This window comes from Syzygium oleosum, unplaced genomic scaffold, assembly GCF_021117445.2.
Source record: "Syzygium oleosum isolate NSW1041296 unplaced genomic scaffold, Sole_v2.1 Sole_v2.01, whole genome shotgun sequence".
In the NCBI taxonomy this organism is placed as follows: domain Eukaryota; kingdom Viridiplantae; phylum Streptophyta; class Magnoliopsida; order Myrtales; family Myrtaceae; genus Syzygium; species Syzygium oleosum.
In genome coordinates, this window is record NW_026607485.1 from 26,712,758 (window position 1) to 26,784,846 (window position 72,089).

The window sequence follows — 72,089 nt, forward strand, 5'->3', positions numbered from 1 at the left end:
TGAATTTGTGTTCTTCGTTATTATGCTTGTCTGATGTATCAAAAATAAGAGATGTCTCGTGTATGGCGAAATCGGGTGGAGAGATAGAGATAAATTATCTATGTACTCAACATGTTCTTCTTTTAAAAAAAAAAAATTCTCAATTCATCTTTGAAATAAATCTGAATCCTAATAATTGACATCTTAATTCGTCACGTGACCCAATGCTGGAAATAAATCTGAACCCTAATAATTGACATCTTAATTCGTTATGTGACCCAATGACGGAAATAAATCTGAACCCTAATAATTGACATCCTAATAAATGACGGAAGTACGCAGTTTTTTAATGTTTGCTTACGTCCCCCAGAGAGAGCAAATCAATCAAGACTAATTCGTCAGCCAAGACGTAATTATTTCATACACAATCCCTATTTATATTGGACAGTCTCCACCTTAATCTCCTCGTCAATCCTCTCACATCCACATACCACTTATCTTCAAAGAATTTCTTCAAACCTCGTCCATGGCACCTCCACACTTCCTCCTCGTGACCTTCCCCGGTCAAGGCCACATAAACCCTTCCCTCCAATTCGCCAAGCGTCTCGTGCGTGTTGGCGCTCGGGTGACCTTCGCCACCGCCATTCGTGCCTGCCACGGCATGGCCGAGTCGAAATCTCCGCCCGAGGGGCTATCCTTCGCCAGCTTCTCTGATGGCTATGACGACGGTCTCAACGAAGGGGACGATCTCGAGGTATACATGGACGAGCTCAAACGACGAGGACCGGAGACTTTAAGTGACCTCATTGCCTCTAACCATGAGAACGGTCGGCAATTCTTGGGTGTATTCTACACCATCCTCCTTCCGTGGGCTGCCGACGTCGCTCGTTCTCATGGCATTCCTTCGACGCTCGTTTGGATTCAACCGGCTGCTGTTTTGGACTTCTACTATTATTACTTCCATGGCTACGGGGATCTTATTCGAAGCACGGGAGACAATCCTTCGGTGCCAATCCAATTGCCTGGGTTGCCGCCTCTCATGGCCTGCGACATACCCTCCTTTTGCAATGCTAAAAATGAGTACAACTTCAGCCTCCCGATTTTCCAACGTCATTTCGAGGTACTCCTTGAGGAGGCCAATCCAAGGGTGCTGGCAAACACCTTCGATGCACTGGAACCAGACGCCATACAGGCCATCGATAAGTTTGAGGTGATTGGGATTGGGCCGCTGATCCCCTCTGCATTTTTGGACGGGCAAGATCCAGCGGACACTTCCTTCGGAGGCGATCTCTTCAAGAGCTCGAGTGGCTACATCGAGTGGCTGGACACGAAGCCAAAGGCTTCGGTGATCTACGTGTCGTTTGGGAGCATCGCTGTGCTATCGAAGCCGCAGAAGGAGGAAATGGCACGGGCACTCGTAGAGGCTGGCCGGCCGTTCTTGTGGGTCATCCGGGAAAGCGGGAAAGAAGAGAGAGAGGAGGATATATTGAGCTTCAAAGACGAACTAGAAAACCTAGGGATGATAGTGCCGTGGTGCTCGCAAGTAGAGGTTCTATCGCACCCTTCGATAGTGTGCTTCGTGACACACTGCGGGTGGAACTCAACGTCGGAGAGCTTGGTCTGCGGGGTACCAGTGGTGGCGTTCCCGCAGTGGAGCGATCAGCAGACGAACGCGAAGCTCGTCACAGACGTGTGGAGGACCGGAGTGAAGGTGACCCCCAACGAGCAAGGCATGGTGGACAGCGGCGAGATAAGGAGGTGCTTGGAGTTGGTGGTGGGAGATGGAAAGGAGGGGGAAGAGATGAGAAGGAATGCCCAGAAATTTAGGGATTTGGCAAGGGAGGCTGTGAAGGATGGTGGGTCTTCGGACAAGAACCTTAGGGCCTTTGTGGACGAGGTCATAGAAGCGTCCAAGTGAATAATCTATGGTGTCAGCAGCAAACGTAGTGCTTTCTTGGCGTTTTCTTGAGGGACTTTTAGCGAATGCACATGTTTATGGCTTTTATGTATACTTCATTTGGGCATGGAGTCGTAGCTTTGTTGTTTTGGACAATTTTTGTCCTATCTAGGTGTCATTTTCTCTGTTTTATCCTTTCCCATTCTGCATTGTGGACTGGAGAGATGCTGAGAAATCTCTACTCGTTTAAAAGTGTCGCCCCATATTTCTTCTATTTCAGCCCATCATATCTTCTGTTGCTAAGTCTTGAGTCTTGATGGTAGGATCCGTTGAGAAACAAGAACGATAAAGACGTATTTTGGGGTAATTTTTTCATCTTCTCTTTTTCTCTACTTTCACTTTGTACATATATGCATTTATCATACAAAAACGGAAAGAATAAGCAAGATTATAACGATTACACTCTCCTACTTTATCTCCGAAAGATCCTGATTGAATCAATTCAAATCAAGGTTAAAGATAAAATCGTATCTTTCTCCAACACTCCCCATCAAGTCTGGTGCATAGATATCTTGGATGCCCAACTTGTCAAGTGAATTGTAAAAGATCCTACTCGATAAAGCCTTCGTTAGTATATCCGCAGCCTGATCTTCCGATTTTACATACGGAAACCGAACCACCTTGGTAAGCTTAATGAAATGGCAATCTACTTCAATATGTTTTGTACGATCATGCTAAACAGGATTATGAGATATATCGATGGTCGCCTTGTTGTCGCAAAACAACTTCATCTCTGACATAGGAGTATAACCAAGTTCCGTCATTAATCTCTTAAGCCATAGAAGTTCGCAAAGACCTTGTGCATTCCCTCGAATTCCGCTTCCGCACTTGATAATGCTACAATATTTTGCTTCTTGCTCCTCCAAGTAACTAAGTTTCCTCTGACAAAAGTAAAATATCCTGAAGTTGACCTCCTATTAGACACACTCCCACCCCAGCATCCATAAACCCCTCAATTTCAAGGTGTCCATTCTTCAAAAAACGAATTCCTCTTCCTGGAGCTCCCTTCAAGTAGCGCAAGATTCTTATCACAAAGATCCATATGATCTTCACTAGGGCATGCATGAATTGACCAACAACACTCACAAGATAAGCAATATCAGTGTCGATATATGGCGTATAAATTAATTTTCTCACCAACCTTGATACCTTTCTTTGTTAGTTGGTATCTGATATGGATCCTCCCAAGTCTATGGTTCCGCATAACCGGAGTGTCTGGGCTTACAATCTAGCATCCCCACTTCCGCTAATAAGTCCAACACGTACTTCCTTTGTGAGAGAAATATTCCACCTTTAGATCGTGCCACTTCTATTCCTAGGAAGTACTTAAGTCCCCCTAGGTTTTTCATCTCAAATTCTGACGACAGTCTTTCTTGGAGTTTAGAGATTTCCTCTGAATCATCCCTGTAATAATCATACTATCAACATAGATAATCAATACAGCTTATTTTTTCCTAACAACGCCTTAAGAATAATGTGTGATCTCGCACCACCGTGAATGTACCCATATTTCTTCATTGCCGCACTAAACCGGCCAAACCAAGCACGGGGTGATTGTTTCAATCCATATAAAGATCGTTCTAGCTTGCACCAATCCAGCCGTGAAGGAAAAGTGTACCCAAAGCTGGAATATCCATATAAATTTCTTCTTCGCATCGCCATGAAGGAACGCATTCTTGACATCAAACCGATGCAAAGGGCCAATCTAGATTCGCCGCTAAAGACAAAGAAGACCCGAACAAGGTTAAGTTTTGCGACTGTGGGAAAACGCCTCTTTGATAGTCTACCCCATATGTCTCGTGTATCCCTTCGCTTACTAGCCGTGCTTTGTATCTCTCGGACGGAACCATCCCCTATATACTTAACCGTGAAGACCCATTTACACCCCACCATCTTCTTCCCTTCGGTAACTTCATCAACTTCCAAGTCTTATTCTTTTGCAACGCCTCCATTTCCTCCTCCATCGCCTGAACCCACTTAGGATCTTCCAAAGCCTCTTGCATCCCACTGGATGTGAACTCAAGATACATTCAACACAAACGCCTTCAATGGTTCTGATAGTATCCTCGTCGAAACATAGTTTGCAATAGGTACTTGGATTTCTTCCCCCAACATCAGGTGAGTATCGGTACAGGAGGCTTGCCCCTATTATGTCCTCGTTTGATAACTTATATCCCACGTATATATCAAAATCATCAAGCAAACAAGATGGAGTAGTAGAGAAAATTACCTCGTGGATATTCTCGTGAGATGAGTCGATTTGGGTGTCAAGAGAGAGGGGATTTTGTATATTTGGTTCTCAATGTTCTTATATATTTCGGTTCTTATACATCCATAACTATCGATTGCAGAGCTTGCTCATTGTCACCATTTTTGTGACATTCCGAATTTTGGCCCATTTTTGGGATTTATAAAACGGGTATTTCGTCACAGCGCTTATATAAGCAAAAATCTCGCCCGGAACCGATCACTCCCTGCTATTATTTTTAAATCTTGAGATTTCGCTAGAATCGCATTCGATCGAATTTGGTCAGTCATATTTAGACCTCGAACTTGGCAATGATTTTCGAGTTTCGGATCTAAATAAATTGGACTGGTCAATATTATCATAGCCAGCTGGGAGATTGTCAGTAACAAATTGGAAAAATGGGAGTTTTTGACCTGGTGCGTAATTTGACTAGTAAACCCCTCGCTATAGTTTGATTTAATTAATTCGCCTTTCGTTCCTTTTTATATATGGCGCTTATTTTTGACGGCAGAATCGCTTTCTTGCTTAATGTCGGCCATCTGATCGCATTTAATATTTCAATCGCGGACCGTTAAATCGATATTTAGCTTTGAACCGTGTCCGTTAATTCGCGCTCGAGGATAAATATTAACTTTTTCTCTCTCTCTTCTCTCCTCTCTCCTCTGCCGCGCCGCCCGTCCCCTTCCCCGCGCACGTTTCTCTCTCTCTCTCTCTCTCTCTCTCTCTCTCCTTTCTTTTCTTCTGGCCGCACGTCTCCTCTGCATGCGTCCTGTCCACGCCCATTCCCCAAGCAGACCAACCCCTTCCCCTTCTGACACTCTCTCTCTCTCTCTTCTCTCCTCTTCCTTTCTCTTCTTCTTTCTCTTCTTCTTCTTCTTCTTCTTCTTCTTCGGCCCGACTGTCTCCGTCCGTTCCGGTTCTGCTCGCCGACCGCCGCTCGAGCCCACCGTCGTGTCGTGCCGCCCTGCCACCGTCGCCCGCAAGCTCCGCCGCCGTCGCGCCGTTCGCCAGCCGCCCTGATCGCCCCTCGCCGGCTTGCCCGCGGGGCGCGCGCAGCAGCGCAGCGAGCTTGCCGCCGCTACTCGTCACCCCGGCGCCTGCCCAGCTCGCCGGCGCATCGCCCAGCCACCGCCTCCGCCCCGTCGACGCCGCGAGACCAGCCGCCAACCCCTTGCCTCTCCCCTCCCCGGTCTCCTCCCTGTTCGGTTCTGCCCGAGCCGAGCCAGCTCGCCGCGCCGCGTCGCCAGCTCGCCGCGCCGCGTCGCCAGCTCGCCGCCGCCGCTCCGCCGTGCAGCTAGCCGACCGTCGCCGCCGCCGCCGGTCCGCTGCCTCCCTCAGCCTCCGTCTCCCCTCTCCTCCTCTTCCTCTCCCTCCCTCTCGTTCTCTGTCTCTCTTTCTCTCACCCGACTGGCCTCTCCTCCCAGCACGCTGCCGCCACGCCTGGCCGTCGCCGCCGCGTCACCGCCGCCGCTGGTCGCCGCCCCGACCAGCCAGCTAGCCCCGGCCGACCAGCTCGGACCGTGACCAAGCCGCTGTCGCGCCCGTTGCCCACGCCCGCGCCCGCTGCCGCGCCCGTGCTCGTGCCCGCTGCCGCGCCCGTGCCCGTGCCCGTGCCGCGCCTTGTGCCCGTGGCCGAGGGCTGTGCCCATGGCCGAGCGCCATGGCCGAGCCCCGCGCCCGTCGCGCCCTTGCCCGTGCCGAGTGAGACACTGTTCACCTGGGCCATTTTAGGCCCGAGCCGATTTTCTCCGCCAAAACCAAGTAAGTGACTTCCTATTCCTTATTTGTGACTACGTATTTTTTGCATTTACAGACAAGGCTTGCATCGGTTAGGAATTAAATTAGGCATGGGCTAATTTGACCGATTGTGCTCAATTTGTGAATTATTGTGGCGGTAATTGTGTGGCTAATCTAGGGATTGATCGAGATAATTGTCGTGCCATGCGAATCGATTAACTGAATGAACGTTGACTTGAATGTCGAATCGCGAACTTGTGATTTGAAATTGGGATGATTGAGGTGTATATTTGTGGCTATTGTGTGAGTCAATGATCGGCTTATCGTGGTGAAGTGGAATTGATAATGAATGTAACCGATTAAGGTCGGGTTGGTGGAATATTGTGGTGAGCATGCCTTGAATTTAATTGGTACGGCTTGTGAGAATTTCGATGTGTTGTGGTGCATGTGCATGAGAAAAGCCCGGATTGATCGGGAGTGGCCGCTAACCCGAGGCGAGGTTACGGGTGTGGCGAGAAAGGCATGACTGCACCCGAGGCGTAGGTTACGCGGTCAATGGAAGGGAAAAATGTCCCGAGGCGTGGTTACACGGACCGAGCCCGGCTTGATCTCGAGGGCCGAGCCTCGAGGCGAAGGGCGCGGCCGTGAGATTGGGCCCGAGGCGCAGCGGGCGCGGCAAGGTGAAAGGACCTGGGAGGTCGTGGAAAGTTGTTCGACCACGATGCGAGTTGTGTGATTGAATTGATTGAACCGGAGGGATCAAGCAATTGAATGTGTGATTGAATTGGTGGGATTGATTGAGTGCCACAGTGGTTGGCGTTTGATTGATCGTGATATGTTGCGTAGTTAGTATTATTGTCTTGTCGCGATTTGACTAACGTGCAGAGTTTACATGGGTTCGATGGTGAGGTAAGTATAAGGATGCGATTTTATTTTATATGTTATGGGGTAGATTGCATGTACGACTTGTCTAGGTACGCATTGGCCTACGGGGTATGGGGTTGCTTATTGAGACTCGTTCTCACGGTTATTATATAACCATTTCGATCCGCGACCGTAAGTGATGGGAGACGCCGGTAAGGGTGTCTCGTGAGATCGAGGACGGGTCGAGTGTCCCGTATTTTGAGTTTTTGTAGAGGAGTTAAGTTCGCGAACCATTGTCCCTTTGATGAGCATTGTATGTATTTGCCAAGTGTAAGAATTACGCTTATTGTTTTGTGCTATTGTTACCCCTTGTCATTATTAATTGTCCTGGTTGTTTCTATTTGCCGCGTGCCTAATCTCTCGATGTTTGGGTTGGTCATGGGCGACGCGTCCCGGGACGTCGTACTCAATGATCGACCATCGCATGGGATGATCGCGCGCTCGAGCAGGTGCGGGGCGTGACAATTTTCCACTAGTTGCTTTTCATTTTCTCGCGATATTCTCACGGTTGTTGCTCATTTATGGGCTGCACCTTTGCGCTTCCTTCCGTCCTCCAGACATGACACCACCAACTTGCCACCAATTCACACTTTCTTCCTCTATCTCCCCCTGAAAGGAAGAATTGGTGCTCGGATAGAAAAAATTTGAGTCAACAAACATGACATCCATTGTTACATAGGTTCTTTTAGTAGCCGGATGATAGCAACGATAACCCTTCTAATGTGTACCATATCCCAAGAAAACACATCGAACCGCACAGGGATGGAGTTTGGTTCGGTGAGTCTTTGAAATATGGACATAAGCAACACACCCGAATACTTAAGGGGAAATAAGCAAGACAAGATGGTAAGGTAGCATGTAGACAAAGACTTGCAGAGGTGTCTTGAAATCCAATACCTTGGATGGCATTCGGCTTAGGAGGTGAATAGCGTCGCAACCGCATTGTCCGCAAACGTTTAGGAACGTGACCTTCAAAGGAGAAGGGCATGAGCAATTTCTAAAATATGTTCCGTTCTTCCGCTCCGCTACTCCATTCTCGTGTGGTGTGTGAGCACATGACGTCTCATGCAATAGACCATGTTCTTGAAAATAGTCCTTAAGCCGCGCATTAATGTACTCTCCACTATTATCACTTCTTAAAATTTGTAACTTTCCACCAAACCGTGTTTGCACCATTTTATGAAACACCCAAAAACATTAGCCACCTCATCCTTATGTTTCAAGAAATAGAGCCAAGTCATTCTCGTGCAATCATCCACAAATATAACAAACCAGCGATATCCCGAAACTCAGAGAATTGGAGAAGGCCCCCAAACATCGAATAGACTAAGGAAAACGCAACGCTACTCTTATTCAAACCGATTGGAAATGGCACACAATGGCTTTTGGCCAAAATACAAGTCTCGACATTGAAAACTGGAATCTGTAAATTAGAAAATAATTCAGAAGTAAATGTTTCATATAGCCAAATGAAGGATGCCCCACCGGCGATGCCATAGCTAGATTTGCTTCTCTTTGCTACTAGATAAGCCTCGCACTTGGTGCACCCTCCCATAACTGAAGTCATCCAAATAATAGAGCTCTCTTAGTACCACGCCCAATTATCTCCTTCGTGAGAATATCCCGAAAAAGACAAAATTGTGGATACATCAAGATAACACAATTCAAATCTTCAGCGCTTGCCCCACTCATATTAATTTCGTGGACAAAGATGGTACAAGTAAAGTATTCAATAGTGATATAGAAGAGGAAATAGCAACAGTTTTGGTCTCGGTCACTGGATATACAATTCCATTAGCATTTGAAATATTCTGCCGCCTAGGTTTAGTATAACCGACAAAATCATCTCAGTTGTGAAGGTCATATAATCTGTTGCACCTAAGTCAATAATCCATTGACTACATTTATCTCGAGAATTACTAATGAAAGCATGACCATAATTACCTTCACCTCCAAAGTGATTGATTCACCTGTCTTGATTCTACCCGTGGCATCGTGATAGCCGAGCCTCCCGCGAACAAGTGATGCCTTCCCTGTTTCACCATTCGTTGCAATCTCTACTTGTTTGCGTGCTTTCAGCTCCTTCCACCAATTAGGATACCCAATCAATTTGAAACACATCTCCGGCATGCTTTGCACTCCCACAATTAGAGCAACCTCCAACTACCTGTCGAGGAAGGTTTGTTTCTCAATGCTCCACCTTGGCCGACCTCCTCTTGTCAAACCACCCGCTTTGTCATTTGTAATGTTGGTATGTCCCGAGTTCGGTCGAAGATCCGCATTCCCGCCTTGCCTCCTCGAGACACCATAGCCAGCAGCATGTGTGGTGGTATCTTCGTGTGCTAGCATCACACTCGCGTATGTCTTCCTCGTTTTGACACGAGCATAGGCCTCGCCAACTCGTGGGAAAAGGTCGCATTTGAAGCACGTCCGCTCGAACTTTATCCAAGCGGCCATCCAACCCGTCAAGGAAGATATAGACCCGATCTTCTTGAATAGCCGAATTATGTCGCTCGATATCAACAGTGGCAAATCATCGACCCGGCACTAAAATCAATTTCTCTCCACAAACCCCCGCAGTTGTTGTAGTATGCCTCAATTGATTCTCCTCCTTGTCGCATCCGAGCAACACGCCTTCAAGTCATAAACCCGGAGGCATGTCTGGCCAAAGAAAGTCGCTGCAATCGCATCCCAAATAGATTTCGGCTTGTTGGGAAGCGAATGAAATTGCCAATCAATGCCGGATCCATGGAGTTGATAAGCCATCCTTTCACGCAAACAAGTCTTCTCGTTTTCCACTTCGAAAGCCAGGATCTCGTAGGCAAAGCCGGCCGAGGAAAGTCTCCGTTGATATATCCTAGTTTGTCTTTGCTTCGGGATGTACATCTCGACAACCCGAGACCACAATCCATAGTTGGCTCAATCCAATTTAATCGCAACTGAGAAGAAACCGCATCATTCTCGCTGTGTTGGTGATGGAAGAGGAGGGTTCGCTTTGCTGGGCGAGTGAGAATCGAGTTAACTTTGGCAATCGATTCTCCAAAAGAGCTTCTGTGGTCGATCCCCCGGTTCGATGGGGAATCATTGTTCCGTAGGGTTCGATCCGACATGGATCCAAGTTTAATCGCGCATCAAAGATGAAGAAGATTGGGTAAGACGCGCGCGGACGACGCAGCTGGACCGCCGTAGTCGATGATTGACGTACAGCACTCCCAAGCGATCAAAACCTGCGCTCCGATACCACGCCGGTAAAACAAGAACGACGAAGACGTATTTTGGGGCAATTTTTCATCTTCTCTTTTCTTTACCTTCACTTTGTACATATATGCATTTATCATACAAAAAGGAAAGAATAAGCAAGATTACAACGCTTACACTCTCCTACTTTATCTTCGAGTATCCTTGATTGAATTAATTCAAATTAAGGTTAAAGATAAAATCGTATCTTTCTCCAACAGGATCTGCCACCAATGGTAAAAACATTTCTCAGGTACAGAAGAATTATGATGTCTTGATTCTTTTCAATTATCCATATTGGTAGTAATGAAATATGAAATACTCGATAGTTATATCTTCTTCCATCTTAAACTTCGACGGGAAACAAGAGGTTCGTGGTTTCAATGAGGGCCAGGGTTTATGGTGTATGTTAAAGCATTCGTGTCTCACTCATGCGCTTGCTAGGAGGTCGCAGAGTGGGTTGAATCACGGCGGGCACCGGCGAGGGTGACGTCATCGTTGGTATAGACAAAAGGCCGACTGCCGAGGACCAAAAGCGAGCGTGGGAGTTCATAGAGGCTTGTAAATTTGAGGGTCATCGCTAAAGATGAATAATTGGAAAATGGACCCCATGCGTGAAGTGCTGTGATTGCGGAGGTGATAAAGGATGAATGATTGGGATCTTCCCTTCTTCTTTTTTTAATTTTAGGGACCCACCTACGAATTTGCGTGGTTACTCTTTCTCTTGTACAACATTTCATTTTCTTTAATATTGTGGGACAACTCTCGTGTACTCGTACAATGACTGACGTACCATGTTAGAAATATAGCTATGCTTGTAATATCTTTTTTTATTTTTTTTTGTATAAATCAAAACCATATAGTCCATGGATGCGCCATGTTTTACAAAAGCTTCATGCGCAAATGAAGGAACAGTCTCATTAGATTTCACAAATGCAAAATTTTTCAAAATTCACAAGCAATGGCGTAATTAATCTAAATTTTTTTTATCTTAATCTCACCGTGAAAATAAATCGTCCCACCTCTTTATTTTCAAACTCCCCCGATTCTCTCCCTTCTTTTCTTTTAAACCACACAACCGTGCAACTCTTGATGGCAGATGGTGGATTGAGCCATTTGGTGAAAGCCAACAGAGAATAGTCTTCTTCTTAAATGAATGAAGAACATTTGGTAAGAGTGTACTATATGCTTTTTCTTTTTCTTTTTAAATAATTATTGATGAGACTTTCGTTTTGGCGTGAACCTCCACGAGTCGAAGCCAAGTCCAAATTTGCTTCCATTATTGGTACAATTATTTATTATTAAGATAGTTAATGTGAGTTCGCATACATTAATTTAAAGTAACAATTTTGTACTCATTGAGAAGGACTATCAAACAAATTCTTCGTCGGTCACTGAGTTTATATGTGCATCTCTATTACTTTGAATCATGAACATACGTATATTTGCCTCGTAGAGTGAAAAATAATTTGCTAAATAATCAATCGATTCAATCTCAAATATGCAATATTTGAGGGTCGAGTATGCAGGCAATGAACCATGTTAGATTGATGTTGTTCACATTGCCAAAATACTTATTGAATTTGGTCTTCATTCTGCAAACATTATGTCCTCATTCTTACAATATTTGTCAATCATCGCATGAACCCCATAGACATTTTTCGCCATATCATTACTAGTGACGTAAGAAGAACCCGATACTTTTAAAGTTGTATCATATAACAACTTCAAGAAAGGAAGAAACCGACGGGTATATTCCCAATCATCACTAGTAGACAACCCACTCACCTTGGAAAGCTTTTCAACAAATTTGCTATCTTGAATATCTAATAAGATAAAAGCCTTTTGAAGCTTCAAAGCCCCTTCCAACATTATGCATGTTGAGTTACAATGAGTCTCCACATCCAAACATACAAGAGTCTTGGACTCGATATTTTCTAACTCAATGCACCTCTTAAACCGTTGTAGCATTGCAAAAGAAGACTTCACATAACGTACAGCTGAGCGTATTCTAATAATGGAATCATCTATATCTTTCAAACCCTCTCTCACAATTAAACTCAATATGTGAGCACTACATCTCACGTGGAGTAACTCACCTGTCAATATTAGAGTGTTCCAAGAGTTAAGTCTCTTTTTCAAGTATTAAACTTCTAAGTCATTTGAGCTTGCATTATCCATGGTGATAGAAAAAATATTTTTAATCCCCCAACCAGTCAAGCATTTCTCAACCGTTTTTCCTATTATCACAGTAGAATATCCCGAAACTTGACAGAAATTCAAAATTTTATTTTGCAACTTCCAATCAGCATCTACAAAATGAGTAGTGAGACACATGTAACTCAAATTTTAACAAGAGGTCCATGTGTCAGTTGTGAGACAAACCCTTGGAGATGTATCGGAAAAATATTTTTTCAATTTGCTTCTTTCCTCCAAGTATAACTCATAACAGTTATGCCTCAATGTGTTTCATGAGGGGATTAAAAACTTCGGCTTGATTCTACTCACGAATTGCCATAATCCCTCATTTTTTACAAACTTGAAAGGTAATTCACCAATAATAAACTTGCCCACTAGGCCTTTTTGACTAGCATCTTGGTCCAATTTTCATGGACCAAATGAACTAGAACTACCCCCAACAAGTTGATCCAAAGCATTTTTTGCCTTTTCTCCATGTTCACATATGGATATTTCTTACATCTACCTAATTGATTACACATCGCACTAGTCCCTTGACTACTGAAACAATCAATAAGAGCCCCCACAATATAAACATTCGGCTTTGTCTTGGCTATTGTTTGTCTTGTTAAAGTATTCTCACACAAAAAATCTCATCCTCCTCCTATTTGTACTAGAAGACTCACTCGTTGAAGACATCTATCAATCATTTTATCTAGGACAGTTAGAAACTGAAATTATTATTACAATAAGATATAATGTGTCAAATCAATATATATGATTTAAGTGGATGCGTCAATTTATCAAAACTTGTCAAAGTATGCTTGATATGGAGAAAATTACAAAAACAGTCCTAAACCTATTGTAATTATGTCAATTCAATCATAAATCTTTTTTTTTGTTAATTCAGTCCATCCGGTCAATTTTAACTAGTCGGCACTAACGTGGACGCTAGCCGACGCTGGCCCTCTTGCCGACGCTGACATGGCAATTTTTAAATATTTTTTTCGATTTTTTATATTTTTTTCCTTTTCTTCTTTCCCTCGCGGCCGATCGGGTGACCGGCCAAGGATGACAGGCCATTGGTGAGGCCCCTCGCCGGCCTAGCGAGGGTGAGCCTCGACCTCGCCATCGAGGGCCGAGGTTGGCCTTACGCGACCTCCCCCAATAGGCAGGTTGTACCAAAAGGCCGCTCGACCTCATCTGCTACGGGTCGCCATGGCCACTCACCTCGCCGTCGCCCGGATCCGTGGCAACAACGAGGGCGAGTAGCGGCTATGGCGAGGCCACTCAACCTCGCCCGGACGGGAGGAGGCTAAGCGGCCTCACCATGGCCGCCTGCCGACTCCGACGCAGTGAGGTCGGCCATGGTAGAGCCGAGTGCCTCGCCACAAATCTAGGCGAGGCCGTATGGCCTTGCCATGGCCGCTGCTCGACCGATCTTGGCGGGCGACCAAGGTCGAGGCTCGCCCTCACAAATGCAGCGTGACACCACAATGCCGCCCTAAGCTTACCAAAGGGAAGAAGAAAAGAAAAAAAAAAAAAAAAAATTCGAAATAAATAAAATTTATATATAAAAATTACGACGTCGGCTAGAAAAATAATGGCCCACCCCAAAACCGCCAAAATTGATCGAATGGATCGAATTGTCACAAATACAAAAGGTTTAGGACTGAATTGACAAAAAAAATGTTTAGGATTGAATCAGCACAATCATAATAGGTTTATGACCGTTTTGGTAATTTTATCCTTGATATGCTAATGAAGGAAGTTTCCTCTTATTTGTCTTACTGTCATACATTTACCAATCATCTCTATCGTAAACAACCATTACATGCTTCGCATCATACTCCCATGTGAAATAACCTATTCAACATAAACAAGCCGAATTCGACCCAAAAAAAAACATAAACAAGCCGAAGCAAAACGGATTCAAGAAAAAAACATAGGACGTGGCAATAATGGAAAAGAAATCAATCTTTTCACCTTCCTTGATATTGAGGAGTGTGAACCAGTAACAAACCAGAGCAAAGCAAAAGAGCAAAGAGCTAGAGAGATTTAAAGCTGAATTCGACCAAAAAAAAAAACATAAACAAGCCGAAGCAAAACGGATTCAAGAAAAAAACATAGGATAATGGCAATAATGGAAAAGAAATCAATCTTTTCACACCTTCCCAATGCTCGCACATTCGAGCAATCATTCAGTCTAAACAGTCACTCGCGTAGTCAAGATCCTCATGGATTTACTTCATTTGGGCGATTCTGCTAATTAAGATGCTAAATTTCCATCAGTTAAAACCAGGGAACACAAATTAAACCTTTGAAGATTAGCAAACTACTTAATCCAGCCGAAAAATCAGCACAATTTCTCTCAAAAAGAAATTCCAAAACTTGAAAAATAGAGAGATTTCTGCAATACACATCACACGAAAATATGTAATTTTTCAATGAGACAATATCCATTCAGTATATTTGATTCACAAATTTGTTAAAGTAGTGCAATTCATGAACACAAGAGATGGATGATCATTAAATTGAGACAATAGAACTCCCAAGGCACAAACCCTAAACCCTCCCAGCTAAATATTCTTCCGGACAAACAAAAGGAAAAGAAATCATACGTGAACAGACTCCGAATAGTCACCGGATTGTCACTTCTTCTTAGGGAAAGAGTCGCCGAACCCACCCACAACAGTGAGCGCATATAGAGAGAGAGATTCATACATGGGCACTAACCACTCACGCACCCGAGAGAGAGAGAGAGAGAGAGCCAATAGCAAGGGAGCGAGTTCCTTCGCAGCACGTTCATGGCGGCAGATGAACAGAGAGTTTGCCGGCGACTGCAACGGTGATTAGGCAAGCACTGAGCCAACATGGGCGGCGGAGTTGTGACTTGAGTACCCAAGAGTTCGCTTTGCAGGTTTTGTGGAGAAGAAGTAATGAGATATAGAGATAGAGAGCGATTCGAAAGAGACCAAAGATAGAGAACGAATTTTAGGGCTTCTCAATTTAGGGTTTGTGAAGTCGGAAGCAACTTAGCGTGAATTTATATTTTGACGGTTCGATTCAGTCCGAATCGAACCAAACTGATAAAATCCGAACCGGCAAAAATAAATGTGATTTTTTTCATTATCCGAACTAAAATTGAACCGAATCGAACCGAACCGAACCGAAAATGCAAGAAATTTCGGCTTGGTTCAGTTCATTTTCCGTTTCTATTCTGACACCCCCTAGCTCAATTAGTCTTCCAAAAGATTATGTTGGCCTTGCTAAGGATCAAAATGGCCTTGCGCAAGTTGCCCAGTGGCAGTCATGGGTTGGCCGGCCTAAAGCTGTGAAAAATAATCTTTTCTTGAATTTCAAGTATGCATTTTTCTTTTTTGACTTTTGACTTAATTTTGTCCACCGGTTTCTCCCTTACCCGTTTGATTGCCCCAACTTTCGTGCCCAAGAAAGCTCACGACCCAAATTCTCTAGAAATGCAGTCTGAATTTAAAAAAAAAATGTTGGGAATGTGCATTCTTGTGAATCGAGCCAAATGAACAATCGAGATAAAAAATCACAATATTTCCCTCAAGAAAACTTCGATCAAAGTAATTCTTGAGATATTGTACAGTTCACAACTAGACTTAAATGATATCATTATCAGATCTGCAAAAATCGTGATTTTTAAACCCTTCGAAATTGGACAGTCACAGTTAAAAGTTATAATATCCAACTAATCGGCCGCCAATTTGGTTAAATTGGGTGTAGTAGGAAATACAGAGCACAAATCAATAATACCTTCGGATTTAGATTTTGATAGAGATTACTTTTAGTAAAAAATTAGTTCAAAAATTAAGTGTCTACGATTATCCTCATTGACAAAAATTAATGTAGATATTTTTATATATTATTCTTCTTCGTTGTTAGATGTTTAGACTCATTACTTTAAAAAATGACCTTGCTTGATGATTAAAAATTAATTAGTTAACTTTTTTTTTTGGTAAAAAATTAGTTAACTTTTGAATTGGTTATCAATGTATATGTGTAGATTCCAATGCATAAAATTATAAATTCGTGAGTCTTATTCTCAGGAATGATTTTTAACACTCAAAAGTACCGTTGGATTCGTGATTCACAAGCCCCTACTCTTACTATTGAAAAACGAGCACATATGTGGCAATATTAGGATGCCAAAAGTACACAAATTAGACATGTCGACTTTTTTTTTTTGTTTCGAGCAATCTCTTCGTTACGAGTATATTGATATTTAACGTTTGGTCTCTACAAGTTGAATATAATTTCATTAAATGCTTTCTCGTGACGATAAATAAGTTACGGCTAAACTTATAAAAGTAAAACTCAACTCCCACCTCACTCTCCTCCCAAACATGAAATCACGAGTCCATCGCCGGCGGCCTACCATGGATAGGACCGGGGCGGGACCTACTTAATTATCGGCATGGCAGGCGGGTCTGGCCGGGGCTAGGTCATGCCGGGTGCCAAGATACGCTACCTCTTCTTACTTTTGAACACTTTTGCTCAATGACAAAAGAAAAAGAAGTCCAATCTTCAAAGTGAAAGCCACTAGTTGGCCCACGTTTAGATTTGTTAAAACGTCCCATCATGAAGACTAGGAGAGTAATGGGTTCAATCTAATTCCACTAAAGTCATCGAAATCGATAAGTCCGTTTGACATCATCATAAACCATTCATCACACCAGAGAGAAAGAGAGAGAGATGAACAACCAACACTTCCTCATCGTCTCCTTCCGTGGTCAGGGTCATCTTAATCCTACCATACAACTCGCCAAGCGCCTGGTATGGGCCGGCGCACGCGTTACCTACGCCACCGCAGTCGACGGCCGAAACTTAAGGACCATCAAGACCCCCATTTCAATGGAAGGCTTATCGCACACCTCCTTCTCCGTCAACGACGATGATGCCGGCGAACCGTCCTCCTACGAAGACAGGATGCGTGAAATAAGGCAGGTAGGTTCCCGAAACTTAAGAGAATTGATCGTTAGCTTATCTGAGAAGGATCGACTGGTCACTTTCTTGATCTACACCGTCCTCCTCCCGTGGGCGGCCGATGTGGCTCGAGATCTCGGCTTGCCTTCCGCTTTTCTTTCTATTCAATCGGCTGCCGTGTTTGCTATATATCACCACTACTTCAACAGTCAGAGTGGTTTATATGAAAGCAGTATAAATGAGCCTCCAACTTCAATCTCATTGCCTGGTTTACCGCCTTTGGCACCTGAGGACTTGCCTTCATTTCTCTCACCTACCGATCCAAATTTCCCCATTGTACCAACCTTTCAAGAACACATCCTAACCCTTGAAAAAGAAACCGACCCATGTGTTCTTTTGAATACCTTCGATGCGCTGGAAGAAGATCTGATCAAAGCCGGCATGGACAACATGAAGCTATTCGCGATCGGGCCTCTGATTCCGATGGCTTATTTGGATGATAAAGATCGTCCGTCAGATAATTCTTTCGGCTGCGACCTCTACGACTGCTCGACGGATTATCTGCAGTGGCTCGACTCAAAGCCTGCATCTTCGGTGATTTACGTGTCTTTCGGGAGTATGGTCGTGTTGAATAAAAATCAGATGGAGGAGCTTTTCCAAGGCCTTCGTGAGAGCGGCCGGCCATTCTTGTGGGTGATCCGGCCTTCCGATGCCAGTGAACAGGAAGAAGTCAACACGATGATAAAGGGAAAACTCGATGGAGATTCCGGATTGATAGTACCGTGGTGTCTGCAGGTGGAGGTCTTGAACCACAAGTCAATAGGATGCCACGTGACGCACTGTGGTTGGAACTCGACCCTCGAGAGCTTGACAGCGGGTGTGCCGATGATTGCGTGCCCGCAATTGTCGGATCAGCTGACGAATGCCAAGTTGGTCCAGGACGTATGGAAGGTAGGCGTGAAGGCGAGGGCGGATGGAGAAGGCGTTGTAGGTAGAGAAGAGATGAGGAGGTGCTTGGACTTGGTTATGGGGGCGGCACACGAGCGAGGCATGCGTGAGAATGCCTCGAAATGGAAAGCTTTGGCAAGGCGAGCGGTTAAGGAAGGCGGATCTTCGGACAACAATCTTAGGCTTTTCATGGCAGGATTGAAGTGAGAATGTTCTTGCTTTTATTGTTGTTGTGGTGAACTCACAGTCCCGGCAATGAGCAATTGCAACAGAAAAGATTTGTAGGATCCACTGAAACATATTTGCACCAAGTCTCTGCTAAAGTGTATGTGTTAGCCCCATTGTCTAGACCAATGATCATTGAGATCGATCGACCATAAAATAAGGACTGATCCGCGATTATCGGGTGTAATCCATTAATGAAAAACCTAATTAAAAATTAATGTGGTTTGGTTAGTGATTAAGTAACTCTTTCTAGCTACACTACCCACCACGAGCGCACAATTTATAATAATGGATCTCTGTATTTCAAGATATGTTTTCCAATATATAATGGTAGAAAAGAGGCTTGTGGATTGGGCTTTGGTTTTCTATCATGGGTATCGGGCCCTGCGACCTTTGTTCTTGTTTGTGATGTCCTAAGCCTTTTATGGCCATGTGTATGCTACTCTATTGTTGAGCCTTTTGGTTCATGGTACGACATTGTACTTGTTCGATTGTAAATTTAATATTGGAATAAATGAACTGAAAGTTATAAAACTCGTTACAATAGTACAATTGAATCTTAAAACTTTTAAAAAATGTAATAAAGTCTTAAAACTTGTTAAATTGATACAGTCAAGTCATATTTGTTAACTCCCTCCAATTTGACTAACAGAAAATACTGACATGACTTTTTTTATTATTATTTTTTCTATTTTAGATGACGTTGATGTTAATAAAATGAGAAACATAAGGTACTACTTTGTACGCTGACATGGCTTTTTTTTTTTATTGTAATGATAGAGAAAAGTTTTCACCGAATCATTTAAGTGCCTTCGACGACAAATTCCGACAAAAAATATTAGGTGATTTTTATAATGAAATATTTAACTACACATGGCTTTTTTATATTAAAAATGAGTCCAACGTAGACTTTTGAGGTGGCTGGCTTGTCTAAACAACATTGCACGAACCTTCTCTCAAAATAAACAGTCGTTCGTTCAACGCTTGCATTTTGTTCTCTCTCCCTCTCATTGTCCTTGAAGGTTTGAAGTCACCGGATGTCATCGCTCGCTCAATCACGTGCCGTCTCTCTCGCTCTCACTCAATCACTCTCTCCACCATCGTCATCCTCTCTCACTCACTCAATTGGTGCAAGAAAAAACTAGGATTTGGTGATTGGAGGAAAAATTAGGGCTCGGTCCTTGAAGGGAAAAATTAGGGCTCGGTTCTTGGAGGGAAAAACTTGGCACTTAGTGCTAGAGGAGGAATCTCGCAACAAGTAAAAGAAACTTGAGCCGTTTGTCTTGCTGCTGCTCTCCATTGCAAGATTCAGCTGTTAATTTTGGGAAAAACCAAATTAGGGTTTTGAATTTGGGAAAATGACTGATTGTCTAATTTAGGGTTTATATTTAGGGCAAAACATGTAGATGACGTCATTTAGGGGTATATATGTTGACTAGGCACGCCAGCGAGCCACGTTAACTGGGGCAATTAATAAAATATTGTTACGTTGGATTTTCGATTATCCAAATCGGAATTGGCACTAAAATAATCATTTTTTTAAGAGGGACTAAAGTGATCCAATGAAAAGTTTTGGCATTAAAATGAGCACTGTACAAAATATTTAACACTTTTAGTGTCATTTTTTCTAGTTTTTCTTTGGGTAAAGAAGGATCTTAGCAAAGAACCAAATCCATTGGAGAGGGAGAGAGAGCTGGAAAAGGGGAGAGGGAGGGGGGGGGGGGTTTGGTAAAATTGTTGGCAAAGCCCGTACTAATAAAAGTGCTTCACAAATTATTGGCGGCCCCATAGCGTGCACGCAACAGACGAGGGAGAAGGAGTCATTACAAAGATTGGTCCATATAGACTAATATTATCGTAGCCATTGATCATGTAATTATTTTATGTTTACGAGTTCTTTCCAAGAGGTAGGAAGAGATAGAGAGAGGGCATATACGATGATAGCGATGGTGTCTACGATGGACAATGATCAATGATGGGCAAGGAGTACACATGTAGTTGGGATTGAGGGAAGGATTGAGAGAGGAGTACACATGTAGTTGGTAAAATTGAGGGGGTGGATAGGGGCGCGGCGGTCACTGCTATTCCTAATTGAGTGGGCCTCTATCCAGTTTGGTAAAATTGTTGGCAAAGCCCGTACTAATAAAAGTGCTTCACAAATTCTTGGCGGCCACATAGCGTGCATGGAACGGAGGATGGAGAAAGAGTCATTACATAGATCGGTCCGTCTAGACTAATATTATTGTAGCCATTGATCATGTGATTATTTTATGTATACGAGTTCTTTCCTAGAGGCAGGAAGAGATAGAGAGAGGGCAGATACGATGATAGCAATAGTGTCTATGATGGACGATGATCAATGATGGGCAAGGAGTACCCATGTAGTTGGGATTGAGGGAGGAGAGGAGGAGAAGGATTAAGTCTCTGTTTGTTTCGCGAAATATGAATGATTTGAAAAATATTTTTTTAAAAATAATCACGTGTATTGTTTGCAAAAATGAATAAATGAAAAATATTTTTATTGTCTATACAAATGTTTAGACGCAAATTATTGTTAATAATGAAATTTTTTTATTGATTAATTATTTCAAATGATATAAGTAATTATTTTTACGAAAATATTTTTTAAATAATTTATTTTCGAAAACGTAGCATCAATGAGTAAGTGGGGATAAATTTTGTATATTATAAGTAAATACGTACATTTGGCATATATTTGACCATGAGACACGAGATTGAAACAAATTAGGGAAAAGAGAAGATAACGGCTCCGCCAGTCTTGACTGATGTCAAATCTTAAAATGTTTTTACCTTTCCACATATTAGAACGGTGTATTCTTATCACTAATTTCTTTCAATTATTTAATGATACAAATATTTCATGATATAAAGTGATTTTGTTTTATGTTCTAAATGTCAATTTCATGCGCACGCAGAACGCATAATTGCTGGTACTCGTGAACAAAAGTGGACACGTGAAGCGGAGGCAAAAGCCACCAAAAACCCTAAACTATATTCAAATTTTTTTTGTGACACTAAAAATCTTAAATTTGTATTTGTGTGACATATTTACCTTTTATGAAAATTCTGTCAACGAAAACCGTTAGAAATCTTTCTACATGTACGCCAGAAAGCAAACAATGTTGACATGACGCCTACGTGGCTTCAGTGAAATAAAAATGATGTTGTTTTGACTGAAGAATCATCTAACGGAATCTTGAAAAAGGGTAAATGTGTCACATAAGTACAAATTTTAGGTTTATTATGTCACGACAAAAAGTTTAGAGTAAATGTCTCATAGTGGGCATAGTTTGAAATTTTTGATGTTACAAAAAAAGTCCTGACTAAATATGTCACAGTGAGCATAATTTGAGGTTTTTTGTGACTTTTTCCTATTTACTTTCCATCTATTATTTGACAAACTCAGAATCCTTATTACATGATGTGTATTTTTTTTTATATTATCTTTAAATTAATAAAAAGTCGACAGCTCTCTCTATTTGACGCTCCGTGCATGTACATTTTGCGAGTTCACGTTTGTGTGTTTTACTCATGTCTTTCTCGTTTCCATGTATTAGTTGGTATCAAAGCCTGAAAGATCGTGGAAACTCTTATATAGTGAAAACGACTTTGGGGACAACCATCTTATTAATTTGCTGCGAAAACGACAGCCGGATGTGATAACTATGCGGTTGAAGGCATTTTGTAGAGAGACAACCGTACCGGGGTAACGAAGTGACGCCCATGGAAAATCAAGTTCATGATCTAAAATCTGTAGTCGATTACTTCGGGGATTTCTTTTTCTTGAATAATGTCATCGGACTTGTTTCTTTAAATACTACACACATGCAAAACCAATGAATTTTCATCACTGATCAGGTTGCCCCCAGTGAACAAAACGGAATGGATGGTTCAATTCGCAACGTTATGCAAGCACAACTCATCAAATTATACTACACAGTCCCCTTCTCTAAGTTGTAATGTGAATCATATGTCGGATGTTCGGCAATTGTGCAGCTCCGTTTCCTTGTAAATATTATGAAAACAAAAATAAATCCCGTAATTTGCTAATAGCTTTCCTAAAAACATGTATACTATCAGTATAATGCAGTGGTTAACCTCTATAACATCATTCTACAATTTCGATATGAAATGCAAGACATATCTATAATCCACTAAGGGATAATGACGCCATTAGTCCTTACGTTTTTGCTAAATTGTTTAATGTCATCCATGAAGTTTTTTTCGTCATATATGATCTCTAAACTTTCTAATTTTTGTTCAGCGTGCTCCTTTCGTTAGAGACTTAATAATTTACTAAAAGGGCCATTAAAGCTGTAGACTTATCTATTTTTTGTTCAATTTTATCCTTTAACTTTAGTTGTTCGTACAATTTCGTTCTTAAACTAGTTCTTTCTCTATAATAGCCTTCATTTTAACATAGCAAGGGTCATCAAATATTCTTCGAGATGAACCTAGATTACCCTTATTTAGGACTAGTAATTTTCGACACAACTAGGGGTGATCGGTTTCTAGGTGGGCCCATAGAACCGTTGTTTTTCTTTTCTTTTTATCCTCTGTGTTGAATTTGGGAGCTTACTATTTCACCTTGCGACAGTGAAACATTTTCTTCACAAATATGTATGGTATATGAATTATTGTTACGTTTCTTTCATTGTTTGAATTATTTGTTTCATTTTTCTTTTCTTTTTCTTTTGTCGATAGAAGGTGCTAGTTAACGCAATACATTGTGAAGGGACAAGTGTTACAGACTTTATGCTTAAAAGTTTAGTCATGCTTAAGAGTTTAGTCATAGATAAGTAGCATACCAAGTATTTCTTTTAGTTTTTACAGATTCGTAAGAAATTATTATAAAAAAAAAAGTCGGTCCGATCCGAGTGGGCGGTTTCACACATGAAACAGGGCACCGAACCGAAAATCACCGGTTCCAATTGAAAACCATATCGGTGCCCCCGGGAACTGCCTAGAACCGGCCGATCTATGCTATTCTTGGTTCAGTCCAATCCAAGCTATTCCTGGTCCAGGCGGTTCCTTTTGGTCACCCATTGACATGCTTTAATATATTCATATAAGCTTTTTCCTGATGAATAAAAAACATGTCTAGTATAAATTGACCCTTTTACCTGTTTATGACATGCTAGGACTCGTTTAGCAAAACAATTTAAAGTGTTCCTCGTGTGTAACACGAGATACATTTAGATATACTTATAACATGTAAACACAAGTAAGCACTTTTATGTTTTATATTTTAAATGCTTTGAGTTGTGTGATTAATTAAATTTATGTGTTACATTTGGGTTTAATTGTCATGACATAATTAATAAACTTTTTTAGTTGGGATTAAATCTAAATTTCACATTGCGTAATATAGAGAGAATAAAAAATAGTTCAAGGACTAAATTGAACAATTAAACAAAGTACGAGGATGAAATTGAACATAAATAACAATAAGTCATAAACTAAACGGAATATTTTGTTCACGTGAGCAAATTTTTTTCATGGAAAGACCACATCAAACCACTTTTTAAAGTACTGGAATGACATTGAACCATGAGCAAAAGTTCAAGAATATATATGTCATTACCCCATCCACTAGTTACATGTATAATATACCAATTGGTACGTGCAATATTTACCAGACTATATGTGTCTTCCTCAGTTAATCATATGTCTGCATATTATTTTTCTAATAATCCAAGATCATGAAAAGAGCCGAAAACCTAGAGAATCCGAGCAAACCTTGTAAGCCTATGAATCCAATTAAGTCCAAATCTTTAATCTACGTAGGTGGTCTCAACCTAAAGCAATTTGCACACTGTTAGTGCAATTTAAACATGTCACTTTTAATTTATGATGTGGAAATCCCCTTATGCCGCAATCAATTACGCCAACTCTAGTAGGTTAGTAGAACGTTTTGTTTTGCATTAAGGCTTAATTAGCAGCGCTACCCACTCATGTTATCATCAATTTTGAATGAATTTGGAATATCAAGCAATTACATATTATAATTGAATATAATGGATATTGCACATTGATTATATTTTTGATGTCTGCATACTAGCAGGTTCCTAACTTGAGTGTTGAATAACTCTGTTTTTATATGTTGGAGTAGATAACGTATATCTTCATGAAATGTTGTCATCAAATTTCATTTTATTAGATCAATCAAATATTAAAAGAAAAATAACGGGACATACATTGAAATGGAAATATTTTTTTGTTCTTATAGTATATTCCAACACGTTCTCGTAGTGAGTTGGGACTAGAAGCCACTTGAAGTCAATGACTCTATTTGGGTTATGTAGCTAGCAAGGCCATCGAGAGAGATAGAGGACCAGCATTGACTGTGGACTTCTAAGTACTATCTCACCACAGTAGCTACATATGGATAGATGACAGATTAGGGTTTAAGGATTTCGAAGAGAGTGAAATTCAGAGTATTTTCAAACTTTGTACAGTAGACGTATCGTTGTGATGTGTTTGAATGCGTGTACTTCGTTATTTTTCCCGTCTTATGTATAAAAAATGAGCGATGTCTCATATGTAGCGAAATCAGGTGGAGATATGAGATAAATTATCTAAGTCCACAATATTGCGGAAGTAAGTGATTGAACAATAAATAAACAGAATAATAAAATAAATCGGACGTCAAATTTATATAGTTCAATCATAGTAACATACGTCCACATGAAAAGCAGCAATGAATTCTACTATAGATTAAGCGGTACAACAGAGATTATAACTGCACTCGAATCATTCAAACACTCTCGGTGTTTTCCTAATCCCAATTACACTTAATAACTCACTCAGTATTTAACTTTATAATTTCTCGTAAAATAATCTCTCAATCTCACAAAATAATTATATACAAATTCTTATCACGAGAATTTGGTTGGCTTCAGCACTTGAGTTGTTGCTGTAATTCAACAGAGAAAATCACGAAGAAAAACCCACACCAAGCACTCGTTGAACGTTAATGCTTCAACGCTCTTCGTCCCGCTTGCAGAATGTATATACACATAGATACACATATATGGCCTTGAAGCACACGTTGGACTTTTCAATTCTTGAACGTTACTCCCAAGAATATTTGTTTCCTCCTACAACTTAAACTTTTCCTTTTTACAGTCAAATTCTAATCACACGTTTGAATCCAACGCTGAATAGGAAATTCAGATTTGTGCATATCTTCCTTATTCGGCTTTACTTGGAAGCAACTTTTGCACAATAAGAAAAAAAACTTTCCTACATATTTCCTTTTTACTCCTTTTTATTTATTTATTTTCAAAATTCAAATTTCACGGATTCAAACTTGAGACATATTTTATCACTTAACGTGTTTTTGTTTTAAAAAAAATCGTATTTCATCTTTGAAATAAATCTGAACCCTAACAATTGACTTCTTTTTTTTGTCACGTGACCCAAAGACGTAAGTAAGTACGTAGCTTTTCATTGTTTGAAATGTCCCCCAGAGAGAGCAACCTGTGCAAGTCGAGCAATCCCTCATTCGTCAGCCAAGACGTAATTATTTCATACGCTTCCTTATTTATAATGGACGGTCTCCACCTTAATCTCCTCGTCAATCCTCCCACATCCACATACCACATACCTTCTGTCGAGTGCTGTCTCTCAGCATCATCAATATTTCCAAAGAGTTTCTTCAACCCTCGTCCATGGCACCTCCGCACTTCCTCCTCGTCACCTTCCCCGGTCAAGGCCACATAAACCCTTCCCTCCAATTCGCCAAGCGTCTCGTGCGTGTCGGCGCTCGCGTGACCTTCGCCACCGCCATTCGTGCCCGCCACCGCATGGCCGAGTCGAAATCTCCGCCCGAGGGGCTATCCTTCGCCAGCTTCTCTGATGGCTACGACGACGGTGTCAACGAAGGGGACGATGTGGAGGTATACATGGACGAGCTCAAGCGACGAGGATCGGAGACTTTAAGCGACCTCATCGCCTCAAACCATGAGAACGGTCGGCAATTCTTGGGTGTGTTCTACACCACCCTCCTTCCGTGGGTTGCCGATGTAGCTCGTTCTCATGGCATTCCTTCGACGCTCGTTTGGATTCAACCGGCCACTGTTTTGGACTTCTACTATTATTACTTCCATGGCTACGGCGATCTTGTTCGTAACATGGGCGACAATCCTTCGGTGCCAATCCAATTGCCTGGGTTGCCGCCTCTCATGGCCTGCGACATACCCTCCTTTTGCAATGCTAAAAATGAGTACAACTTCAGCCTCCCGATTTTCCAACGCCATTTCGAGATACTACTTGAGGAGGCCAATCCAAGGGTGCTGGCAAACACCTTCGATGCTCTGGAACCGGACGCCATACGGGCTATCGATAAGTTTGAGGTGATTGGGATTGGACCGCTGATCCCGTCTGCATTTTTGGACGGGCAAGATCCAGCGGACACTTCCTTCGGAGGCGATCTCTTCAAGAGCTCGAGTGGCTACATCGAGTGGCTGGACACGAAGCCAAAGGCGTCGGTGATCTACCTGTCATTTGGGAGCATCTCCGTGCTATCGAAGCCACAGAAGGAGGAAATGGCACAGGCGCTCCTAGAGGCTGGCCGGCCATTCTTGTGGGTCATCCGGGAAAGCGGAAAAGAAGAGAGAGAGGAGGATATATTGAGCTTCAAAGACGAACTAGAAAACCTAGGGATGATAGTGCCATGGTGCTCGCAAGTGGAGGTTCTATCGCACCCTTCGATAGGGTGCTTTGTGACACACTGCGGGTGGAACTCAACGTCGGAGAGCTTGGTCTGCGGGGTGCCAGTGGTGGCGTTCCCGCAGTGGAGCGATCAGCAGACGAACGCGAAGCTCGTCACAGACGTGTGGAGGACCGGAGTGAAGGTGACGCCCAACGAGCAAGGCGTGGTGGAGAGCGGCGAGATAAGGAGGTGCTTGGAGTTGGTGGTGGGAGATGGAAAGGAGGGGGAAGAGATGAGAAGGAATGCCCAGAAATTTAGGGATTTGGCAAGGGAGGCTGTGAAGGAAGGTGGGTCTTCGGACAAGAACCTTAGGGCCTTTGTGGACGAGGTCATAGAAGCGTCCAAGTGAATAATCTATGGTGTCAGCAGCAAACGTAGTGCTTTCTTGGCGTTTTCTCGAGGGACTTTTAGGGAATGCACTGGCTTTTATGTATACTTCATTTGGGCACGGAGTCGTAGCTTTGTTGTTTTGGACAATTTTTGTCCTATCTAGGTGTCATTTTCTCTGTTTTATCCTTTCCCATTCTGCATGGTGGACTGGAGAGATGTTGAGAAATCTCTACATGTTTAAAAGTGTCGCCCCATATTCCTTCTATTTCAGCCCATCATATCTTCTGTTGCTAAGTCTTGAATCTTGATGGTGGGATCTGCCACCGATGGTAAAAACATTTCTCAGGTACAGACGAATTACGATGTCTTGATTCTTTTCAATTATCCATATTGGTAATAATGAAATATGAAATACTGGATAGTTATATCTTCTTCCATCTTAAATTTCGATGGGAAACAAGAGGTTGGCGGTTTCAGTGAGAGCTAGGGTTTATGGTGTATGTTAAAGCATTCATGCCTCACTCATGCGCTTGCTAGGAGGTCATAGAGCGGGTCAAATCATGGCAGGCACCGGCGAGGGTGACGACATCGTTGGCATAGACAAAAGGCCGACTGCCGAGGACCAAAGGCGAGCGTGGCAGTTCATAGAGGTGCGTAATTTGAGGGTCATCGCTAAAGATGAATGATTCGAAAATGGACCCCATGCGTGAAGTGCTCTAATTGCGGAGGTGATATAGGATGAACGATTGGGATCTTCCCAATTTTTTTTTTTAATTTTAGGGATCTACCTACGAATTTGCGTGGTTACTCTTTCTCTTGTACAACAGTTCATTTTCTTTAATATTGTGGGACAACTCTCGTATACTCATACAATGGCTGATGTACCATGTTAGAAAGACAGCTATGCTTGTAATATCTTTTTTTATTTTTCTCGTATAAATCAAAACCATATAGTCCATGGATGCGCCACGTGTTATAAAAGCTTTTTGCGCAGACCTCGGAACAGTCCCATTAGATTTCACAAATGCAAAATTTTTCAAAATTCACAAGTAATGACCTAATTAATCTTAAAAAATTTTTATCTTAATCTCGTCGTGAAAATAAATAGTCCCGCCTCTTTATTTTCAAACTCCCCGATTCTCTCCCTTCTTTTCTTTTAAACCCACACAACCGTGCAACTCTTGATGGCAGATGGTGGATTGAGCCATTTGGTGAAAACCAAGAGAGAATAGTCTTCTTCTTAAATGAATGAAGAACATTTGGTAAGAATGTACTATATGCTTTTTCTTCTTCTTTTTTAAATAATTATTGAAGAGACTTTGGTTTTGGCGTGAACCTCCACGAGTCGAAGCCAAGTCCAAATTTGCTTCCATTATTTGTACAATTATTTATTATTAAGATAGTTAATGCGAGTTCGCATACATTAATTTAAAGTAACAATTTTGTACTCATTGAGAAGGACTATCAAACAAATTCTTCGTCGGTCACTGAGTTTATATGTGCATCTCTATTACTTTGAATCATGAAAATACGTATATTTGCCTCGTAGAGTGAAAAATAATTTGCTAAATAATCAATCGATTCAATCTCAAATATGCAATATTTAAATTCCGGCATAGCTTAATTTGTATGGTTAGTATTGTCGTTTCATGGTTAGTATTGTCGAGTTCGGCATCATATCGAGTCAGGGTGTAAGATCTACATTAGATTAATAAACGCATTTGACATTCTCTGTCCAAGCTTGACTCAAGACCCTAGTCTCCTCTAATAAAATCCGAAACGCAGCGTTCGGTGAAAGATTTTTCGACGGAGTAACAAACCGGCGAAACATCTTTTTGGTACGCCCGGTGGGACTACTATTGAGTTAAGTCGAGAGAGTGCTATGCCACGCACCCGAAGTAGAACTTACTCGGATAATACTACTGATGAGCACGCTGTATCAATGGCGGAAGATAATAACCGTGCTGAGACATCATCTGCCCAATTTCTTCATACCGAGGTGGCGAACCAGTCTCGAGAAGAGGTCGCCGACATATCGAGGCAGCGTGTTGACGAAAGAAGGCAAACTGAACTCACACCAGTTGTGCTTTCTACCATGAGGCGAACTATTGACGAAACTCAGAACGAGCTCGCTGATTATCTGGTAAGGCGTATGACTGAAGTGGTTAGGCCTTTGATCATTAACACTTATCATGAATGCACACAAGGTCAACATGGAGGGTCCATTGCACCAACCCAACTGAGAACAAGGTCGCCATCAGCATTAGGGGGTCCTGCTATACAGTTCGGAATAGTGATGCAAACTACTTCTACAATCCCACCCATTCGTATATTACCAAGGGGGGAAACCTTGCCAATAGCAACCAGCGAAGGTTTACTGTACGCTAGCGCAGACTCGAATGGAGTAATTGCTCGACAGTCGGGGATAGACGAAAACCTCCAAAGAGGACATCAGGTTGTTCAGATACAAGGCCCATCTGCTATCCAGGCGCCTCAGCCTGTGGCACCTAACGTGAATCAACATTTTCCACCCCAATAGCAACCACAGTTACCACAGCAGCCGCCCTACCAATTACCTCATCAAAATCTGAATCCGCCATTGCAACCCAATTATGTGGTAGCTCCTGCGCCCATCGCTGGTCCAGCACGAAATCAATTAGTAATGGACCCTGTAATGAGGGGATATGGCTATGATGCGAGATACCTCCAAAACATTTATAGGAAACCATATCCTGATTGGATGGATACAATACCATATCCAAGAGGTTTTAAAATGCCAGAATTTACATTGTTCACTGGAGAGGAAGACCAGTCCACTTTTGAACATGTTAATCGTTTTCTGGCTCAATGTGGTGATGCGGCTCACGCTGATTATTGGAAATTGAGGTTATTTCCTTTGTCCTTGTCGAAAACTGCTTTTACATGGTATACTGCTTTACCTGCGAATTTGGTTACATCATGGGAACAAATGGAAAGGTTATTTCATTGTCAATTTCAAAGGGCCGTGCCGAATTTGTCTGTAGCTGATCTCTCGACCATGAAACAGTTAGCTAATGAGTCTGTCGATCAGTTTATTTCCAAATTTAAGAGGGCAAGGAATAAGTGTTTAATCCCTTTACCTGAAAAGACTTTTGCGGACCTCGCTTTTAATGGATTGAAGTTTGAAATCCGAGAGAGAATGGCTGGACAACCATATTCGGATCTGTTCCAGTTGTCAACTATAGCTACCAAGCATGAAAGTCTCCTCCAGGAAAAAGACAAAAGGTATGGTCGACAGGGTGAAGTTCGTTGGGCCGATGTTGATGAGAGCGAGGATGAAGCCGAATCAATAGATATAGCAGATATGGCTCTCGCAAAAATGGTGATTGATAAGCCGTACATCTGCAAAGCTCTAAAACCAGCAAGAGTCAGAGAAAAATCTAACCTTATGTCAAAGGCTAAGGATCCCGTTTTTTATTCTTTCGACATCAACAAGACAGAGGAAATATTTGACTTATTATTAGCTGATGGACAGATTAGGCTGACGGAAGGTCAGGTTTTACCCACCAAAGAAGAATTAGCCGGAAAGAAGTATTGCAAGTGGCATCATTCATGGAGCCATGCCACTAATGACTGCCTCGTATTTAAAAGAAACGTCCATGAAGCTATTAAACAAGGGAAGATAAAATTTTCTGAAGACAAAGGCAAGTCCCCAATGGAAGTTGATATCGATCCTTTTCCCGTAATGACAGGAATGGTGTCATTACGGACAAACACCAGGGGGCATCAGCCACGTCGTTTTTGCGAAAAGTGTAAGCGACTTTTGGAACAAGAGAAACATTACTCCAAAAGTCGAAGACTTCTGCCTGGTAAGGTTGTCGATGAATTTCGTGATTTGGCCCTCATTGATTCATATGATGAACAAACTCCTTCTAAGGGTACTAATCATCATAGAGGTCGTCGAGGCCGTAATAAGGCTATTAAGTCATTCAAGCAAAGGTATGAAGAAGGTGATCCAACTATTGGTACCTTGGGAGAACCTAGTGGTAAATATGATTATTATGTAAGTTATGCTCAACCACCTTCATACAATGCGAGGATCGAGCCAAGTGGATGGGGTCCTGATTTCCCTGATCGGAAAGATCTTCACACAGACTCTCATCCACCATATCGACGAACTCTGAAGGTGCCAAGAGACCCACTTGTAGGTCAATGGTATGAGGTCAGCCAAACTCGAAATCACAGTTCAAACCTAACGCGGACTCAAAAAGGAGAATGTTGCGGAAAAGAAAAGAATATCAGCTCCAACAACGAGTAAATCAAGTTCACATCAAGCAGGTGAAACCAGTCTTGATTACTGAGCAAAAAGCCAGGTCGAAAAATCCTAAGCGTGGGAGTTTAGTCTAGAAACAAAAATCAGGAATTCAAGCGTCGACATCTTGTCGACCTCAGCAATCTTCACCAAAACAAGACATTGAGCTTGTGCGATGCGAACCACAACAATTGTCAAGATCAATTTCATCGTTGAGTTCTTGTATGGTTCGAGTATGTCTTCCATCGAACCTTCGGGTAATGACGATGGAGTCAGATCGTCCGGCAGAGGATATAATGGAAGAAAAAGAAAAAGCAGAGTTCCACTTTGACATGGAGGAGGTAGTGGAGTTTGAAAAACCTCCACAGGGGTTCAAATCATTTAAGGGCTTTGAATATCAACGCAAAAGTTAATGGTCGACCGGTATCTAGAGTGTTGGTAGATGGGGGATCTACACTGAACCTCATCCCATATCGTTTCTACAAGAGACTGGGAAGACTAGATGAAGAGATTATTCCGTCGAACATTCAACTGTCCGACTTTACTGGAGAAATCTCTGAAGTTAAAGGTATTTTCATAGCCGATTTAACCGTGGGTAGCAAAACTTCCAGAACGTCCTTTTGCGTGGTTGATGCAGATGGATCTTACAATTTATTATTGGACCGAGATTGGATCCATGGCAATCAATATGTACCATCAACCCTCCATCAGATGCTAGCATTTTGGAATGGGGATAAGGTAGAGTACGTCAAAGCAAACACCAAATCGCAGGTAACATATGCACACGCATCTCCAATCTGTCAATTAGCACTAGAAGACGGTATATCAATCAGCAAGCCACCTCTCGTTGACCCCAATAGTATTGCATTCTGCTGTTTCGATAAAGGGATCGTTGAATGGGTCCCAAAGAGTCAACTGGCAGCACAATTAAATGAGGTTGTCTATGGAGAACCTTATATTGTCAAAAGACCTCACTGAGAGGTATTCGGCCTATCGGGCCGAACTAGCAGAACAATCCGCAGAGGTTGTCGACGGAATCCTTGAATTTGAAGAGTCACCCATAAAAGAAACTGGAAAATCAATTGAAACTCAAGACCCGTTACAGGAGGTCGACCTCGGGCTAGGTAACGAGCACCGTCCTGTTTATATAAGCTCATTGATCGATAATAACTTCAAAGCTCAGTTGGTAAGACTCTTGAAGAAGTATAAGGATTATTTCGCCTGGGACTATAAAGAAATGCCAGGATTAAGCAAAGATGTCGTCGAACACCGACTACCCATAAAAAAAGGGGTTCAGGCCTCATAAACAGCCGCCTAGACGATTAGCCCCGGAGGTAATCCTTAAAGTAAAAGAGGAAGTTGAGCGATTACTGGCAGCAGGTTTTATTAGGATGGCCTGGTACGTGGAGTGGTTGTCTAATATAGTTCCAGTAAAGAAGAAGAATGGGAAACTGCGTGTCCGCATTGATTTCAGAGACTTAAATGCAGCTACCCCCAAGGATGAGTATCAGATGCCAATGGCGGACATGCTAATTGATTCAGCTTCTGGAAACGAAATTATGTCATTAATGGATGGTCATTCAGGTTACAATCAAATATTCATTGCTAAAGAAGACGTCCATAAAACTGTGTTCAGGTGTTCTGGTGCTATTGGTACTTTTGAATGGCTTGTCATGCCATTTGGATTAAAGAATGCAGAGGCAACTTATCAAAGGGCCATGAATTTTGTTTTTCATGACATGATCGGAGAATTTATGGAAGTCTACATCGATGACATCATTGTCAAATCAGACCAGGTATGTCATTTAAGCTATTTAGAGCAAGCTTTTATTAGGATGCAAAAATTCGACCTAAAAATGAATCCATTAAAATGTGCTTTTGGAGTAAGGGCTGGCAACTTTTTAGGGTTCCTGGTTAATCAGAGAGGGATTGAAATCGATAAGAATAAAGCTAAGGCTATCTTAGAACTGCCACCCCCCACGACCAAAAAGCAACTTCAAATGATTTTAGGGAAGATAAATTTTTTGCGTCGATTCATCGCTAACTTGTCAGGAAAAATTGAGGTGTTTTCCCCATTATTGAAGTTGAAAAGTCATGAAGAGTTTGTATGGAAAGACAAACATCAACATGCTTTTGATCATGTCAAACGGTATTTGGTTAATCCGCCAGTCTTGATGCCGCCAAGAGCAGGTCAACCATTGAAATTGTACCTGGCCGCTACCGATACTACCATCGGATGTATGCTGGCACAGGAGAATGGTAAAGGCAAAGAGCAAGCGGTGTATTATTTGAGTCGGATGTTGAATGATCTTGAAACAAGATACACTGCGATTGAGAAACTATGCTTGTCATTATTTCATGCATGTACAAAATTACGTCATTATATGCTGCCGACTATAGTACATGTGATATGTAAAATAGACGTGATTAAGTACATATTGACTCGGCCTATTGTTAAAGGCCGAATTGCCAAGTGGGCATTTGCTCTGACTGAAATAAATCTAGTCTATATGCCACTTAAAGCAATAAAAGGACAAGCCATAGCAGACTTTATTACGGAATACCCTGGAACTCGAAATGAAAGTTGTGAGGGATACGTTCACGTGGTCCCATGGAAGCTTTATTTCAATGGATCCAGTACCCCCGGATCTGCTGGGGCTGGGATCATGATAATATCCCCTCATAGACAGAAAACGAAACTTATGTTCAAAATGAATTTTGAATGCTCCAATAACCAGGCCGAATATGAAGCTTTAATTGTCGGCTTAAATATATTAGCCAATATGAAAATACGTTTCGTCAAAGTTATGGGGGATTCTCAATTGGTGATAAAACAATTATCTGGGGAGTACCAGTGTCTTAACGAGAATATTATATCTTATTATTCATTGGCCAAAGAGCTCCTAAATCACTTTGACGATTTTGAGTTGATCCATATTAAAAGAGAGCATATCACGGAGGCCAATGATTTGGCACAAATGGCTTCCGGTTATAAAATATCAAAAGAGCTTGTTGACCACATGATTACTCAGACCAAGGTCTTACCATCGATGGACAATAGAGTCATGTTTACACAGTCGACAGAAATTCTTGTCGACGACACAACTATCGACAAAATGGTAATCCAAGATTGGAGAGCTCCATTTATAGAGTATCTCAATAACCCAGTCTCTACTGATAGAAATTTCAAAAGAAAAGCCTTCAATTATTTAATGATTGAAGACGAATTATATCGTAAGACTGTGGATGGGCTATTGCTCAAGTGTTTGGGATGACAAGAATCTGTAATAGCAATGGCTGAGGTTCATGAAGGCATATGTGGGGCCCATCAATCAGGGATAAAAATGAAGTGGTTACTCCGTCGACATGGTTATTTTTGGCCGACTATTACCCGAGACTGCATAAGTTATGCTAAGGGGTGTGAAGCTTGCCAAAAGTAGGGACCTATTCAACATGTTCCTGCAGCCGTAATGAAACCTATTATCAAACCTTGGCCGTTTAGGGGCTGCGCTATGGATATAATACGAAAAATCTACCCCCCTTCGTCAAGGAAACATAGCTTCATTCTGGTTGCTACTGACTATTTCACCAAATGGGTTGAAGCGGCCTCGTATAAGAATATAACACAAAAAACGGTGAAGGAGTTCATCGAGGAGCGTATTATTCATCGATTTGGCATTCCAGAATCTATAACTACGGACCAAGGCACGGTTTTTACGTGGCAGGAGGTGATTAGTTTCGCCAAGTCTAGAGGCATTAAGATGATTCATTCAACTCCTTATTATGCCCAAGCCAATGGTCAAGCTGAAGCCTCCAACAAAGTCATCATTGCATTAATTAAATGACATCTGGAGGATAATCCCAGAGAGTGGGATGTGTTATTGTCGACTGTATTATGGGCCTATAGAACGTCCAAAAAGACTGCTACCGGAACTAGCCCATATATGCTTACTTATGGACAAGAAGCAGTCCTCCCTGTCGAAATTACGATTCAGTCTTTACGAGTCAGACTTCAGAATGACTTGGCCAAGGAGGAGTATGACGAGTTAATGTTTGCCAACGTCGATGAATTGAGGGAAAACAGAGTGATTGCCCTAGAAAAGCTAATCCTCCAGAAAGATAGGGTCGCCAGAGCATATAATAAACATGTGAAGTGTAAACAGTTTGAAATTGGCTACTTAGTATGGAAGACCATTATACCGACGAGTTCGGACAGTGAAAAGTTTGGTAAATGGTCACCAACTTAGGAAGGACCATTTATGGTAACCGAAGCATTTGTTGGAAATGCCTATCGACTAATGCATATTGACGGGAAGGAATTTCCTCGTACTATTAACGGCAAGTATTTGAAGAAGTATTATCCTACTATGTGGGAAATGCGAGATACGAAGGAAGAAGAGACTGAAAATTCTGAGTAGGTTTCATTCATAAAGCCAAAAACATATTAAAAAAAAAAAAAACTTCTTCTTCTTTTCCTTCTCCTTCTTCCTTCCTTCCTTCCTTCCTTCTTCTTCTTCTTCTTCTTCTTCTTCTTCTTCCTTCCTTCTTCTTCTTTTCCTTTCTTCCTTCCTTCCTTCCTTCCTTCTTTCTCTCCTTCTTCCCTTCCGAACCCAGACCTGCTAGCCATCTTCACTCTCCCAGGCCGAGACCGACGTGCTCTCTAAAACGGACCACAAAGTACTGCATCCGCTCTTCTAAGCGCTGATTCGCCACTTCGGCCCGCTCTTTGGCCTCCTCGAGTTTGGGGAGCATCTCCTCCAGGTTCGACAGCCGTTTGTTGAGCTTTCGAATAACTTCAAGGTGGGACTCCACCAGTTCATCCGATTTTTTGGCCATTCGACCCAAGGATGTGGAAGCGGAGGTGACAAAGGTTTCGCAACGAGAATCCATCGAGACGTCCATCTCGAGTTCATCTTTTTCAGGGCTGGGAACTCCTCGCCTCAGTTTTTTCTCCGCTCCTCGGATCCGCTCAACAATCGGCTCCCGGTATTTGTTAAGATGTTCATGGGAAGAGTGAAGTTGACCTTGCACGTCACAAAGTGTGTTGTATACCACATCGGCATGCTGGGCTTCCTCCTTGATGCTCTCGGACAAACGGTCCATAACAAAGTTCATATGGATAGCCCTCCCATTGTCCTGGAACTGGGACACACCGTGCTCGAAAACGGTCACGAACTCCTCATAGTCAGCCAGGAAAGGGTGATCAGAGGGCAGGTTATTGGGTCTCCCCTTGCGAAGCAGCTTCTCGACCTTGGCTACCGCCTGGGGTTTGACCACCAGAGCGGCGTAGGTCAGGTTCAGGTAGAAGATGATCTCCTTCCATAAGGCCTTGAAATTCCAAGCACCCAGGCTTGGTGACGAGGCGCTGGATTCCATCGATGATCGGCACGACGAAAGAAGGGGATTTTTCTTAAGGCTAAGGGGTTGAAATTCAAAGTCGAATGATGAAGTCCTGATCACAATAGACGCACTATTTATAGCCCGCAACTGGAATCCCGAATCATCACGAATCGGTATGAGAAGATTGACTGATGTGACGAATATCTCGGAGGGCACGATCACATCCGGTTGATCAGTCCAAGATACAAGGATTGGAACGTTGTGAGTAATGGGTATTTACTCTTTGAAAGTTAAGAAGCGAGATTCGAGGAAAAACGTGCCGATAATTACTTGCAGCCGTCCGATGATTTACACGTGTACCGATGGGATTCAAATACTACTCAGACGAATATCCATACGACGGCAGAAGTAAATCACACCGATATAAAGTGATTAGGCATCGTACTGATTCATTAAATGCAAGTACAGAAGATTGTGCACAGACGTCATTTCGAAGATATAAAGTAAGGGTAGTTCAGTCAGTAATGCCATACAGGTCATCAAAGTAGGTGCAGACTATGATTATTCAGATAAGAGGAAAAGCTGAGCAATAAAGATATTTACATCAGGGCCATTCTCGGCATTAATAACATGGGAAAAGAAAGCAGCAGATGGCATTAGTCGTAAACTAAGTGAAATGTTGTTCAAGACCCAGGACAAAGTCGTGAAGTTGGACTTCTCGATCACAGTTTAATTCTAGGATTTCATTCTTTCTGGCTTGGCTGTCCTCCACCTCAATGCTCAGCTGCTTTATGGTCGCTTCGAGGTTCAATATGGCCTTGCTTTGATCAAAGAGCGTCGACAGAGAAATATTTTCATCGACACGGAATGCCTCAAAGACCTTACGGGCCTCGACTAGTTCTTCTTCTTGAAGACTCAAGGTTTTCTCTTTGCCCTCGATGAGATTAACATATTCAAGCCCTGCCTTAAAAGCCTTTACAATCACATCAAGTGAATCAAAGAATTCATGGAGTGCAAAGTCTAAAGCTCGACAAGGTAAAGGGTATGGTAAAGTAGTCAGATAGTCAAGCAAGGACCTAACTTTGCTTTCGATCTCCGGGACGTCGCAAATGACGTCATACCCTTCCTTTAAGAGCTCACAAAGTTGAGCCCCCTTCGAGCGGACTTCATCATGATTAGCAAGGGGAAAAGAGTTGCTTACCAAACGTTTACCCCTGATGACTCTAATATTGTTGACTTGAGGAGTTTTAAAGGAATAATGATCCATAGTAGAGCTCACTTCATCCATCGATTCGCCTAGAAATTCATCCACGTCGGAGAAAGATAACGATGGCGTGCTCGGAGATAAGGGTATGTCTGACGTAGGAAACCTCCTGAAAGGATGAAGCAACCCCACTAGGAGCAGGGTTATCCTCGACAGGGCAGAATCTAGGTCTTCAGGAAAAATCAAGACCTTGTATTCATCCCACCATTGATTAAATGATGTCTAACCATACGGAGTGCCGAAATTGTCGACAAGCTTGAACTATCCCAGGATATATTTGGCAACCTCATTGTAGCATGACAGAGTATCATTATGAAGAGATGGAAAATAAGGGAAGTTCATCGAGTAGACGATTGGCATAGGAATACCTTGCACCAATCCAAATTGACGGGCACAGTACTGAGGGTTGTATGCCTCAAAGCCAATAGAAAATATTCCCCCAAAAGTAAATTCCAGTGGAAGATCGGTAGGAACAAGGATGCTTGCCCAAAATATTGAGATATCATGTTGAACGGTCGATGGATCACACACAAAGTTTATGCCAAACCTATGAAAAGTAAAATCCTTCAAGGTAAGCAGAATACTCAGAAAGTATTCTAAGACCGGAAGTCCTCCAATTGGCTGGAGGAAAATGCTGCAGAACTTCCAAGGTCCAAAAACAGTTTCAATGGGTTACTTATGCGCATCATACCAGTCGACGGGTGTAGAACCATAAAATGTGAACAAATGAGGAAAATATGATCGAACCCAATCATGTACTATCCACAGTGGACCAATGAAAGGGTCAGGATGTGCACTAAATAATGAAGATTGTGCATCAGTTAGGCCTTTGTATAAGGCGGACAAGGCCATTCGACCTAACCCCACATCAACACCCTGAGTAAAGGCATACGTGATGTCCATAAGTTCGCATGATACGGAGGCAGTACAAAAGACGTATCGACAGAGCCAACAAAGCAGGAATGCAACATGTTCTTGAGGCATTACGAGTCCGTTTGGCTTGCTAAATTTCTTGATGAAATCAGGAAATGAGAGATCAACGAAAGAGGAGCCATAGAAATCTGGACATGACCACGACTTTTGATTATAAAATTCCACAAAAGGTGATACTCCAGTCAGTGACCACATATCAAGCAGAGTAATGATTACCGGACCAGGGGGCAGGAAAAAGCAGTTGGTCGATGGTAACCAAAGACAGCAAAGAGCGTCGTTAAGCCCATATTTCACAGGATCTATGGAAAGACAGCTTAATGACAAGGCTTCCTCTATCTTTGCCGCTTTCCAAATGCTGGCCATTTCTGGTTTCATTCTCTGGTACCACTGAGAGAATTGTTCGTCATAGCACGGATACAAGTTGAAGCGAGAATTTAGTGTTGCCCATGCAGAGATGCTAAGTCAAGATCGACTAATGGGAAGTATCTCTTTGTAATGACGTGGAAAATGCTCGGTGAAGATGGATGGTGGGGGTGTCGATTTGAGGTACGGACCCAGGATCACGTGGCGAGCGTTTGCGTCGTACTCCATAAAGGATAAGGAAAGGCGCCCTTGTCGTTCGAAACTCCGAAGTCTTTCAAAACAATTTAAGCAAAGGAGAGCTTGAGTATTGGTTAGAGAAAAAGAAAAGTTAGCCATTATGATGGGCCAAGTGATGAAACTTGATAACGGCTACCAGATATTTATACTAATCCATTTGGCCGACAAGTTAGGCCCACTAACTGGCGACGTGCACATAAATGAAGGCGCAAGGATCGGGATCCATTATCAAAATTGGTTATAAATGATCGTGGCACACGTAGGACACTCAAAGAAGATAAAGATATTTTATTAAAGAGAAGATTTATCCGACAAAAAGTCATGAATTCCTCGTTGGAGCAAAAACAGTTGGGATTCTAATATACTCATCTCTAAAGTACATGGGCCTTTATTTTGATGGCGTTCTATTACGGAGTTCACTACTCATACGTGCTCTTGTTGCTTCAAACTCTTCAAGACACCGACATGGTGACGCAGTTCTTGCTCAATTTCTGCCTGTTGACGAAGCTTCGCCTCCCGCCGTCGACGAGTCCCTTCGAGGATTTCCGTAAGACGCCTTTCCTCCTCGATAAGGACACTTACTTCGTCCACAATAGTCCGAAGAGACTCACGACGAGTGCTTACTATTTCACTAGCCTTCTTCACAATATCAGCTGGCTCTTTATGTATTTTTGTGGGAATGGACGCCTCTTGTACGTGACCTAAGAGTTGTTGATACTTATCGAACATAGTCCGAAACTCTTGAGAGAAAACCTTGAGTCGTTCTTTGAGTGCTGAAGGAAGAATAGACACAACTTCGGCATTATCATTCCCAAGACGCTCAATGAGGAGTTTGAATTGCTCAAAGGCTGCGGCATCATACGACATCCTCGCAAATCCTCTTATAGAGAAATCTAAAAAGCCCGTCAACTCCATCTTCTTCTTGACAATGGCCAGTTGAGATTGACCAGAATGAGGCGATAAGTCATATGGATTAAATGCCAAAATAAATTCAGCTTCGTTTATAGCGTGTATTGCCTTGCCCGTAAGTGGTAGTCAACTGATGATCAGGAGTTGGAGAGACAGACGTCGATGATAAAGCCTCAGCAGAGTTAGTCGTGAAAGCCGAAGTCATGAACACTGGAGTAGACGTCGACGGAGAGACCATGGAAGGATTGACCACAGTGACTGGAATAGTGGTCTGTTGAACCTAATACTTGTCGACGGACCACATGCTGTAAGATCATATCGATATCTCAGTATCAGGATTAGAATTGGAGACAAAGTAATATTTGAAAAACATATACCAGTCTCAGGCATGGTTGTCCCACGTCCAACCATATTAAGAGTGACGGTGGTCCCTACAGTGGAATCAAGGATCGGAGCAGAAGTGGAAACAATAGCTGGAAAGAAAAGAAGAATAAATAAATCGAGCAAACAATATGAGCAGAATATACCAGACAACAACAAAAGCTTACCAGGAGTCATAAGAATGGATGAACCAGGCTGAGAAAAGAGCTGTACTCGGAATGCCATTGAACTGGTAACAATGTCGCTGGGAGATATCAAGGTAGTTGTGATGTTAGAAATACCAGTCGATGGAATTGAGAGATTGATAACCCGTTCGACGGAAGGAAGGCCAATAGATGCCGAGATGGTAACAGGATTCTGAACAGGAACAAAGATGTTATCCCTTGGACCTTTATCCGAAGAAAAAATAGCTTCTGAAGAAACCACATCGCGTGCGACCGGCTCAGCAGACGGTTCGATAGATAAAGTGCTGGGTTTCTTCCTCGGAGAAGGAGGAGAAGATCTTTTCCTTTTCCTTTTCAATAATGATACCATCTCTTCCAATGTCTCCTCTTCATTTATCCCAAAGACAATCCAAAAGGGAGAAAGACCTTGTAAGTAATCAACTAACACAAAGAAGGACAAAGTGGGCTGGCATAGAGGAAGAAAGACAGAGATTTACCATCAGTAGGATTTTCTGCAGTGTCGACATCCTCTGCATCAGAGTCTTCTTCTGTTTCTGAATTAAGAGATGGAAGGTTAGAAGATGCGCCAGAGTGAAATTGAATAGGAACATAAAGTGATGATATCTATACCTTGAGCAATCGGTTTCTTAGAACCACTCCGCTTCACACGACCAATCGCAGAACGGAGAGCCTCTTCGTATGTACTCTCAAATGCAAAGGAATACCACCAAGTCTGCCATTCAAGCAAGGTGTCCTGGACGGGCTCTGAAAACATTAGAGAGGTCTGCACTATAATTGGTACGCATTGTGTTGGCAATTTTAATACATTAGAGAAGTGGGTTTCGATTCTTGAGAGAATATTCTTTCTTCTTGGTTCCTTCCGAGAAGCCCATTGTGTAAGGAATTGGCATGGGAATTGCTTGCCAGAGTCCAAATTGCCTGGCAAATATTGCGGAAAATATACCTCAAACCCAGGATAGAATCGACCCTTCAATGAAGTCCATATGGGAAGATCTACTGCAGACAAAGCACAAGTCCAAAAAAGCCTATAGAGGTTGAATCGAGCTGGATCGAACAAATAATCAAATTCTCCATGGCCATACTTAAAGAAAATGACTTGGTCATGATTCAATTCAAGAAGAATCCGAAGATAAAAGATAAAAGGAGGTGCTAAAGAAGAAATATGTCGAGTAGAACGACTCAGCAATCGACACCCCAGAGGTAAAGGTATAGGTTGTCTATACCCTTGCAGAGATAGATGGGGAAGATGACGAGTGTTTTTACAAAAAAGAGAAGGGAAATACAAAGCCATCCACGCTTGAAGTATCCAAAAAGCGCCTGAAATGGTTCCAGAATCCCCGAACTTCATTGCTCGAGAGGCGTGGGCAAAGCCTCTATACAAAACTGCAAGAACAAGATAGGCCAAAGCAAGACGTTGTCCCGTGGCTAGGGCCGCGGCAATTTGCAAGTAGTCCTTGCAAACTTTAAGGGCAGGACTGTAGAACACATATTTTGATAGCCAAAAGAGCAAGAAAAAGAAACGCTCCTCTTGAGTAACAGGACCTGAAGCTCGATAAAATCGGGACAAGAAATTGCTATATGCCAAAGCGTCCTCGGAGATGAAAGGAGTGGACAGTACGGGCAAATCCTCGACGGCATGACCAACCAATTCAAAGCCCGCTATGGCAAAGACATCGAGCATAGTGATGGACATGTGGCCCCAAGGGAAAAAGAAACAGTTGCTGGAAGAGAACCAGAAAGTGATGGCGGAGCCCAATAATCCACATTCTGGGTCATAAGATGACATACTGACCTCAAGAGCGATGTCGATTCCAGCAGCTGTCCATAAAAGTCGAGTTTCTTGGTCAGCCTTCAGCCGAATAAACCATTTGTGAAAATCCTCTTCGTAAGAAGGGAAACTTCGAAATCGAGAAAACCCGGTGGACCACACATCCGTAATAGAAGAATGTTGCAGTGCTAAGGTCTCATTGTGTTTATACGGGAAGTGGAATTGAAGATTCACAGGTATATTAAGATGGTCCATGAAACTGGGACCCAGGGAGAAACAGTTGCTTTCACCCTCGATAGCTTTCAGTAAATGAAAGAAGCAATTACCAGCACGTGGATCGTCTTTAAACTTATCAAAAGCTGCGATGTAATCGCTGGATGAATATTCGGACTTTTTGGACGCCATGAGAAGCGATCGAAAAGGTTCAAGAAAGGATTTTTAGGGTTGAAAGGAGAAGACGCGACGATAAAACAAGGTTTTTACAAGGATAAAAGATGAAGAAGACGATTTGAAAAGCCAAAACTTTTCGGGAAGATACGAGATGATGTGTCTAATGGGTATTGGATGAGGAATTCGTAGAGACTGTTCGAAAGGACATCAAAGGACAGAAAGGCACAATCATCGCCTAGGGATTCGTACACAGACAAGGTACACATTTAAAAGAAATAAATTCAAATTTATTCCTTTTAAAAGGGGGCATATGTTGATACCCAAAATTACCCCTGGTGGGAATGGGCCGTCCACAAGTTACAGAAGATGTAAAGTACGGCCCACATGCCAAAAAATATGAGAAAGGATGCAAATCAGGCCCAGAGGCAGTTGTCAACAGGACACGTCATAAAGGTATCGACAAGTTTAAAATCACGGGCTTTGCACGTGATGTCGACAAATTTAAGCCTTGCACGTGACGTCGACGAATCCCAGATCACGAGCTTTGCACGTGGCGTCGACAAAGTTCAAAATCGCGAGTTTTGCGCGAAATCATGGTAATACGAGACAAAAAATTCATTTACACGTGTCAAAAGGTAAAGACACGACCGTGGGTATCAAGAATGACAAGAAATAAAGTGACACGTGGAAGAAAATTAGCTACTACGTGATGCCCAAGGAGCGTAAGCAATATCGACAAGTCAGGAAACAGTTAAAGCACGAAACGTAAGGAAGTGGAAAACGACTTTCAAGGAACGGTTGTCAAGCTGCTCTATAAATACTCAAGGACTTCCAACGTAGAAGAGAACCTTCTTCAACAACACAATACATCCTTTATTTAGCCTTTATCTTTAAGCACATTAGGAGTAGTATTAGTTATAATCTTCAGATTCTGTGTCGTAGATTCAATTCCGACGAGGGTCTTTATCAGGTTCAGCATTGTTGATTAAATTCCAGTGTTGAGCCACTAGCTCAGTGTCGTCGATTAAATTCCGGCACTGTGTTTGGAGTATAGATGTTGATTAGATTCCAGCCGTATTCATTCAAGTTACGTCATTGATTAAATTCTGACGTACTTTGAAGTTGTGTCGTCGATTAAATTCCGGCATAGCTTAATTTCAACATTTGCAAGTTGTCGTTTCATGGTTAGTATTGTCGAGTTCGGCATCATATCGAGTCAGGGTGTAAGATCTACATTAGATTAATAAACGCATTTGACATTCTCTGTCCAAGTTTGACTCAAGACCCTAGTCTCCTCTAATAAAATCCGAAACGCAGCGTTCGGTGAAAGATTTTTCGACGAAGTAACAAACTGGCGAAACAAAAGGATAAAATTGAACAAAAAATAGATAAGTCTACAGCTTTAATGGCCCTTTTAGTAAATTATTAAGTCTCTAACGAAAGGAGCACGCTGAACAAAAATTAGAAAGTTTAGAGACCATATATGACGAAAAAAACTTCATGGATGACATTGAACAATCTAGCAAAAAACTTAAGGACTAATGGCGTCATTATCCCTTAGTGGATTATAGATATGTCTTGCATTTCATATCGAAATTGTAGAATGATGTTATAGAGGTTAACCACTGGATTATACTGATAGTATACATGCTTTTATGAAAGCTATTAGCAAGTTACGGGATTTATTTTTGTTTTCATAATATTTACATGGAAACGGAGCTGCACAATTGCCGAACATCCGACATATGATTCATATTACAACTTAGAGAAGGGGACTGTGTAGTATAATTCGATGAGTTGTGCTTGCATAACGTTGCAAATTGAACCATCCATTCCGTTTTGTTCACAGTGGGCAACCTGATCAGCGAAAATTCATTGGTTTTGCATGTGTGTAGTATTTAAAGAAACAAGTCCGATGACAGTATTCAAGAAAAAGAAATCCCCGAAGTAATCGACTACAGATTTTAGATCATGAACTTGATTTTCCACGGGCGTCACTTCGTTACCCCGATACGGTTGTCTCTCTACAAAATGCCTTCAACCGCATAGTTATCGCATCCGGCTGCCAAATTAATATGCTTTGAGATTGTCGCCTACACTTCTCAATTTTCGCTAGTAGGATGGTTGTCCCCAAAGCCGTTTTCACTATATAAGTGTTTCCACGATCTTTCAGGCTTTGATACCAACTAACGCATGGAAATGAGAAAGACATGAGTAAAACGCACAAACGTGAACTCGCAAAATGTACATGCACATAGCGTCATATAGAGGGAGCTATCGACTTTTTATTAACTTAAAGATAATATAAAAAAAAGACACCTCATGTAATAAAGATTTTGAGTTTGTCAAATAATAGATGGAAAGTAAATGGGAAAAAGTCACAAAAAATCCTAAACTATACTCACTGTGACATATTTAGCATGAACTTTTTTTATAACATCAAAAATCCCAAACCATGCCCATTATGAGACATTTACTCTAAACTTTTTCTTGTGACATAATAAATTCAAAACTTGTACTTATGTGACACATTTACCCTTCTCCAAAGCTCCATTAGATGATTCTTCAATTAAAACACCGTTATTTTTATTTCACTTAAGCCACGTAGGTGTCATGTCATCATTGTTTGCTTTCTGACGTATATGTAGATAAATTTTTAACGGTTTTCATTGACAGAATTTTCATAGAATGTAAATGTATCACGTAAGTACAAGTTCGAGATTTTTCGTGTAAAAAAAAAATTTAGGTATAATTTAGGGTTTTTGGTTGCCTTTGCTTCCGCTTCACATGTCCACTTTTGTTCATGAGTACTGGCAATTATGCGTTGTGCGTGCGCATGAAATTGACATTTAGAACATAAAACAAAATCACTTTATATCATGAAATATTTGTATCATTAAATAATTATAAGAAACTAGTGATAAGAATACACCGTACTAATCTGTGGAAAGGTAAAAACATTTTAAGATTTGACATCAGTCAAGACTGGCGGCGCCCTCATCTTCTCTTTTCCCTGATTTGTTTCAATCTCGTGTCTCATTGTCAAATATATGCCAAATTGATGTTACCTTTTCAAAAATAAATTACTTAAAAAAATATTTTCATAAAAATAATTACTTATATTATTTAAAATAATTAATTAATAAAAAATATTTCATTATTTACAATAATTTGCGTCCAAACATTTGTATAGACAATAAAAATATTTTTCATTTATTCATTTTTGCAAACGATACAAGTAATCATTTTTTAAAAAATATTTTTTAAATTATTTATTTTTCGAGAAACAAACGGAGACTTAATCCTTCCCCTCCTCTCCTCCCTCAATCCCAACTATATGTGTACTCCTTGCCCATCATTGATCATCGTCCATCATAGACACCATCGCTATCATCGTATCTGCCCTCTCTCTATCTCTTCCGGCCTCTTGAAAAGAACTCATAAACATAAAATAATCACATGATCAATGGCTACGATAATATTAATCTATATGGACCGATCTTTGTAATGACTCCTTCTCCGTCCTCCGTTGCGTGCATGCTATGGGGCCGCCAAGAATTTGTGAAGCACTTTTATTAGTATGGCCTTTGCCCGCCCCCCCCCCCACAACTCCAATGGAGTTAGTTCTTTGCTAAGATCCTTCTTTACCCAACGAAAAACTAGAAAAAATGATACTAAAAGTGCTAAATGTTTTGCATAGCGCTAATTTTAATGCCAAAACTTTTCGTCGGATCACTTTAGTCCATTTAAAAGAATGATTACTTTAATGCTAATTTCGATTTGGATAATCGGAAATCCAACGTGACAATATTTTATTAATTGCCCTAATTAACGTGGCTCGCTGGCGTGCCCAGTCAACATATATACCCCTAAATGACGTCATCTACATGTTTTGCCCTAAATATAAACCCTAAATTAGACAATCAGTCATTTTCCCAAATTCAAAACCCTAATTTGGTTTTCCCCCAAAATTAATAGTTGAATCTTGTAATGGAGAGCAGGAGCAAGACAAACGGCTCAAATTCCTTTTACCTGTTGCGAGATTCCTCCTCTAGCACTAAGCCCCAATTTTTTCCCTCCAAGAATCGAGACCTAATTTTTCCCTTCAAGGACCGAGCCCTATTTTTTCCTCCAATCACCAAATCCTAGTTTTTTCTTGTGCCAATTGAGGGAGTGAGAGAGGATGACGATGGTCGAGAGAGTGATTGAGTGAGAGCGAGAGAGATGGCACACGAGTGAGCGAGCGATGACGTCTGGTTACTTCAAACCTTCAAGGACAATGAGAGGGAGAGAGAACAAAATGCAAGCGTTGAACGAACGACTGTCTATTTTGAGAGAAGGTTCGTGCAATGTTGTTTAGACAAGCCGGCCACCTCAAAAGTCTACACTGGACTCGTTTTTAATATAAAAAAGCCATGTCTAGTTAAATATTTCATTATAAAAATCACCTAATATTTTGTCGGAATTTGTCGTCGAATGCACTTAAGTGATCATTTTTTCTTGATTTGGTGCTTAAGTGATTTGGCGAAAACTTTTCTCTATAATTACAATAAATAAAAAAAGCCACGTCAGCATACAAAGTAGTACCTTATGTTTCTCGTTTTATTAACATCAATGTCATCTAAAATCAAAAAATAATAATAAAAAAAGCCATGCAATATTTAAAAAATAGTTTAAGGACTAAATTGAATAATTAAACAAAATACGAGAACGCAATTGAACGTAAATAATGATAAGTCATAAACTAAACGGAATATTTTGTTCACGTGAGCAAATTTTTTAATGGAAAGACCACATCAAACCACTTTTTAAAGTACTGGGATGACATTAAACCATGAGCAAAAGTTCAAGAATATATATGTCATTACCCCATCCACTAGTTACATGTATAATATACCAATTGGTACGTGCAATATTTACAGGACTATATGTGTCTTCCTCAGTTAATCATATGTCTGCAAATTATTTTTCTAATAATCCAAGATCATGAAAAGAGCCGAAAACCTGGAGAATCCGAGCAAACCCTGTAAGCCGATGAACCCAATTAAGTCCAAACCTTTAATCTACGTAGGTGGTCTCAACCTAAAGCAATTTGCACACTGTTAGTGCAATTTGAACATGTCACTTTTAATTTATGATGTGGAAATCCCCTTATGCCGCAATCAATTACGCCAACTCTAGTAGGTTAGGAGAACGTGATGTTTTGCATTAAGGCTTAATTAGCAGCGCTACCCACTCATGTTATCTTCAATTTTGAATGAATTTGGAATATCAAGCAATTACATATTATAATTGAATATAATGGATATTACACATTGATTATATTTTTGATGTCTGCGTACTAGCAGGTTCCTAACTTGAGTGTTGAATAACCCTGTTTTTATATGTTGGAGTAGAAAACGTATATCTTCATGAAATGTTGTCATCAAAATTCATTTTATTAGATCAATCAAATATTAAAAGAAAAATAACGGGACATACATTGAAATGGAAATATTTTTTGATCTTATAGTATAGTCCGACACGTTCTCGTAGTGAGTTGGGACTAGAAGCCACTTGAAGTCAACGACTCTATTCGGGTTATGTAGCTAGCTAGGCCATCTAGAGTGATAGAAGACCAGCATTGACTATGGACTTCCAAGTACTATCTCGCCACAGTAGCTACATATGGATAGATGAGAGATTAGGGTTTAAGGATTTCGAGGAGAGTGAAATTCAGAGTATTTTCAAACTTTGTGCAGTAGACGTATCGTTGTGATGTGTTTGAATGCGTGTACTTCGTTATTTTGCTTGTCTGATATATAAAAAATGAGAGATGTCTAATATGTAGCGAAATCAGGGGGAGATATGAGATAAATTATCTAAGTCCTCAATATTGTGTAAGTAAGTGATCAAATAATAAATAAACGGAATAAGAAAATAAATCGGATATCAAGTTTATATAGTTCGATACATTCATGGAAAGAGTAGCAACGAATTTCACTATAAATTAAGCGGTACAACAGAGATTATAACCGCATTCGAGTCACTCAAACACTCTCCGTGTTTCTCTAGTTTCAATTACACCTAATAACTCATTCAGTACTTAGCCTTATAATTCCTCACGAAATAATCTCTCAATTTTACAAAAGAATTATATGCAAATTCTTATCACGAGAAATTTAATCGTGAGTTGTTGCTGTAATTCCACAGAGAATATCACGAAGAGAAACCCTCGTCAAGCCCTCGTTGAACGATGATGCTTCAAGACTCTTTGTCCCACTTGTAGAATATACATACATACATACATACATACATTCATATGAAGCACACGTTATATATATATATATATATATATATATATATATATATATATATATATATATATATATATATGGACTTTTCAATTCTTGAACGTGACTCCGAAGAATATTTGTTTCCTCCTGCAACTTAAACTTTTCCTTTTTACAGTCAAATTCTAATCACACCTTTGTATCCAACGCTGAATAGGAAATTTAGATTTGTTTATCAATAAGAAAGAAACTTTCCCACATATTTCCTTTGTCCTCCTTTTTATTTATTTATTTTTAAAATTTAAATTTCGCCTCGAGTTCAAACTCGAGACATATTCTATCACTTAACGTGTTTTTGTTTAAAAAAAATCGTAATTCATCTTTGAAATAAATCTGAACCCTAACAATTCACTTCTTCATTCGTCACGTGACCCAATGCGAAAGTAAGTACGCAGCTTTTCATTGTTTGAAATGTCCCCCAGAGAGAGCAGCCTGTGCAAGTCCAGCAATCCCTCATTCGTCAGCCAAGACGTAATTATTTCATACGCTTCCTTATTTATAATGGACGGTCTGCACCTTAATCTCCTCGTCAATCCTCCCACATCCACATACCACATACCTTCTGTCGAGTGCTGTCTCTCAGCATCATCAATATTTCCAAAGAGTTTGTTCAACCCTCGTCCATGGCACCTCCGCACTTCCTCCTCGTGACCTTCCCCGGTCAAGGCCACATTAACCCTTCCCTCCAATTCGCCAAGCGGCTCGTGTGTGTCGGAGCTCGCGTGACCTTCGCCACTGCCATTCGTGCCCACCACCGCATGGCCGAGGCGAAATCTCCGCCCGAGGGGCTATCCTTCGCCAGCTTCTCTGATGGCTACGACGACGGTGTCGACGAAGGGGAGGATCTCGAGGTATACATGGACGAGCTCAAGCGACGAGGATCGGAGACTTTAAGCGACCTCATCGCCTCAAACCATGAGAACGGTCGGCAATTCTTGGGTGTGTTCTACACCACCATCCTTCCGTGGGTTGCCGATGTAGCTCGTTCTCATGGCATTCCTTCGACGCTCGTTTGGATTCAACCGGCCACCGTTTTGGACTTCTACTATTATTACTTCCATGGCTACGGGGATCTTATTCGTAACGCGGGAGACAATCCTTCGGTGCCAATCCAATTGCCTGGGTTGCCGCCTCTCATGGCCAGCGACATACCCTCCTTTTGCAATGCTAAGAATGAGTACAACTTCAGCCTCCCGCTTTTGCAACGCCATTTCGAGATACTAGTTGAGGAGGCCAATCCAAGGGTGCTGGCAAACACCTTCGATGCTCTGGAACCGGACGCCATACGGGCCATCGATAAGTTTGAGGTGATTGGGATTGGGCCGCTGATCCCCTCTGCTTTTTTGGATGGGCAAGATCCAGCGGACACTTCCTTCGGAGGCGATCTCTTCAAGAGCTCGAGTGGCTACATCGAGTGGCTGGACACGAAGCCAAAGGCGTCGGTGATCTACGTGTCGTTTGGGAGCATCGCTGTGCTATCGAAGCCGCAGAAGGAGGAAATGGCACGGGCGCTCGTAGAGGCCGGCCGGCCATTCTTGTGGGTCATCCGGGAAAGCGGAAAAGAAGAGAGAGAGGAGGATGTATTGAGCTTCAAAGACGAACTAGAAAACCTAGGGATGATAGTGCCGTGGTGCTCGCAAGTAGAGGTTCTATCGCATCCTTCGATAGGGTGCTTTGTGACACACTGCGGGTGGAACTCAACGTCGGAGAGCATGGTCTGCGGGGTGCCTGTGGTGGCGTTCCCGCACTGGGGCGATCAGCAGACGAACGCGAAGCTCGTCACAGACGTGTGGAGGACCGGGGTGAAGGTGACCCCCAACGAGCAAGGTGTAGTGGAGAGCGGCGAGATAAGGAGGTGCTTGGAGTTGGTGGTGGGAGACGGAAAGGAGGGGGATGAGATGAGAAGGAATGCCCAGAAATTTAGGGATTTGGCAAGGGAGGCTGTGAAGGAAGGTGGGTCTTCGGACAAGAACCTTAGGGCCTTTGTGGACGAGGTCATAGAAGCGTCGAAGTGAATAATCTATGGTGTCAGCAGCTAACGGAGTGCTTTCTTGGCGTTTTCTTGAGGGACTTTTAGCGAATGCATATGTTTATGGCTTTTATGTATACTTCATTTGGGCATGGAGCCGTAGCTTTGTTGTTTTGGACAATTTTTGTCCTATCTAGGTGTCATTTTCTCTGTTTTTTTCTTTCCCATTATGCAATGTGGACTGAAAAGTCGTTGAGAAATCTTAACGTGTTAGAAGTGTCGAAACATATTCCTTCTATTTCAACCCGTCATATCTGACGCTTCCGTGCTAAGTCTTCAATCTTGATGGTGGGTCCTACCACTGATGGGTAAAAATACTTCTGAGAATTACAATATTGATCCCAAGCAAGACCTTAAAAGGTTTAGCCGTACCCTCACTTGAACTTCAGAGTTCCTAAGATATAAAGCACACAAAAGGCATTTCCTTTCTCCCGGAAGATAAAAATAGGGAAGCAATTACAAGATGTGAGGTGTGTGGACTTTGGTACCTTAAAATAAGATGTGTATTCATGGAGTGAAAGTAAACAAGCTGTGGAGGCCCTCATAGGAGCACAAACTCCCGTTCCTTGGTGAGGTTAACCTCAACCAAAACTAAGGATCTAAGGGACGACCGAAATTCATTTTTTTCAATAATTCATATCAGAAGTGATGAATTATAAAATACTCCATAGTTGTATCTTCTTCCACCTTAAACTTTGATGAGAAACAAGAGTTCGTGGTTTCAACGGGGGCTGGGGTTAACGGTGTATGTTAAAGCATTCGTGCCTCACTCTTGCGCTCGCTAGGAGGTCACAAAGTGGGTCGAATGCCGGCGGGCACCCGCGAGGGTGACCAGATTATTGGTATAGAGAAAAGGCCAACTGTCGAGGACCAAAAGTGAGCGTGATGGCTCATGGAGGCGCGTGATTTGTGGATCATTGTTAAAGAAGAGGACTTACGGTTACCTAAAAACGTGAGAAAAAGCTTCCTCTCTCTACTTAAAATGCTTGGCATTAGGTTGTGTGGGCCGGGGAGCTCACCCACCTAATTATTTACGTAGTTATTTTTTCTTTAAAAAAATTATCCAAAAAATTTTAAACTCAATATACGATGGCTAATTAAGTTTTAAAAACTTCAATTATGTCAATTTAGTTCTAAACATTTTAACGATTTGCCGATTTAGTCTTAAACCTTTCAATGGTGCCAATTGAGTCATAAAACTTTCGACGATTTGCCAATTTAATTATTCCTGCTAATTTCAGCTCTGCTTGTACTATACTTATTTTTCTCGTATAAATCAAATTTTCATTAGATTTCATAAATGCAAAAAAATCCTCCGAAACTAGCTGCAATGATATAACTAATCCCAGAAACTACAATTGTGATCTCATCATGGATATTAATACTCTCATCATATTGGATTATGTTTTCATAGGAGAATAACGAAGTAATTTTCAGGCTCTGCCCCTTTAATTATCAAAAAAAAGAAAAACTCTCGCCTCTTTATTTTTCAGCCTCCTCTTTCCTTTTGAATCTTTGCTGGGCGAAGAGCTCATCCACCAGTCAATGGCAGATGGTGGATTGAGCCAATTGTTCAAACTCCTACCATTAGGCAAGTAAAGAGAGATTAGTCTTCTTCTTAAGTAAATGATACAAATTGGCACTGTCATACGTGTTCTTCTTGGTTGCGTGCGATAAGAAATTACTGGAGATACCCACCTTACCATGTCATACGGCCAATTAGGATTATTTTGGTATTTTTACCATTTCTGGTAAGACAAAGTCTCCACTTGTCTTGGCAATGTACAAGTATGTATCCTTAACAAATTACAATTTCACTTAAGGATTCATAAATTAAAAAAAAAAAAGAGATACCCAACAACAATACATATTAATTATTAATACTAGTCCCTCCCATTAACTAGTTTTTGCATAAACTCTTTGAGATGGACTATAAATAATTCTCTGTCACATCACTAAGTTTGTATGTGCATCTCTATTACTCTGAACCACGCTCATATGTAGTAAAAAATATTTTTCTAGATAGATCGACCGTTTTTTGGTTCAGCCAAGAGATTATATCTTAAATATTCTCTTCTACTATTAAAAGTGTGGATTGCTTATTAAGTACCTAATACTCTTCATAAAGTATTCATATGACCCCAATCCGTCCACATGTATATTATGTAATTGGATGGTCGAGATAAAAATCACGATATCTCCCTCGAGAAACTCTTAATGAAGTGATTCTTCAAGGTGTTAGAAAGCTCGCAACTAGATTCACGTGATCTCATCAACCGATTTGCTAAAATCGTGTATTTCAGACCCCATCCGGATTGGACAATTGCAATATTCAGCGATCCCACCGTCTAATTTGATCAAATTTGGTGTTGTAGGAAAGCCCATGCAGAGCAAGAACCAATTTTACCATTAGGTTGAAATTTTGACGACGGTGACTTATAGTCGAAAGTTGGTCAAAATCTAGGTAAAAAAATAGGTGTATACAATCATCCTCGTTGACACAAATAAATTTAAATATTTATATATAGTATTATTCTTCATTTGCAAACGTTAGACTCGTTACTTCAAAAAATAAGTTTGCTTGATGATTAAAAAGTAATTGGTTAAGTTATGAATCAGCTTTCAATGTGTAGATCTCAACGAATAAAATTATAAACATGTGACTCTTATTCTTAAGAATGATTTTAACACTCAAAGTACCATTGGATTCGTGCTTCAGATGCCCCTACTCTTAATATTGAAATCATTCCAATTGTTCTATCGGTGATGTTGAGTTTGAAATGAAGAAAAACGGGCACATATGTGGCATTATTAGGACACCAAAAGTACACAAGTTAGATATGTCGTCTGTTCCTTTTTTTTTTGTTTCAAAAAATCTCTTCGTTATGAGTACGTTGATATTTAACACTTGATCTCCGAATAAAATTTTATTAAATGCTTTTGCATGAATATAAATGACGTTACGGCTAAACTTATAAAAGTGAAACTCACCCCCCACCTCACTTTCCTCGAGAAAATTGTCCAAAAAGTCCTAAACCTTTTAAATTTGCCAATTCAGTCCTAAACCTTTTCACTTTTGGCCAATTGAGTCCATTCGGCTAATTTTGGCCAGCCGGCACTGACGTGGTCACTGGCTGTCCAGCCAACGCTGACGTGACAATTTTTAAATATTTTTTTCAAAATTTTTTTATTTTTTCCTTTTTTTCCTTTTTTTTTGGCCTTCTTTCATCTGGCCGGTCGGCGGACTGGCCAGAGGGAAGAAGTCAGAAAAAATAAAAAATTCGAAAAAATATTAACAAATATATTTAAAAATTGCCACGTCAGTGTTGGCTAGATGGCCAGCGCCGGCCGGCCAAAATTGGCCGGATGGACTCAATTAGCAAGAAGTGAAAATGTTTAGGACTCAATTGGCAAACTTAAAAGGTTTAAGACTGAATTGGCAAAAGTGCAATAGGTTTAGGACTTTTTGGACAATTTTCCCCACTTTCCTCCCAAACATAAATTTTGAGTCCATCACCGGCGGCCTACCATGCATAGGACCGGGCGGGACCTACTTAATTATTGGCACGGCGGGCAATGGGCCTGCCTAGGGCTAGGTCATCCCGCGTGCCATGTATAGGCTATCTCTTCTTACTTTTAAACATTTTTCCTCAATGACAAAGGAAAAAGAAGTCTAATCTTTGGTGTGAAAATCACTAGTTGGCCCACGTTTAGATTTATTAAAACGTCCCATCTGAAGACTAAGAGAGAGTGGTGGGTTGTATTTAATTTCACTAAAGTCATCGAAATGGATATGTCCGTTTGACATTATGCTTGTGTTTCAAAAATAAAAAACCTTCCATTCCCGTAAATCAACATCTATCTCACCAGAGAGAGAGATGAACCACCACTTCCTCATGTCGTGGCCTACCCCTTCGGTGGACCACCTAGGATTTGGTTAATAGATTACTAAGCTTACACATAGCTCGGGCTCTCTCAAGCCCATGCCAATTCGCAACTTAGGTTCAATCTTAAACATGTAAATCAATTTCATTTTGTAGTATCCACTAATTAGTTTTTGCTGGGTCAATTAGAAACCCAAGTAAAGTGTGGAAATGTACTTTGTTTTTACAAACAGAAATTATATAAATTCGGAGATTTGATTACGCGTGATTACTCTAATGCTCTTTCAGTACATTTTATCTTTTATTTTCAAAAATGTCTTGCATACGACTTGGATTGATTTTAACCTTGCCACTAGCATGCAAATGGGTGATTATGCAAGTGCGCATCCAATGAAATTAAAAACCAATAATCAAAAGCAATAAATAAATTGCTGGAAAACAAAAATTAAACGCCACTAAGTATACTAAACCTAGCCTAACCATGATTTTTCTATCAAATTATTCAATTCTAATTAACTCTCGTTTTGGGGTTTTTTTTATTAAATGAAATTTTAATATAGGTTAAACATGCATGATGACATGTGACATGACTTAATTCTAATGACGGGGCAAAAATTAATATGAAACCGTTCTAATATGACATGCATTAGATGACCCTAAACATACAATCACTAAATGACATGGAATTGATGACATAGCATAACATGGCAAGGACATGGCATAGATGGTATGGCATGACATGGCAGACATGATGGCATGTGATGTGGCATGTCGCGACCGACCTCCGGCTTTTGAACTAAAAAGGGAGGTCTTGCTTGGTACGCGCTAAGTCTAGGTTTGGGACTTAACTCGGGCTCTCCTAAGCCCATACCATATTGCGACTTCGGGTTTAGGTTTTTAACCTACAAGTGATTTTTATCTAGGAGTCGCCACAAATCGATTTTAAGGTGGGTTGATTAGACACCCAAGTAAAGTGACATGAGAATCACCTTACTCCTACAAACCAAAGACTAAATGAGTTCGGAGACTTGGTTACGCTAGTCGAATAACTAGTATCGTTTCGGTACCTTTTTACCCTATTCATTTCAAAAAAACATTTGTCAGGCAATTTGGAATGATTTTAGGATTTATCTCCTAACATGTGAGGTGATCAAGCGAGTGCATAATCATTAATGATTAGCAGTCAAGATAGATATGCAACCTAAGGTCCTAACCATAACTAAGGCGACAACATTCAAAACATGACAATTTATGCCATTATATTCTAATTAAAAAAATAACATGCATAATAAGAATACAACAGTTGTAAAACTAACATGTAAAATCCTACTGTATAGCCCTATAGGTTTATCCGATTTAAACATGATTATTAATCAAATAATTCACATAATTTAGAAAATTATTCAAAAATATTAATTTCTAAACTATTTCCTAATTTTAAAAGAAATAAAAAAAATAATTTTTTTTATTTTTTAAATTTATTTTTAAATTAAAATAATATTATTATATTATAATAATATAATAATATATAAACAGACCCGGACCCGCTAGCCCAGATCCATGCGGGACTGGGCTCAGAGAATGAGCCCAATTTAGCAAAACTTAAAAAAAACATAGGCCCAGACCAAACATTAATACAGGCTCAGCCCACCGCCTATTTCTCTTTTATTTCTAGCCCAGCCTCAAAAGAGAGAAAAAGGGAACCGGGTCAAGCTCCTCGCCCAACTCGGATCTGACCCGGATTTCCCTAGCCACCGACCTGACTCCTCTTCCTCCTCACTCGCGACACTTTGCCTTCGCGGCCTCGCCCTAGCGCTCGCGGTGTTTCACCTGCCGCGGCCGCACACCAATGCCCGACACCCGAGCCACTGTCGCCTCATCGCCATGAATCGAACCCGGCACCGTTCCTCCGCTCATGTCGCCGCTGGCTCGACGACTGCCAATGCCGGGCCCGACGACTCTGCTCCTTAGCCGACCTGACCAAACCCCTAGCGACGCTCTGGCTTTCTGCAGACCCGACTTTGACCTCTGTTCCGCGCTTTGTCGGAAACAGCCGAGACACCTACTCCGGCGTCGCCTTGACCATTGTTCAGCCACGCCCGGAGGAGCGGCTAGCCATGGCGTTGCCCCGCCTTCAGATCTGAATCAAGCATTTTATCAAACACCCGGCAGGCGCCGATGGGACAAGCAAGACACGGCCGATTAGGGCTCAAATCGATGCTGATAAATAACACGGACAAGGCAAAGACATGCCAAGGTGACTGAGGAAGGCCCACCGATGCTCGAAACAGAGTGCAAGCGAGCGTCGGCAAGTCTCGGCCCCGTTCAGCCGAGGCAAGGAAAAGCAGGGCAGTGACAGGGGACTCGCGACGACAGCTTGGAGGCGAAGTCCGGTGGCTGTTGGTCACGGCGCAAGCGCAGCGGTTGCCGGAGGAGCTCCCTTTCTCTCTATCTCACTCAATCCGTCTTTCTTCTCGCTCTTTCTCAGCTCATCCCCCAAAATCGAACTCTCCCCCTTGTTTCTCGGTCCTCAAAACCGAACTCTCCCCTTCTCTTTACGGCCGCAGTACGAGCACGACGGTCGCCGAAAAAGCTGATCGGCTCTCTCTCTCGCTCAATCTCTCTTTGCCTCTCTCTTGCCCCGACTATCTGCTCTATGTTCGTCCTCTCCCCAAACCGAGCTTCCTCCCCCCTCTTCCTTTTATGGCCGACGGCCACCTGCTCTCTGCCTTTCTATCCTCTCCCTTAACTGCTCTGCACCGACCTACCTTCTTCGTGGACTTTCATGGCCAACTTTGAGCGGTGGAACGGGTTCTCTGCTCGGTTCCAGTCGATGGTCGGCTGCAGAGGGGGAAAGGAAGAAAGGGAGAGGGAGAGAGGAGCTAGGCCGGGGAAAAAAAGGGCTGGGCTGGGCTGAGCTGGGCCTAGCGGGAAAGAAAATAAAAAGAAAAAGGGAAAGAGGGTTGGGCCAGGCCCAGCCAGGGGAAGGACTAGGGGACTGGGTTGACCCGGCCCGGTTCCACTTCGTTCGTTTTTTTTTTGTTTCTTCTTTAAAAAATATATATATTCTAATAATGTAAAATGTACCTAATATCTAAATGCAATATAATTTTATGAAAATATTTTTGTTTTAGGAATTAAAAAAATTAATTCCCAAAATTTTGTGTAATTTAATTGGATAATTAAAAATAGGTGTCAATAGTTGCCCTTCTTTGAAGATGAGCTCGCAGAGGTTACATTCAAAGATAAAATGACACCTGATTTTGGCCCATGCTTGTACGATGGATGCTATTTTTGGCTAGACCATGGGTCTCACATTTTTTTTATGCAATATGAGATGATGCATGCTAAAATAAATAAAAACATATCTAAGGTTCCTTACCTTGCCAGGAGGGTAGAGTAATTCTAGGTAGTTGATATTGTGTGTCGAGGGCCTGAACCTATCTTCGGTTGCCTCGACTGGATTTCGCTTGTTTAGGATCCGAACCTATCTTCGGTCGCCTTGATTGGGGAAATCGCTTGTCTAGGACCCGAACCTATCTTCGGTCGTCTCGACTGGATTTCGTTTGTCTAGGACCCGAATCTATCTTCGATCGCCTTGACGGGGTTTGCTTTGTCGAAGTACCTGCATCTTGTCAGAGGTACCTAAAAAGGCTTGATGTGAACAAAGGGGGTCGATCTCATGTTCGGGGAGTACCATAACAATCGTTGGTACTTGGTGAATAGAAGAGGTTAATCCAATATTTGGGGGGTACCATAACAATCGTAGGTACTTGATGAACAGAGAGGTCGGTCCAATATTCGGTTGGTGAACATAGGAGTCAGTCCAATGTTTGGGGGTATTGTAACAATCGTAGGTACCTGGATTTTTGAAATAAGCATGAGTAAAAAATACTTACCTGGACACGTTCCTGCCTCTTAAGGACATGTCTCCTGTCAGACATGTTTCTGTGCAAAAGTATATGCATCCATCGGAGAAATAGACAATTAAGGCCATTCTAGAACACATATTTTTTTAGACATCTGGGTTGCATCTCGCGCAATGAGAAATGCTTTTCTTTTTCAAAGGAACACATAGTTTACCTTCCGGGTGGTTTGAAAAGAATTCTGATGAAATACCTGGGGTTTTTTACCCGAAAATTTGATGCTTTGCCTGGTGGGTCCTCGCCAGCAGGACTTGAAGCAACTCAATCAATGAGCACCCGGAGGTCTTCGCTCGAGGATTTGATGATTTGCCTAGTGAGTTCTCACCAGCAGGTTTTGAAGAGACTCAAACATTAAGCACCTGGGGGTTCTCGCCCGAGGATTTGATGGTTTTCCTGGTGGGTTCTCACTAGCAGGTCTTGCAGAGACTCAAACAATGAGCACCTAGGGGTCCTCGCCCGAGGATTTGATGGTTTTCCTTATGGATCCTCGCCAGCAGGTCTTGAAAGGAACTCCAGTATGTAAAAGCGTACCGTGTCAGCTCCACTTAGGAGAATATTCGAGAGTCTTTGGGACGTCTATGGAGACAATCCATATGTCTAGCGCTCTTAAAGTCTTTAAGGATATTTTATCTGTTAGAGACGATTAGAGCAAATATGTATGCATTCATCAATGATATAGACAAGCTAGGCTATTCCAGAATGCACATTTCAAAGCTCACTGGAGCTGTAGATAACTCAGTTAAAACTCATGCATGATGGTTTTGCCATATTTACATCACCAAATATCCACTGAGGATAATTATCAATGAGACAATTTTCGCTCGCAAGGTGGACTTCTCTAGATGCTGAACGAGGGATCTTCAGTCAGAAAGGACTTTCCTCTCGCTTTCATTGAAAAAGGTTATTTGTCCCAACCATTAATGCGGAAATATTAAAAACACTCAATCTAACCATCGTCACATCAACAAGGGTCTAATTTTTCTCGCAAGCAATATGATCTTACCAATCTGAGAGGTCTTTATCAGGATCGTAATGCAGACTTGGTCAATGGCTTAACAAAGGAGACTGTCCGAATCAAGGCCATGAAAGAAAAATACTCCGCAATCATCACTGGGTTTACAAGTCAAGAACCCTGCAAAATGAGATAGAAGTAACCTTGCTAGCACTTCCTCAAGCGATGTTTATAAACATTTGAAATTCCACATTAACTTGAGTACCCTAATCAAAAGAGACTTTGTGAGGGACGTAACATAGGATTGGCTCAAGGGTTGAGAAATAAAAGGGTCCCAAGCTCAATAATGTATGTAATGGTGAGAGTTGGTGATCATCTTGACATTGCCACTAGTCTTCCTTCTCGCCGTCAGGATCCTCTTTGCAAATTCCACTGGATACTTTTAGGCTTTGGTTTCTTGGACTTTTTGTTCGTCAATTGCAACTTAGCTTGGGGGTATGAATTTCTTTTATGATTAAAGCTATTCATTTTTTGATCATTTTTATTTAAGGCATTGGCCTTTGCTTTTATCTGGCACACTGTTTTTTTTTACACCCTCTAGTTTGACATTTTTGTTTATTTTAAGAGCGTTGGCCTTACTTTTATCAGGCACATTGCTTTTTCACGCCTCCTAATTTGACATCCTTCATTTTTAACATTTGTCCTTTTTGTGTTGTTAGGAACTAGCTTATACAAATTTGAACAAAACAATGTTATTAGGCTCTTGGGGTCTTTATTTTCATTCAGCACTCAGGACCATGATGCTCGAACTGTGGTGAACTTCGCCTTGCCCCAGTGTGGGGGATGATCATCAACTGGGTTTGTACGAAATGAAATCGCCGGCTCAATTGGGTTCACAAGGGATATAAGTGTATGGGATAGAAGAAGAACTGCTCTTCGTCATCCTATGACACTTAAATCATCGTGAGAGTTCAATTACAATAACAACACTCAAAGATTGATGCAAGTGAGAGCAAAAAAATTTTATATCTATTTTTCTCACATTGCATTGCCAACTTACCTCTAGTTGCCTCAATGTGGGGTGGTTCATGACAGGAGTGATTCGAAAGGAACCTCCAAGTGTATGGGCTCAGAATGGTTAAGCAACGGATCATCGGTAGTGTATGGGGCAGAGAAATGAACTACCTATTTCGGCTACCGTACCTTATGCAAGAAATCTCTTTACCTTGCAAACATGGAATCTTTTCACTCGTCTCGCCAGAGATCAGTACATAGGGATTTGTATGGACTAAGATTGCCTTTCATCATCCCGATACATCTCGTTTAGCATACTCGAGTAGTTCAATACCATTCGTCGAATTGTCAAAATTTTCATATGAAATTGGTGAATTAAACAGGTAAAATTACCATGCAAAATTTCTTTCGAAAAGACATGTGATGCATTTGAGGGGAGGATTAAGCATCTATTCACTGTAACATGTTCCCTCTTTTTGATTCTTTCTACTCTTATAAAAAAAGTTTTAGGGAAAGAAATACTTACCTGTGCTGCAGCGGTGGCAAGGCAATAAAAGAGATCATGTTAATGAACAGCTCTTTGAGGGACAGAAATTGTGAACGATACAATAGTATCTTCATGTTTCTCTTCACTTGAGTTTAAGCTAGCAATTCCTTAAGCTTTCTCAATGTCAACAATTTCTGTTGAGAGTAACATGAGCTCATGTTAGTAATAAGATGATTGGAGGTAAATTGAGAACGATACAAATTACCTTTCTTTTTCTTTTTTTTGCCTTCAAAGCTAGTATAGTCTTTTCTTTCAAGACTCCTTTCATGGTTGGTCTTGAAGCTCGAATAAAATCCTCTGTAGCTAAGGGTGCTCCCAATTAGGTGGTCATATTCTTGGCACATGTTGTGTCAATGCGGTTCAGGCATGTTGAGGAACTTCTCGGGAATCATCTGATTCTTGACTGCACAGGGCATGTGCACTTGCTTGCATGGGGAACTTCGCAGCAAAACTAATTTCTACTTTAAATGTCTTTGACTTATATGGGCATCATTACCGTGGAGACTTCCATGGTTGTCAGGATCGGCCTCGATGCCATTTTGTCATATGCAAAATCCTTTTCAGTTAAACTCGCTACCAATGGTACCCTCATCAATAACTTTTCTGCCAATTCCCTTGTTATCAAAGGGAATATAGAAGTTATTTCAAGGGTAGTGCTTCTTCACGGCATCAGAGTTGACCAGGTTAGAGGATTGACATCCATACATCTCGGTCAGAATCAAAGCCCCTCCTAGGAGTGCCTTTTTCACGATATAGGAACCCTTGTAGTTTGAAGCGAACTTACCTCCAAGTTCGGGGAATAGTGGTAACACCTTTCTCAGGACAAGATCGCCTGCTTTGAAGTATCTTGGGCGGACCTTCCGATTGAATGACCTGGCTACCCTCTGTTGATAGCATTGGCCATGACAAAGAGCCTTCAGCCACTTTTCGTTAATCATATTCAACTACTCCGGTCTTTACTACTTCCACTCTGCATCAGACAGTTTTACTTGGGACAATACTCATAGCAAGGGGATTTCTACTTTAACAGACAAGACTGCTTTCATGCCGTACACCAATGAAAAAGGAGTTGCCCTGGTAGAAGTTCGAATTGATGTTCGATATGCCATTAATGCAAAAGGCAATCTTTCATGCCAATCTCGGTAGTTCTCAGCAGTTTTGGCTAAGATTTTCTTAATGTTTTTGTTGGCCACCTCGATGACTCCGTTCATTTGGGGGACGATAAAGAGATGAATTCAGATGACGGATCATGAATTCACCGAATAAATCATCAACAAGTTTGTTATTCAGATTTGTCCCGTTATCTATAATAATGGCCTTAGGGACGCCATAGCGGGCTATTATGTCACGTCTGATAAACTTCACCACGTTCCGAACGGTGACGTTGGTATATGATGTGGCTTCGATCCACTTGGAGAAATAATCAATCACCACCAAGATGAACCGATGCCCATTTGATGCCTTCGGGTTAATTGGGCCGATCACATCAATGCCCCACATTGAAAACAGCCATGGCTTAGACAACTGATGTAATTCAGTTGGAAGGACATTTATCCTATCTCCGTGGATCTGACAACGGTGACAATTTTGAACATGTCGAATGCAATCGCTTTTTAGGGGAAGCTGATAATAACCCAGTCTTGTTATTTTTCTCGCCAACATGTGTCCATTCATGTGTGGACCGCATACTCTTTTATGCAATTATTGCATAATTCGCGTTGCTTCAGTCACGTCCACACATCTCAGCAATATAGAATCATAGGACCTCTTGTACAGGTCCTCACCACTGACGAAAAACCTTGTTGCCATCTCCATTATGCACCTTATGTCCGCAGGGGTACTCCCTTCAACGAACTGCTGGTCCTTGATGTAGTTCATGATATCGTAATACCATGGTTTACCATCGGATTCCTTAGTCATGGCCATGCAATGGGCCGGCTTGGTCAGGATTTCGATCTTCGGAGGTTCTATTTCTAACCCATTGGTGACCTGCAACATAGATGATAGCGTGGCCAGTGCATCGGCGAATTGGTTATGAGATCTAGATACGTAGTCAAACGAGATCTCGTCGAATTCTGTCATCAATTCTTTCAAATAATCATGATAGGGTACTAGCTTAGCATCCCTAGTTCTCCATTCACCCACAGTATGGAGGATGATTAAGGCAGAATCACCAAACACTTTTAGTTTAGTTATTTACATGTCAATGGCTGCTTGCAGGCCGAAAATACTCGCTTCATTCTCGGCTATATTATTAGTGCAGGAAAATATCAATTTCACAACTACAGGATAATGCTGCCAATCTGGAGATATGAGGATTGCCCCGGTGCCAGAGCCAGACAAGTTTACTACTCTACCGAAGAACATGGTCTACGTATGTTCTTCTGCTCATGAAATGCGATCGTCCGGGAGATCATCTTCATGTGTTTCCCCAGGACATTAAGCTAGCATGTCAGCGATCACTCGGCCTTTCACTGATTTTTACAACGATGTTTGGATGTCGAATTCCAAAATTAGGATCTGTCATTTGGCTAATTTTCCTACCAGCACCAGCTGGTTAAGCAAATACCGAAATGAGGTCGTTTTCAGTTACGAAAAACATCTGATGGTGCAAAGTATATTGCCGGAGCCTATGCAACACCGATACCAACGTGGCACACGTCTTTTCTGATTCAGAATTATTCTGTTCCGAGATAGTAAATTTCTTACTCAAATAATAGATGACCTATTCTTTTCCATCGCAAGGGTTCTTTTGGGCCAACAAGGCTCCCAATGATTCACCGTGGATCATGAGATAGAGAGTTAGAGGATGTCCTAGGACTGGTGGAACTAGTACCGGGACTGCTTCAATTTTTCAAATGCTTCCCGACAATCTTCATCCCAACTGATCTGAGCATCTTTCTTGAGAAGTTTGAAGAAGGGTTGTGCAGTCTCGGAGAGTTGGGAGATAAACCGTATGATGTAGTTCAACATTCCCAAAAGGCTTCTGACCTCTCTTACAGTGGACGGGGGACTGCAGCTCACATATTGCTTTGACTTTGGAGGGGTCTACCTCGATCCCTTTGCTACTCACGATGAACCTGAGTAATTTACCAGAAGTTGCTCCAAATGCACACTTTGCGTGATTCAAGCGTAACTTAAACTCACGTAGCTGGTTGAACAGCTTCTTCAGACTTCAACATGGTCTTCTCCGCATCAGGACTTGGCAATCATATCATCGACACAGACTTCAATTTCTTTGTACATCATGTTATGGAAAAGAGTGATCATGACACGCTGGTATGTTGCCCCGGCATTCTTCAAACCAAAGGGCATAACCCTGTAATGAAAGGTCCCCCATGGAGTGATGAACGACGTCTTCTCCTTGTCTTCGTCGTTCATTCTTATCTGGTTGTACTCAGAGAATCCATCCATGAAAGAGAATAGTTCGAATCCAGCAGTGCTATCCACAAGGACATTTATGTGAAGGAGCGGGAAGTCATTTTTCAGACTGGCCTTATTCAAATTGTAGTAGTCAACGCAAACTCGAATTCGACCTTCTTTCTTCTTCACTGGCACGATTTTTGCTATCCAATCAGGGTATTGCGAAACCTCGATGAACCCTACTTTTAGGAGTGTCTTCACCTCCTCTTCGATCTTTTTCGACAGCTCGGACTTAGCCCTTTGTAGCTTTTGCTTCTTATGAGGCATGTCGAGATTGGTGGGCAAACTGTGCTCGACAATTTGAGGATCTAGACCTGGCATATCAGAATAAGATCATGCAAAGACATCTTGATAATCTTTGAGGAGAGCGATCAGGCGTGTGGCCTTCTCTTCGGGAAGGTTGGCCCCGATCTTCACTTCTTTTGGATCGTCAGTACTACCCAAATTGATGGTAACAGTGTCCTCGATTGTAAGGGGCTTGATTTGCTCATATTACTCCCAATTTCTTCGGATTTCAGTGGGATCATCACTTGAATCGTCAGAATCGCAGCTGTTAGCATCTACAGCATCGGCTAGACAGTACTAACTCCGTCGCAAGTTGCGAGATTACGCCTGGAACACAGGGTAGATGAATCAGAAAAATAAATGGGGTTATGAGTAGGTTTTCTCAGTTGCGAATTGTTGCTATGGTCAAACAAAGTCCCTTATTTTTTGTAGAGCCGATGAACTTTATTTCATCATGTTTCATGGGTGGTAGTCACTGTTCCTTTGGTGACCTACAACGCTCCTCATCTGCGGAAAGGAGATGAAACATGTTATTCCTAATCTCAATCGGACTCAATTTAGGAACAGTATACACCCTTTCATGGTGAATTTGATGACTTGGTCCTCGTGTGCTTTCAAATTCATTTTGCATTTAGTCAGATGATCTTGATGCACGTTGCCCCTCCACACTTATGCTGGACCTTTTGTCCTATACAGAAGAAAAGGACATGTCATTTCTATGCTAAAGTGGATGAACTTTGAGAATAGAATGCATCCTTTTGCTGGATTGGGGAATTCTGTCATTCCATGCCCCCTAGTCTACTTTCCAAATTAAGTGCTCTCTGCACATTAAGGAAGAAACATATTAGTTGTTTGCATGGATTTGGGCTAAGATAAGGAATGAGATACATCATTTTAGTATTCCGTCGTGGAGGTCTCAACATTTGTGTTCCATCAGGCTCGCTAGCACGTCAGAGTCTAGCATACTTCTCAGTTGTCATTTGAGCGAGAAAAGGGAGAGAATGTCATTTTCAAAATTTTGTTAAGAAATAAGACATACCCTTTTCAAAATGGATAATCTCTTCTTGATTTGTCCCTGACTTCCTTTCAGGGAAGGAGGTTCTGTTCATCATGGAATTGAAAAATGCTCAGCACCCCCTATGGCTCTTTGGGATTGATACTGGATGGCTTCATTTGAATCATTATTCCTGGTCTTGGAGGAAGAAGCACAGCCATGGTGAGTCGGTCCAAGCGGACTGACAAATGTTCCACTTGTTTGGACAGTTGTCGAAGAAAGGTGAAGACTTGCTTCATTTCGTTCTCTATGTCTGTCGTTTGAGTCCATGACGATGCCTTTTCAACAAATCCTACCTTGTTGCGACTAGGCAACCCTGTAAAGAAAAGGAAGGAATATGTTAGTGCATGAATCCATCCTAGATTGAAAGACCGGAAACGATACAGCAATACCCTCCACTTGAATTCATCTTTTGGGTGCTTGACATTTTCTATTAAGAATAGAGATTGCATATGTCAGGAAAGAGATCGAGTAGGACAAATGGGAATCGATACAATGTTACCCTTCTTTGGTTTTGCCATTTGGTGACAAGTGACTGAATGAACCTGTAGCCCTAAGGCTGGAGAGGCGTATGAGGTTCTGCACGTCAATTTTTTTTACTTTATAGGCATTTGAGCAATTTGGACTTTCAAGACCAATGTTGTGACTATTTATTTACTTTAGTCGCGTTTGGTCAAGTATTTTCCTCTTCTTGCAAAAATAAGAGATGCGAAATTTTTTTTTTATTTATTTTTTTACAACGGCAACCTAGTTGCCGTCTTCGGGGGTTGAAACCCGGTTGTTCCCGGACCTTTTCATTCCCCCACACCACCAGGCCGAGGCACTGGCGGTGTCAATGAGGTCGCCTTTTTTAATTATTTACTAAGTCGGACAGCTTGTAATCACCTGCCAAGAAAATAAAACACAATGAGTATATGGCTTTAAAAGGGAGCAGTCCATGACTTAATCTAATCTTTGCCTTTTCATCTTCTATTTGCTAATGAAAATGTTTATACATGACTGGAACTTCTTAAAAAATGGACTAGGAGGACACCTTACAAACAAATCAAATTTCCTAAATATGGAACTAGGGAAATGAAAATTTGAAATTCCCTAAAAAAAATAGGAATCGAAAGCAAATTTTCTGAAAAGTTCTTCTTTTTCTTTATTTTTCAAATGATTCATTTCATGGAAATTTTCAATTTTATTTTCAATTGAGAAAAGACTTAAATCAATGACTAGCCTAAGTTGTCATGGACCAACCAAAAGGGCAGTAAAGCAAGTAATTGCAAAGTGCAAGGATAGAAAACTTACTTCACCGAGGACCAAGGCAACCACAAAGACATGCACATGAAATGTGAAGTTCAATTTCTATCTAGAAGGCTTAGCAAAGTGAAGTTAAAAGGATGCTTGACCATTGCAGTCTCGCGTTGGTGTTAATTCCTTTTAACCTCGGCCAAGTCGAAAGGAATATCTTATAGTCATGAGGATAGCGACTAAAGATAGACACTTTACGACATTCAAAAAGAAATTTCGGGGAAAAGAAAGGCAACCTCTATATCACAGTCTCGCGTTCGAGGTCGTATCTTTCTTAACACCATCCTAAAATGCTCTATCGCAGCCCAAGTCCGGCGGCATGAATGTGCGTGCAACAGTATAGTGCTAAATTAATAAAGCATGCACAATAATTCATAAACAATCAATTCAAATATGTAAGAACATTCAACACCTTAATGTCAGGGTAGTACCTGGAATCCTTGCTGCCAAATAAAAAATGTTTTTGAATAGAATAAAAATTCTGGCCTAAGTCCACTTAAGAAAAACTACGTCCCCAACGGAGTCGCCAATCTGTCGCGAACAACCTCCGGCTTTTGAACTAAAAAGGGAAGTCTAGCTTGGTACGCGCTAAGTCTAGGTCTAGGACCTAACTCGGGCTCTCCCAAGCTCATACCATATCGCGACTTAGGGTTTAGATTTTTAAAAGTGATTTTTATCTAGAATTCGTCACTAATCGGTTTGAGGTGGATCGATTAGACACCCAAGTAAAGTGACAAACGAATCACCTTACTCCTACGAACCAAAGACTAAATGAGTTCGGGGACTTGGTTACGCTAGTCGAATAACTAGTGTCCTTTCGATACCTTTTTACCCTGTTCATTTTAGAAAACATTTGTCAAGCAATTTCGATTGATTTTAGGTCTTATCTGCTAACATGTGATGTGATCAAGCGAGTGCACAATCATTAATAATTAGCAGTCAAGATAGATATGCAGCCTAAGGTCTTAACCATAACTAAGGCGACAACATTCAAAACATGACAATTTATGCCATTACATTATAATTAAAAAAAACAGCATGCATAATAAGAATACAACAATAATAAAACTAATATGTAAAATCCTACTGTATAGCCCTATAGGCTTATCCAATTTAAACATGATTATTAATCAAATAATTCACATAATTTAGAAAATTATTCAAAAATATTAATTTATAAACTATTTCCTAATTTTAAAAGAAATAAAAAAACGAATTTTTTATTTTTAAATTTATTTTTAATTAAAATAATATTATTATATTATTATATTATAATAATATATAAACAGACCCGGGTCAGGCTCTTCGCCCAACCCGGATTCGACCCGGATTTCCCTAGCCACCGACCCGACTCCTCTTCCTCTTCAACCGCGACACTCTGCCTTCGCAACCTCGCCCTAACGTTCACAGTGTTTCACCTGCCACGGCCGCATGCCGACGCCGGACACCCGAGCCACCGTCGCCTCACCATCATGAATCGAACCCGGCGCCGTTCCTTCGCCCGTGTCGCCGCCGGCTCGACGACTGCCAACGCCGGGCCCGACGACTCTGCTCCTTAGCCGACCCGACTAGACCCCTAGCAACGCTCTGGCTTTCTGCAGACCCGACTTTGGCCTCTGTTCCGCGCTTTGTCGGAAACGGCCGAGACACCTGCTCCAACGTCGCCTTGACCGTTGTTCAGCCACGCCCGGAGGCGCGGCTAGCCATGGCTGACCACCACGATCACCACTGATGCCCCGCCTTCAGATCTGAATCAAGCATTTTATCAAACACCCAGCAGGCGCCGATGGGACAAGCAAGACACGGCCGATTAGGGCTTAAATCGATGCCGATAAATAACACGGACAAGGCAAAGACACACCAAGGTGACTGAGGAAGGCCCGCCGACGCTTGAAACAGAGTGCAAGCGAGTGTCGGCGAGTCTCAGCCCTGTTCAGTCGAGGCAAGGAAAAGCAAGGCAGTGATAGGGGACTCGCGGCGATGGCTTGGAGGCGAAGTCCGGTGGCTGTTGGTCACAGCGCAAGCGCAGCGGTTGCTGGAGGAGCTCCCTTTCTCTCTATCTCACGCAGTCCGTCTTTGTTCTCGCTCTCTCTTGGCTCATCTCCCAAAACCGAACTCTCCCCATTGTTTCTCAATCCCGAAAACCGAACTCTCCCCTTCTCTTTACGGCCGCGGTACGTGCACGGCGATTGCCGAAAAAGCTCTCCGGCTCTCTGTCTCGCTCAATCTCTCTCTGTCTCTCTCTCACCCCGACTCTCTGCTCTACGTCCGTCCTCCCCCAAAACCGAGCTTCCTCCCCCCCTCTTCCTTTTATGGCCGACGGCCACCTGCTCTCTGCCTTTCTATCCTCTCCCTTAACTGCTCTGCACCGACCTACCTTCTTCGTGGACTTTCGTGGCCAACTTTGAGAGGTGGAGCGGGTTCTCCGCTCGATTCCAGACAATGGTCGGCTGTAGAGGGGGAAAGGAAGAAAGGGAGAGGGAGAGAGGAAGGGGGGAGAGAGGAGCTGGGCCGGGGAAAAAAAGGGCTGGGCTGGGCTGGGACCAGCGGGAAAGAAAAAAAAAAGAAAAAGGGAAAGGGAGTTGGGCTAGGCCCAGCCAGGGGAAGGACTAGGGGGCCGGGTTGACCCGACCCGGTTCCGCTTCGTTCTTTTTTTTTTGTTTCTTCTTTTTTTTAAAAAAAAATTATATATATATTCTAATAATGTAGAATGCACCTAATGTCTAAATGCAATATAATTTTATAAAAATATTTTTGTTTTAGGAATTAAAAAAATTAATTCCCAAAATTTTGTGTAATTTAATTGGACAATTAAAAATAGGTGTCAACGTGGCATGACGAAGCAAGATGACATGGCATTGATGACACGGCAGATAATGATGCGTGGATGATGCAACCAAATCTATATGACATGTACGTGATATTTTTGGTAATTTTTTTATTAAAATTTGTAATTAATAATTAACGAAAATAAATTATCTAGTATAATATATCATCCAATTCAAACTAGTAAATAAGCTAGACTAAATCCTATTTTTAATGGGCCTAACTAAAAAAAAAAGCACAAATTGTAGCTCGAAAAACAATTATGATACGAATTTTTTTTTGTCTTGTAAAAAATCACAAACTCTCACTTAAATCCCAAATTTGACCCAATTGACTTGGAATTGTTAATTGTCCAACGTGACCATTTCACTTCAGCAATAAATCTACGTTGCCTGATAGCTGGACTTAAAGCACTATTCATTATTTTTTGTATAGCCACAGCATGAAGAATAACAATGAAGTTGTTCATGATTTCCTTCACTTCACTGGCAAGTCAAAAACATCTTCAGATTGAATCTCTCTAGCCAGCCTTCACCGTTTCGTCATAATCTAAAGTTGTGAACCACCACCCGTCGAGAGACGCCATGGACGAGATCCGTCATGGACAAAATCCGCCAAATCCATGACCAGAACCTTTTTTTTTTGCTGAAACAAGCCCGAGCCCTTCCCTTGAAACTTCGAAGTCTACATCAAATGGACATTAATCAATTGATTTCATTTAATATATCGGGCTCTAGTGATGGACATTTATAAATGGATTTTGTTGGAAAGTATAATAAAGGAGATTCTAAAGCTGTGCCCTACCAAAGTGTTCGTAACAATCTATAAGATCTCAATCTTTGGTAAACAAGACAAGATTTGGAATACGAGTAAACGTTAATGATTTTTATTGAGACAAAAAAAAAGTTCAAACCAAAATTGTCATTCAAGGTAAAGTTAGTGCATTTTTTTTTAATTAGCCCAATTTTAATGGAAACTTATTTTAAACTAGATAAACCCTATCCTAG

General features: G+C 41.6%; 4 protein-coding genes across 4 annotated transcripts; all 4 read left to right on the forward strand.

Annotated features, from left to right (window-relative positions):
* The first annotated feature begins 457 nt into the window (after nt 1-457).
* On the forward strand, nt 458-2,179 carry LOC115667941 (phloretin 4'-O-glucosyltransferase-like). The gene has a single exon (XM_030589466.2). The coding sequence runs from the start codon at nt 506-508 to the stop codon at nt 1,895-1,897; it is 1,392 nt and encodes a 463-aa protein (XP_030445326.2). The 5' UTR covers nt 458-505; the 3' UTR covers nt 1,898-2,179.
* Nucleotides 2,180-16,914: 14,735 nt separating this feature from the next.
* Nucleotides 16,915-18,502, forward strand: LOC115664228 (phloretin 4'-O-glucosyltransferase-like). Its single transcript, XM_030586175.2, has one exon. It carries the CDS (start codon nt 16,983-16,985, stop codon nt 18,366-18,368), a length of 1,386 nt encoding a protein of 461 aa, XP_030442035.2. The 5' UTR covers nt 16,915-16,982; the 3' UTR covers nt 18,369-18,502.
* Nucleotides 18,503-25,956: 7,454 nt separating this feature from the next.
* On the forward strand, nt 25,957-27,802 carry LOC115664226 (phloretin 4'-O-glucosyltransferase-like). The gene has a single exon (XM_030586174.2). It carries the CDS (start codon nt 26,081-26,083, stop codon nt 27,470-27,472), a length of 1,392 nt encoding a protein of 463 aa, XP_030442034.2. The 5' UTR covers nt 25,957-26,080; the 3' UTR covers nt 27,473-27,802.
* A 22,583-nt stretch (nt 27,803-50,385) lies between these two features.
* On the forward strand, nt 50,386-52,108 carry LOC115686270 (phloretin 4'-O-glucosyltransferase-like). The gene has a single exon (XM_030611494.2). It carries the CDS (start codon nt 50,470-50,472, stop codon nt 51,859-51,861), a length of 1,392 nt encoding a protein of 463 aa, XP_030467354.2. The 5' UTR covers nt 50,386-50,469; the 3' UTR covers nt 51,862-52,108.
* The last annotated feature ends 19,981 nt before the right edge of the window (nt 52,109-72,089 follow it).

What these genes read in the sequence shown, in the direction of transcription:
- LOC115667941 (XM_030589466.2), top strand. Translation starts at nt 506, where the DNA reads ATGGCACCTCCACACTTCCTCCTCGTGACCTTCCCCGGTCAAGGCCAC.
- LOC115664228 (XM_030586175.2), top strand. Translation starts at nt 16,983, where the DNA reads ATGAACAACCAACACTTCCTCATCGTCTCCTTCCGTGGTCAGGGTCAT.
- LOC115664226 (XM_030586174.2), top strand. Translation starts at nt 26,081, where the DNA reads ATGGCACCTCCGCACTTCCTCCTCGTCACCTTCCCCGGTCAAGGCCAC.
- LOC115686270 (XM_030611494.2), top strand. Translation starts at nt 50,470, where the DNA reads ATGGCACCTCCGCACTTCCTCCTCGTGACCTTCCCCGGTCAAGGCCAC.